At 41.7% G+C, this 72,089-nt stretch overlaps 2 protein-coding genes across 2 annotated transcripts; one reads left to right on the top strand and one right to left on the bottom strand.

Annotated features, from left to right (window-relative positions):
- The first annotated feature begins 6,972 nt into the window (after positions 1-6,972).
- LOC139650899 (alpha-tectorin-like) lies at positions 6,973-22,334 on the top strand. The gene is made up of 25 exons (XM_071527685.1): positions 6,973-7,013; positions 7,189-7,257; positions 7,437-7,460; positions 9,438-9,553; positions 9,972-10,250; positions 10,409-10,504; positions 10,936-11,101; positions 11,524-11,924; positions 12,081-12,657; positions 12,754-13,337; positions 13,556-14,117; positions 14,208-14,806; positions 14,998-15,155; positions 15,267-15,667; positions 15,828-16,024; positions 16,275-16,673; positions 16,801-17,084; positions 17,541-17,818; positions 17,973-18,092; positions 18,384-18,568; positions 18,709-18,869; positions 19,533-19,784; positions 20,029-20,188; positions 20,799-20,901; positions 21,229-22,334. Exons 2-25 carry the CDS (start codon positions 7,212-7,214, stop codon positions 21,336-21,338), a joined length of 6,258 nt encoding a protein of 2,085 aa, XP_071383786.1. The 5' UTR covers positions 6,973-7,013; positions 7,189-7,211; the 3' UTR covers positions 21,339-22,334.
- A 14,905-nt stretch (positions 22,335-37,239) lies between these two features.
- ngfrb (nerve growth factor receptor b) lies at positions 37,240-67,002 on the bottom strand. The gene is made up of 6 exons (XM_071527707.1): positions 66,675-67,002; positions 62,241-62,382; positions 55,517-55,879; positions 44,998-45,247; positions 42,909-43,069; positions 37,240-41,868 (listed from the first exon to the last, which is right to left on the bottom strand). Exons 1-6 carry the CDS (start codon positions 66,726-66,728, stop codon positions 41,525-41,527), a joined length of 1,314 nt encoding a protein of 437 aa, XP_071383808.1. The 5' UTR covers positions 66,729-67,002; the 3' UTR covers positions 37,240-41,524.
- Between the last annotated feature and the right edge of the window lie 5,087 nt (positions 67,003-72,089).

Genomic DNA, 72,089 nt, shown 5'->3' with positions numbered 1-72,089 from the left:
CGGTATTGATATGAACTCTGTATCTTAAAGCATAAAGGAGTTATAGTAGATTTGAGAAAATCAGTTTTTTCTTAATTCATGCAAATTTATGCAGCACAGTGCTCTAAAATCTAATCAGATCATCTCATAACATACCATGGTTTAAACTTTAGGGGCATAAAAAGGGGAATTATCCTTTAAGTTGACAAGAATATGTGAGGCAGACATTCAGGTTAAGGTGAAATACTTGGTGGGCTGTGTGCTCTGCAGAAATTGAAGCAATTTTGCCTTTTAGCTGAATTTTAAGCAAATAAGTGAAGTTCTACTCCTGTGAAAGCATGTTTGTCTAATATGCTAAGATTAAGAAGATTCATTTGTTGTTTGTCTACGTTCAAGTTGAAGTGTCTTGCCGACATGTTAAAGGGGGGGTATCCTAGGATGTGGCAATTCTTAGTACTTATGGTGATTTTGGTACTTGGAGGTATAAAGTAATCACAGTAAAAAAACAGAATCATGTTACTATGCCGTTTCCCCACAGTCACCAACTATAAAACACGCCCCCTTGTACCAGCCAGTCAGATTTTGCTCCAGTGTCTATGTAGACTATAGCTGAATCCAAATGTCCGGACTTCACCGCACTTGCAGACTCGCAGACTTTGCGGGCGCGTTCCCGGGAAGTCTGCGAGTGCTGAGGACTCCAAATCCACAATTCATCCAGTCCACAAGGGGCCTCAAGCGGATTTTCTGCAGACTTCCAGAGAGTCTGCTTGGGGTGCAGACTTCACCAGAGTTCACTGATTTAATTACCCACAATTCATTGCAATACGGACGTGACGTTGTAGTTTTTCCAAATGCCGAACAAAAAAACAAAAAGAACTTATTATGAATGTGTAAAACAATGACTTTAAAACGTTACTTGAATCATGTAGGCCAGAAATAATATTCAACCACATCATGACACAGAAATATGTAGAAGTATAGGCTATAGAGGTAATCAAAATGCATTTTATTATTGTAGTCTTTAAGCGATGGTAGCAGTGTAATGCCAAATATCCAGGCTATGAAAAATGAACGAAAAACCACAAAAGAAGGTCTTCCAATGTAAGAAATACCCAATTTATTTAGCCATAGTCCGGTCCTCATTTACAAACATTTCTGTATTTGAATGTGTGTAGCCTATATGTTGTATAGAAATGTATGAGTATCATTTTGTTCACTCACAAAACAAGCCTAGAACGATTACATACGCAAGTGCTGCAGCGATCACTGTGTACATGACTGTAGTTGTCGCTAGACTGTTGCTTCAAACGTTTCCACGGCAACGAGTGAAACAGACTTGAGGCCTGTCTATCAGCGGCTCATATTGCCTTGCAGTCTCGTGCCCTCGCAGACTTGACGTGACGACGTTGAACACGTCACGGTACGTACGACTGAAGTCCGCGAGGGCTCAGTCCAAAAGTCCAGAGGGTGGACATTTGGATTCAGCTTATGTGTCTATGTAGACAGAATGGCCAGGCAATCAGAGCAGTAGCTCATTAGCATAAGAAGCTGCTTATGTAAAACGACCTATTTTCTTGTAGGTGGGAAACATACGCTGGGAAGTGAATAGCTAAAGCTATAACTAAACGATTTTTACTGAAAAAAAACTTAACAGATATATTTTATAGACACCAGGTAATTATATAAAATTGCTGAAAAAGCCAAAGATACCCCTCCTTTAAAGTTAAAATATGTAGTATTTTTTGGGATGTCACTCAGATCGTAGTAGAGCCCATCACATGGCAGCCACACCTTCCTCCACTCCTGAGGAAGTCTGTATTTCAGAAAACCCCTCAGAGCATCGGCTTCCTGCTCACAGCTGGCATCGTTGCTTTTAATTATTATTAATGTTCTTTTTTTGGCAAGTTGCTGATGCTGCTGACACAGTTGTTACCACAGCCTTATAATTAAAACACATACTTGACCATCTTAAGATGCCTCAAACCTCTTTCATATTAGCGCAAAGCAGGAGAGTCCTTAATATGGGTCACCTGTCACACTGGCCAGTAACTTTTTGAGACAATAACATTGAATGATTGGGTCATATAGTCTACAGTCTTTGGTTTGTGTCTGTTGAATGAATCTTTAAAGTGAAGAAATTGAACTGTTTCACCAAAGGAACATACGTACACAACAACTGTTATTTGCTTACCTTGGCAATGCCTTCAGTGGGTGGAGGGTTAAATAAATACAGTTGCAACAAATTAAAAAACTCTTCCTCATTCATTCCTTGTCATCATTACATAATAGAGAAGATGTTTGGCATGTACACATTCAAATGGAGACAGTGTTTTAGGGGAGTGTTGTGGTTTCTTCACTGTTTACTCAACTGAGGGAGTGGATTTTCTTCAACGCTAAAATATGTTTTGTTTTTTTTGTTTTTAAAGTATATTTATTGATTTTCAGAGGGACAGACAATTAAGGATGATCAAGCATGATAAAAAATATGTACCCTCTTTTCCACCTTACCCTCAACACCGAACACATTCTCCACACACACAAGAACCAAAAAGAAAAAAAAAAAATATATATATATATACATACGCTAAAATATTTTTAAAAAGCCATTAAATGTTCTTGTAGCTGATATGAAAAACTAAGTAATGATACTGAACAAGAAGGACGCTGGAGAAGAGTTCTGGTTCAGAAGTTTTATTTTGGCACCAATGATAAAACACAGACAACATGCTGTAAATTTGGCACCACTGGTACTGTGATTGCTGTTCCCCTTGCAGGAATAGGTCCTGAATAAATCAAGAAGTCCCTGAATAAATCAATGATCCCCTTTTGGGTCTATAAGCAACAGGACATCCCATGTCACTTATTTCTGGCACCATTTTAGCCCGCAGCTTCCTCTGCAGATGAGAAAGTTCGCTCACACTCTCCCATCTTACTGTGGGACGACCAAAAGAGCGAGATTCTCAGTATTTCGGTAGTCATGTTACACACTATCATGTGCTGTACGGCCTTGTTGAGGTGAATTTGTCATGTTACCATAATGCTGATTGTTACCACATAGATTCACATTGAGGGTATATTTGCCAAGTTAAACATTGAAAAGTTTTAGTATTGAAAATAATTAGTATGAATTATGCTAAAATAGCTAGACCAGATGGGGAAGGCAAGTTTATTTATATAGCACATTTCATACACAAAGGCAATTCATAGTGCTTTACACAAGATATATAAGACATTATATAAGAAATACAGGATAAGGTAAATAAAACAAATGAACATTACGTCCTTTGACAGCTCACTCAGAGATATAAGCATGGAAAGGGTTAATTACTTAATATTTTATTACCATAATACAGGCAGTGCTTACAGGAATCTTATTGACTCATAACCAATTAAAATTCTCAAACTAGAATTGCACTTTGAGAGCGCAGACCTCTGCCAAGGTTCGTGCTAGTATTGCTTGTTCGTGAGTCGGATCCGGATCCGCTCCACAATTTAATGGAGCCTTGGCCCATGCTACACCCTTCCACCAAGTTTCATGAAAATCGGGCCAGCAGTTTTTCCGTAGTCCTGCTGACAGACAGACAGACAGACAGACAAACGGCACTGAAAACATAACCTCCTTGGCAGAGGTAATAATTGCTCCAGTTCAATGACTTTAAAGATGCAAGTTTCCTGGAACAATAATAGGTGTATAATAATTAGCGTTACTTCCTCTAACCTAGATAATGCTCTACATACATCTGCTGCAACCCTCAGGCAGCTCAGCCACCTGAACATCATCTGATGTCCCACCATAATCACCATGTTATATCAAACATAACCATTTATACTAATGAGTAAATTCATTATGCAAATTAATGCATCAATTAGCAAATATTTATACGTCAACATACTTCACATGACATGTGGGCGGTATTGATATGAACTCTGTATCTTAAAGCATAAAGGAGTTATAGTAGATTTGAGAAAATCATTTTTTTCTTAATTCATGCAAATTTATGCAGCACAGTGCTCTAAAATCTAATCAGATCATCTCATAATATACCATGGTTTAAACTTTAGGGGCATAAAAAGGGGAATTATCCTTTAAGTTGACAAGAATATGTGAGGCAGACATTCAGGTTAAGGTGAAATACTTGGTGGGCTGTGTGCTCTGCAGAAATTGAAGCAATTTTGCCTTTTAGCTGAATTTTAAGCAAATAAGTGAAGTTCTACTCCTGTGAAAGCATGTTTGTCTAATATGCTAAGATTAAGAAGATTCATTTGTTGTTTGTCTACGTTCAAGTTGAAGTGTCTTGCCGACATGTTAAAGGGGGGGTATCCTAGGATGTGGCAATTCTTAGTACTTATGGTGATTTTGGTACTTGGAGGTATAAAGTAATCACAGTAAAAAAACAGAATCATGTTTCCCCACAGTCACCAACTATAAAACACGCCCCCTTGTACAAGCCAGTCAGATTTTGCTCCAGTGTCTATGTAGACTATGTGTCTATGTAGACACAATGGCCAGGCAATCAGCGCAGTAGCTCATTAGCATAAGAAGCTGCTTATGTAAAACGACCTATTTTCTTGTAGGTGGGAAACAAACACTGGGAAGTGAATAGCTAAAGCTATAACTAAACGATTTTTACTGAAAAAAAACTTAACAGATGTATTTTATAGACACCAGGTAATATAAAATTGCTGAAAAAGCAAAGGATATACCTCCTTCAAAGTTAAAATATGTAGTATTTTTTGGGATGTCACTCAGATCGTAGTAGAGCCCATCACATGGCAGCCACTCCTGAGGAAGTCTGTATTTCAGAAAACCCCTCAGAGCATCGGCTTCCTGCTCACAGCTGACATCGTTGCTTTTAATTATTATTAATGTTCTTTTTTTGGCAAGTTGCTGATGCTGCTGACACAGTTGTTACCACAGCCTTATAATTAAAACACATACTTGACCATCTTAAGATGCCTCAAACCTCTTTCATATTAGCGCAAAGCAGGAGAGTCCTTAAATAGATCAAGCAAATTAGGTCAGTGGTTACAAGTATTTGTTCCCGTTTTATTTCCCTTTCATAAACCTATATGTAGGTCAAGAGGCTCAACTACAATAGACATAACTCAGATTGTTTATTATTAGTTTTTCAAATCACATATTGACAGATAGACTGGGCATTGAAAACCAATGTGTTCTTATTCCAAGATCAGCTGTATAGACAGGTAAAGGGAACAGCTATGGCCACCTGCTTCACTTCCAATATGGCAATTTGTTTTTGGGACTACAGGAACAGCAAAACATCCATCCATGATCCCATTAAGAACCCCTTTTCCAGTAAAATCAAGTGGGAGTGGGGGCACTGTATAGATGACATCTTTGTGCTTTGGTTTTACTTGACTTTACTGGTATGAAAATCTACTTAAGTGAAAGTAAAAAGTAGCTCATTTAAAATGTACTGTACAATGTTAGATGTGATTTTTTTCCTATGAAAACAGAGTTCAAAAGAGATTCTTTTTATTGGAAAAATTAGAAATTACAAAATAAAGTGCATAAACAAAGTCAGATTATTCTCTTCTCAGCTGACTGACCGTTCATTATGAATGGCTTCGCAATTTATTTACTTTATTTATTTACTCTTGTCAAGTTTCCGATGCTTATGGAGAGCCACAAAATGTATACTTTGTAATGATGTGATTTAAAATGTAGCTACAGTACTTAAGCAAAAATCTACTGAAATAACTTGTAAGTGGCTTTAAAAAATACTCAAAAAACTACAAGTACACAAAAATGCTACTCAATTGCAGTAATGTGAGTAAATGTAATGAGTTACTTCCACCCTCGCTCATCAGTGCAGCATGGGCAGGAGGAGCCACACCCATCGCTGCAGGTGTAGCTGCCTGCCACCTTCCAAGCTGTCAGTGAGCATTGCTGCACAGGGGGTGAGGCAGTCATCATTTACATTACAAACAACATGCAGACTTAACGAGAACTTGTTAAGTTCTTCCTTGTTTAGCGGGGACGCTTCTGCATAGCAATGATCTCACAAGATGTTTCAGCTATGCAATTCCTAGGAACTCACACCATCTCTCTCCCATGACAGATGCACTCGGTATTTCTCCACATATTGACAAACACTTGAGCTGAGTGCCTTGAAAAAAAGGATAGGAAGGAAGGATATAATTAGGTCAATCATAGGTATAAATTCAAGCTTGACACCATAACAATTTATACCATTTATTGTCACGAGGGAAATTTAGTTTGCCAGACCAACATTATACACAACACTGGACAACACACAGCACATTCTCTAGTTTACTACATTCACAGCTAAATTATCAGTCTGTTCAGTTTAATCTAATGGCAGCTCAGACAGTTAAGTATACAATGTGCTCAGCAGCAGGCAGCGTATTAAAAAAATACAACAATATTTAAAAATCTGGTGCAAAAAAGTGCAGCCTCTCTCTCCATGGTGTGTCCTGAAGGCCCCGCCACCAGCTGCACTGACACTGCAAGAACTGAATGAATTGTTGTGAATTTTGAAGAAAATATTTTGGAGAATGATTTACTGATGGTGATTTACTTTATTTTCTGTTTGTTACACAGATGATTGGAATTAAATCCCCTTTCTAAGGCAGTGGAAACTTGCTGCGTGACTGTTAAAATTCTATCCGTCAAAAAACGTCACCAATCTAATTTTGTGATACCGCAAAATGTTGACAAATAATAAATTGTAATGAGCACCCCAACAACTTAAGGACTCAAGCTTTTGGCAAGGTATCACATTACAGTGAGGAGGATGCATTCCATCTGCTCTTTTGTTTCTGCAGAACACATACAATTGTTTTCATTATTCTCGGCACACAACGGAATGTGGTTCATTGGTTTACGAGAAAGCAAGTTGATTTTATCCGTTGACGAGAAACCTAAATGAATACTTCTGTAACTGGTAAAACAACAGTTTTGTGGTCTTGTGCCAGCTGTTATAAAGCAGCACCCCAGGGCTGCAGCCTCACAGGTATGAGCTGCAGAGGGCCAGCGTGCAAGTGAACAGGTGATTGCTTTATTTTACTTTTGAGGTGAAACGATATTTTAAAATAATTATGCCACATTATGATAGTATTTCATTAATTATCAATAGTTATTACCTACTAGATTTATTTATTTATTCATGCAAATTGAAATATAATATCAGTAATTTGAGCAAATTGATTATGTTTGGTCAACAGTTTTGAATTGTGAGCCTGGGAGAATGACGAGTCAAATCATGTTGTCCTTGCTGCTTCTGGGGATGATAAGTAAGTATATTACTAATTATCCTGTTTATTGATTGTTTTGGAAATGTGAGCTATAATTAAATTCTATTGTATGAGCCAAATCTCAAGAGTTGGATCCAGTTATATTTATTTGTTTCTTTATGCATAATTTTTTTTGCTCATCTATGTTGCTCAATCTGTTTGTTTTATTTAATTTACAGGCATCGTGACTTCTCAGCGTGCGGGTAAGTTGCAGCCTATTGAAGCCGAGACATCTAATGATTTTTCTATTAGGCCATACTCTAATCATTCTGAGGAAAATTCAAGTCACACACTCTTTTCTTTTGGAGAAAAAAAGAGACGAGTGTGTGATTTCAATTTTCTTCATCATGTTTTTTTTTTTACGAAAGCCTCATGTCTGCAGCTCACTGGGTGTGCGTTCTTCCTATTGAAGTTCATACTCTAATCATGCCAATCATACAATCATGCCAAATTCAGTAGCTCATAGCCGCTATTATTTGAATAAGCCTATGCCTAATATCATTCCGTATAATCATGTATTCTCTCAGCTGGCATGAGATAATAGAAACTCAGAATAGAAACTGTAAGCTGCAGGTGCCAGTAAAGATGCTGCCAAGCCATTATTAATTGATTTACTTTATCTGTTTTGCCTTATTAATGGTATTGCTATTATTATTGCAATCTTGGTTCAAAATAATAAATTCTGATACGCTAGTATCACACCATGAGGCTGTCTTTATTAGAATGTCTAAACAAAAGTAAGTTAATAATTATACATGGGAATATGTACTGCTTATTCATTGAAATTGAAGGTATGGTGACTAGTGAGAATATTGTTAAGTTGAATCCTATTGTACAAGCAGAGTCAAATCAAGTATTCACCACATTTCCTGATTCCATCTATAGACAACTATGGGAGAACACACTTATATTATAGGACATTTAAAAAGTCCGGTCTTAGGTAGACATAGGAAACTTTGGTCCTTGACTTAGACTTCAGTATAAGATGACTGAAAACAGAGCAGAATATATAAGTAATATGAGTATTTCACTGCCATCGCTACCCTCCATCTATCTATGCTAATGGTATATAATCACAACCATTTGAGGTATTCAGCTGAGGCTCAGGGTTTTGGTGAGTAATGATATACGGTGCCCAGACTTCCTCATCGGTTCTGCCTGGATTAACAGCTTGTCGGCATTGTTTGATATATAAAAGCCTTCTCTTCAAGTATTTTATTCAAAGTTTGCCAAGTTTCACTGATTTTTCATTGGATTGCACTCTAACTGGGTCATTTCAATCATGCCAGAATCAATAGCTCGCAGCTATTGATTCTATTATTAGAATAAACTAATACCTATTGTTATTCTTGTAGGATTATTTATTCTCTTAGCTTTCTGCATGACTTTCACTTGTTAGCTGCAGCTACCAGTAAAGACGCTGTCAAGACATGATAGCTATGTTATCTTGAACCATGATGCTATCGGCATCATGGTTCAAGATGAGCATTTCTGATACACCTTTAGCTCACCATAAGGCCATCTTTATTAGGATATAAATTGATAATCACACACAGAAATTGAAATTTGAATTTAAGCATTCACACAATTTTTAAACGCTGAGGCAGTTCAGTATAAATTACAAAGCAAATGGTTTATTCTGGAGCTGGCATAATATGAAGATTGAAAAGTAAAAGTATGTTCTATATACAAAAACAATCTGTCCACATTGTGTCTCAGTGGAATATTTTACTGTTATGCAAGTTTCCTTCGGTGTTCTTAAGTTACACTTTCAATTCCTATGACTCTGTGGTTTCTTGCTATGAGGAAGATGTCAATCAAACATCCTGAAGGCACAATTTGACATCGTATTGGAGCGGTACACCATTTTAAACTTGACATTTATCATCAGTGTTTGGGAAGTTGCATCAATGTTGTTTATGTATATGCAAATGTATTTCCAGTTTTTCACTTTTTTCTGTACCTGTCAATTGACATTGCCATATGGGAGCAAGTCAACCACTGAAAATAAATCAATCAATGGAAGTTTTTCAGTTTTTCTCTCATCCTGAAAAGCTAACCTTTTGAAAATACTGTACAAGGTCTGCAGGATACTGGCACGATGCCAAAGCCTAACTAGACTAACATACTTGTATTTGTGTGATTATGTTTGTTGTGACCTACACTTTTGTTCTTCCTAGATCCCCTCTACCCAAGAGATGGGCAACAAAGCGCTCGAGTAGATGATGGAAGTTCTCCTCTCATAACCCTGCAGCGGCCTTTTTCCTATTTTGGACACACCTATAATCGGATTTACGTGTGTAAAAACTATTTTTGCAAAATACAACTTTCATATTTTTTTGTGGGCTGTCAAGAATTCTTGTGTTTTTATCAGCGGGATAACATTTTCTACCACTGGTTGGCAAATAACTTCCAATACTGTGTTGTGAAATTGCATAAGCAAGGGCAGAAATCACAACATTTTGTTAACTACAAATACTTGAGTTTTATCTTCAATATTACTTAAATGTTGGTTATTTTTTTTACTTTCACATACATAAGGAATGTTGACTGTAGCACACTGTAGTCAATATTTTTCAATATCTGACAATGACTGTAAAATATTGCAGCCAATATCTGGCAATAGCTGATAACATCTGACTGTAAAAGACTGTTGTCAATATCTAGTAAACCTTTGATATTAAGAACTGTTTTATCTACTTGTTTGTTTTCAGGTCAACCACAATGGACACTTGACCTTTAACGCTGCATGGAGCAGGTACATACCTTACCAGTTCCCAGCACATGGCTCCAGAGATCTCATCGCTCCCTTCTGGACAGACTTGGACAACAGAGGTAATGGTCAAGTCTTGTATAACCAGTACACCAGCGGCGCTGTCCTGCAAAGGGCCACACAAGACATCAATCAGTACTTCCCAAACCTGAATTTCGCTGCCAACTGGGTCATGGTTGCGACATGGTATCAAGTGGCCTACTTTCCCACTACAGGAACAGTAAGTCAGCTTAATCCAGCAGCCATAATTGACTAATAGCCATAATTAAAACCAGCCTTAGAATGAACTATCTGAGTACAGACATATTAATGACAGATTCAGTGAAAAAGTATTAAGAAATAAGTCTGATTTATATGAAATGAACCACATTTTTCCAGCAAACAACCGCCCAAGCTGTGTTGATCTCTGGTGGCCGGTACTCGTTTGTGCTGATGAACTATGGGTCAATAGCCTCAACCTCTCACACTGTTCAGGTTAGAGCAATTAAAAATATTTATCACTTATGTGCTTTTAGTTGCCATCACTACACATGAACACAGTGATTGCAATGCCATGCACAATACACACTGTAGTATACTCATCGCCAAAAGAGACGCAACATTGAGCTAATTTCACATATCATATCGTGTGATATTTAATAGATTTGCATACATATGTGAAGTGTTCGATATTCCTGCAAACAATTTGTGAACAATAACCAATAAAAGAAACTGCAGTGAGGATGATTATTGTTCACTAATAAAGTAAACAATTGAATTATGTTGTGCTACATTCACCCTGTTATACAACCCTTGAAAACATGTTGCGTTTCTTTTGGCAGTGAGTATATTTCATCAGCATAAAGTCACAGACAAATTTTACATCATCCAATCCATTTCGTTTATATGACTGTGTGTATTTCCAGGCTGGCTATGACACAATCAACTCCACTCACCATTTCTCCATCCCTGGATCATTCACTAGCAGCGCAGCAGGCAGCAACTCACTTTTCCGCCTGAGAAGCAATGTCAATGTACCCGGCCGCTGGGCCTTCCAGGTGGACACTGGGTCGAGAGGCTGCACTTTCAATGGTAAGACCACAGGATAAAGAGGGGGACCACTTTTGGCATTGTTTGCCTTATGCAAGATCGTATACTTTGCTTTTCAGTAATAAATATCTGTGATAATGTGACCTGGATATGCTGCTTTCCATTGATGTGCATGATGTGAACCATATTCTCTGTTTTGGACACTCCATGAGCATATACTGACGAGATTGATGATAATACTGTGAATCATAGGTGTAAATTTTTGGGGGAGACAGACATTATGTTATACTGAATGGCCTGATAATTTAACTGTGAATGTGTTCTATGTTGTTCACTATTGTAGATGCATACTGTTATTTGTGCTGACCTGGCAAAGTAAATTTCCCTCACAATACTAAGTGGTATAAACAGTAATGGTGTCTGCAAGCTTTTGACCTTTGACTGACCGTATCGTTCTTTTCAAGGTTCTCCTGTGCAGCTGGGTGACTCATTCTGGAGGGACAACACCTGCTCACAGAAGTGCACCTGCACCTCAGCAGGCCTGCGGTGTTACAGCCAACCCTGTTCCTTCTCCCAAATCTGCCGTCGTAGTGCTTTTCAGTTCTCCTGCCAGACGGTACAGAGACGCACCTGCACCATCTCTGGTGATCCACACTACTACAGCTTCGATGGAAGTGTGTTTCACTTCCAGGGCACCTGCACTTACGTCCTGTCCGAGCAGTGTGGTCGCGGGCTGCCCTACTACCGAGTGGAGGGAAAGAACGAGCACCGGGGCAGCACCCGAGTGGCTTGGACTCGGCTGGTCAAAGTGTATGTCTATGACGAACTGATTGAACTTGTCAAAGGACACCGTGCTGAGGCAAAGGTTAGTGATTTTAATTGAGCTCATACTCCATTCATTTCTTTTACACTTTATACTCCATACCTTTTTTATAGACTAGAGTTTATAGACTTTTTCATACTTTACTTTTATCCAAATATGCCTTTGTCACTCTTGATATAATTATTGGTGTGCTTGCAGGTTAATGGAAGCTTTGCCGCCACTCCATTCTCCCTCAATAATGGCACCGTCCAGGTCTACCAGTCAGGTTTCTCTGTCATCATCAGCACTGACTTTGGCTTGGTGGTGTCCTACGACGCCAGCCATTATGTCAGGATCAGCGTGCCCCACAATTACCAGAATGCCACATGTGGCCTGTGTGGAAATTTCAACAATCGTCGTGAGGATGATTTCCGGACCCGCCAAGGCCAGGTTGTGAGCTCTGATGTTGTTTTTGCCAATAGCTGGCAGGCACCTGGGGACGATGAGCCCGGTTGTGGGACCCGATGTGGGGGTCTGGGCTGTGCCGCCTGCACTACAGCTCAGACAGCTCTATACAGCAACACCGCTCACTGTGGTATCCTCCAGAGCAACTCTGGACCTTTTGCTGCCTGCCACGAACAGATTCCCCCCCAGAGCTATGTGGACAGTTGTGTGTATGACCTGTGTGTAGGAGGAGGGTACCAGCCTATTCTGTGCCAGGCCCTAAACGTGTATGCCAGTCAGTGTCAGCAGCATGGTATACAGTTGCCCAGCTGGAGGAGGGAAGGGTTCTGTGGTAAGTCTAAGTATGTCAGTCACACAACATTTTGTCATTTAATCCTTTGGGTAAAATGTCCATGATGTAAATGTCATTTTTATTGTCTTTGCTCAGAAATCTCCTGCCCAGCCAACAGCCACTTTGAGTCCCAAGGCACAGGATGTCCCGCTACCTGCGTCAATCGCAATTCTACCCAAAACTGCCCTATTCCTGCTCAGGAGAGCTGCATCTGCAACACAGGCTTTGTCCTCAGCGCCGGGGTCTGCGTCCCTCTTGCCCAGTGTGGCTGCACCTTTGAAGACCGCTACTACCGCTCTGGGCAAACAGTGATACTAGACCGGGACTGCGGGAGGCGCTGTAGCTGCAGCCACGGCTCCATGACCTGCCGCGCCCACGGTTGTGATCCACTAGAGTCTTGCAGGGTGGAGGATGGAGAAAGAGGGTGCCGACCGACCAGCTATGCAACATGCTGGATAAGGGGCCCGAGGTCATATCGCACGTTTGATGGACTGACATACCAGTATCCTGGAGCGTGTCGACTGACCCTAGCCAGAGTCATGGGAATGTCCCAACACCCCCACTTTATGGTGACGGCAGAAAAGGCGCCCAGAGGCCAGCAGGGGTTTACCCGGTTGCTGAAGTTTGAGGCAGAGGGAACACAGGTGTCCATTGAGATGGGAGGTAGCAGCAGAGTATACGTAAGTGACTGGAATATATTTGAAGTGTTTAATTCTAAATTAGATATCCACCATTTGAAAAGTGTGATATATGACAACTGACGAAGACAAATGTGACAAAATGATTGCTGGAGAGGAAAACTCATGAATGTATATGAATATTATTAGCTATCTTGAACTCCCTCCTACAATAGTGCCTATGAATTCTTACACTGACCCTTTTCATTGCAATTCTCTAGGTCGATGGTCAGCTCATCAGACTACCATTCAGCTCAGCATCCAACCGAATCCGCATCTACCACAGCAGCATTCACAGTATCATCATTCACACCTCCTTCGGTGTGACTGTTCAAACAGTCTGGCCTCACTTTGTGCGTGTCACTGCACCTGGCATCTACAATGGTTCACTTGGCGGACTCTGTGGTAACTACAATGGTCACCAATACGATGACTTCCGCACACCCAACGGCATCCTGGTCAACAGCTCTCAGGTCTTTGGAGACAGTTGGCGAGATGGCTCCCTCGCGGCACACTGTGTGGAGAGAGAAATCAGGGTGGATGAGCACAACACAACAAATTACAATTCTAGTCAGTACTGCGGCAAAATCGCATTGGCGAATGGGCCGTTTGCCGTATGTTGGGACACGGTGGACCCATGGGACCATGTGGAGGAGTGTGTGCAGATTCTTAGGGGCTCTAGAGATCCAGCAGCGGCGCTGTGCGAGGTCCTGCGAGATTATGCACTGATGTGCCAACAGAGAGGCGTTGCCTTAGGAGACTGGAGGAATGCAACTGACTGTGGTAAGCATGTTTCCCCCTTTTGGTGAGGGGAGGCTTTGGTATCGATAAATTCTATTACTTTTTTTGAAACAATGTTTTCTCTTTCTCCAGAGCAAACCTGCCCCACCAACAGCCACTATGAACAATGTGGAACCTCCTGCCCTTCTTCCTGCCCCAGCCTGTCCTTCCCCTTCTCCTGTGCCACTGCATGCCAGGAGGGGTGCCAGTGTGATGATGGTTTCGTCCTCAATGGCAATCAGTGTGTGCCCCCCATCGGCTGCGGTTGTCACCATGAAGGCCGCTATCGGCAAGGTGGCGAGCAGTTCTGGGACGGTGAGGAGTGTCAGAGCTTCTGTAGCTGTAACGGCACCACCGGAGCAGTCCGCTGCACCCCCAACAGCTGTGCGTCCCAGGAGTCCTGCCGAGTGGTGGAGGGTGAGTTTGGCTGCCATCCCAGCCCCCGTGGCACCTGCTCTGCCTCCGGAGACCCCCACTACCTATCCTTTGATGGCAAGGCCTTTGACTTCCAGGGAACCTGCCGCTACATTCTGGCGACCCTGTGTAATGCCACTGATGGGCTACATCATTTTCAAGTGGAGGCCAAGAATGAGGCATGGAGAAACTCTGCAGTTTCAATCACAGCCGAAGTGTTTGTTGATGTGTGGGGCTACCGAGTGCATATGTCCAGGGAGAGACGCGGTGTGGTGCAAGTGAGTTGTTACAACATATATGGCTGAAATGCTGATGATCATAACTGAGACTCAGATTGAATCTAAATGCCAAACATGTATACAGTGTTGGTAGTTCTCATGACTAAGTGTATGTAGGAAGAAAATGAATCTGCTACTTCAATATTGAAAAAATACAAAATACCTGATGGTTCTTTCAATGTCTCTTTTAGGTGGATGGTGTAACTAAAAATTTACCTATTCTCTTGAATGGAGGCCGTGTGTCCATCTATGCAAGTGGACACCGCACATTCGTCAATGCTGATTTCGGCCTGAGTGTCAGCTACGATGGATGGAGCACAGTGTCTATCTCTGTACCTTCAAATTACAGGTGCCTGCTATTTACTGTAGCTCATATTGAAATGCTTTGCATGACATTTTGAAAGACCAATCATTTCAAATTCAAAACATTGATTTTATTTAATCATTATAATTAATACAGTGGAGAAACATGCGGTCTTTGCGGGAACTTCAATGGAAATCGAAATGATGACTTCATCACCCCCTCTGGAGCGATGGTCACCTCTCCCTCTCAGTTCGGGACAGCTTGGAAGGTGGCAGGCAACTACACCTGCAGCGATGGGTGTGGCTCATCCTGCCCGCGCTGTGCTGATGAGTCACCTGCCAGGGCCCAATGTGAGGTGATTCAGGCAGCTGAGGGCCCACTCAGCTTCTGCCATGAGCAGGTCGACCCGGCGCCGTACTTCACTGACTGCGTGTTTGATGTGTGTGTGTCGGGAAACAGAGGGCAAGATCTTCTGTGCAGGGCCATTCAGGCATATGTCAGCGCCTGTCAGTCTGCTAATGCTCGAATCTACCCATGGAGACAGAACACCACCTGCAGTGAGTCAACTAGTGTCTTCAAGTCAAACTAATGTTTGACTTTAAACTAAATAGAAACTAATATGAACAGTCTAGGCTTATGTAACGGATACAAGTCATTACTTATAACCACTGAGAGTCAGAATTTCTTACCTAACCTTCTTACCCTATTCTTCTGAAGGGCTTGACTGTCCAGCGAACAGCCATTACGAGCTGTGTGGCACAGACTGTGGACACACCTGTGCCAGCAGCATCGATGCCAGCTGTGAGCAGGTGTGCTCCGAGGGATGTTTCTGTGATGAGGGCTTCCTCAGGAGTGGAGGAAGGTGTGTCCCTGTGGAAACCTGTGGCTGCCAATACGATGGGTTCTACTATGATGTGAGTCCCATCCCAAGTACTTTGTATTTTAAAGTTGCACTATGTAACGTTTCATTAAGAACAATGCACTATATATTGTTTTTATTGTTAGTTTAATTATTATGTGCATTTTCCTTTCAGTGTTCTTTTTTCTTCATTATTTGTGGCTCATGATTTTTCTTGAAAAGCACTTTCTCTCTCTGTAGTGATTAGTACAAATAATATTATTACTGAGAGTGGTGTGCTTCTCTCCTCCCCTCGCATGCTACAGATTGGTGAAGCGTTCTGGACACAAGATTGCTCCGAGCGATGTGAATGCTATGCCCCCAATGACCTGCGCTGCTCTCCTACGTCTTGCACCTCCACGCAGCAGTGCACGATCAGAAATGGCCAGCTGGGCTGCTTTGACGCATGGTCTACCTGCACCGTGTGGGGCGACCCACACTACTTCAGCTTTGATGGGGCACAGGCTCACTTCCAGGGCACGTGCTCTTACATCATCACTGAGAGTGTGGGCCGCAGCAACGATGAAACCCAGTTTCGAGTTGTAGCCACTAACAATCACCGTGGCGACAACTTCCGTGTGTCATTTGTGTCGGCAGTGGATGTATACCTCTCGAATCAAGCAGAGAGTGTCATTGTCAGGCTTGGACCCAACAAGAGAGTGAAGGTAAAGTAACTCTTAATTACTTTTTAGAATTACAAGTTTCTTTGTCTGTCTGTATACACTTGGGATAGCTAACAATAACTCTAGCTAACACTAACGTCTGCCTCTCTCTCATCTCTCATCCTCCCAGGTAAACGGCACTGCGGTTTCTCTTCCCACCACTGCAGGAACCTTAGCTGAGGTGGCAAGGCAGGGGAGCTACATAGTGTTAAACACCAGAGATATCGTTGTCCAGTTTGACGGCTCGAGCACTTTGCTGGTCAGAGTGGGTCAGGACCATCGAGGCGCACTCACTGGTATGTGTGGTAACTTCAACGGTGACCCTGCAGATGACAAAGTCTTGCCCAATGGCACAATGGCACGAAATGACAATGACTTCGGGGACGGCTGGAAGTCATCCACAAGCCAACCCAGGTGAGCCGCTGTGGCTAACTGTGCATCTTTATGGCTGCTTGATGGCAATGTGGGATTTGAACAAAGACTTAAGGCACCATATACAATATTATACATAATATTTTACACAAAGTGCCATCAAAATACTGCCGCTGTCGGTTGAAAAACCTGTATCTTTAAAATGGCAACTTTTCAGTAGCCTACATAAGGAAAACAGCCTTGTTTTTCAGCTTGACTACCTTGTTTTTTTTCCGATGTAATGACTTTTGAAAGGGTTTCATCATCCCAAGTGTTGTAGATGTTTCTAAACCCACAGAGGAGCATGTAATCCTTCAATTTGAAGCGAAAACATGAAATTATGAGGTTACGAGGTTTTCACATGACAACAGCAATATGTCATTGAATCATCAACAGTTACACAAACATACAGCATGCTGATAATAGAGGTGTTAAATGTAAGCCTCATGTCTTCTCCAGATGTGGGTCCACAGACGATCGTAGCGGCGGCGGACTGGAGGACTGTCGCTTCAGAGAGGAGTACTCTGATCTCTGCAGTGTCATCACCAACACTACTGGACCGTTCAGTGCCTGCCACCTGCACTCTGACCCCCAGCCGTTCTTCACTTCCTGTGTCTACGATCTCTGCCTCTACACTCCAGCCAATGGCATGCTGTGCTCCGCTGTCTCAGCCTATGAGAGAACCTGCTCCATTTTGGGGCTGGATATCCCCCCATGGCGCTCCGCTTTGCGGTGTGGTATGTCTGCACTGGACTAATGAATAGATAAGATAATAGATAAGAAAAATGGATTGTCATAAGAAAGTTGATGGCTATAGATATTTCCCCTTTTATCCAGTCTTTCTCTTGTTTCATCACTCCCTGTCTCCTCCTCTCTCCATTGTCTCTCCAGCGGAGACGGACCCCTGCGAACAGCTGGACTGCACAGATTATGAGTGGTGCGGGGAGAGGGACGGCGTTCACGGCTGCTTCTGTGACGAGACACACCACCGGCCCAACAATGAGAGCTACGGTGCGGACAGCTCCTACTGAACCACTGCTTTAACTACTATAAATTACCAAATATTGAGTGTGAGCAAAGAGGAAGGCTGTTCATTGCATGAATGTGATGGTATTGTTATTACCAGAGCCTTGAACAAAATAGCTCTTTTTTTCACTTCAGGATTTTGTTTCTAGGGACAGAAAATTGAAATTTATGCAGTTTATTTATGACATTACAGAGTCTTTTCTCTCACTTTCCTACACTGAGTCAAAGTTAATTGTTAAATAAAAATATATTTTTGTTTCTATGTCTCTCCCACAGATTCATCCATCGCCTGTGTCAGTAGTTCAGGCACCATGTCTCTGTCCCGCTGCCAGCTGTTTGAAGCCGGCTTCCATCCCAGCGCCCTCCACCTGCGGGACGACACCTGCAACGGGACTGTCGACGACGGACGACTGGTGTTCAACTTTGATAATGACAACCAGCTGTGTGGGACAGTTCTCAGGGTACGGTCCATAGTTTAGAATGGTGTAGGCGCAGTCTAAAGGGTATTTTAGACGTAATACAACAACATTTATACTTACAGTTTTACATACTGTTCTATAATAAACGACTTATACCTATACTTCGTCCTCTCCCCTCAAAGAGCAACGGGACCCACTTCATTTATGAGAACACCGTCCAGGGTGATGTGGACCCCCATGATGGGCTCATCAGCCGCCAGAGAAACATCCACCTGCGCTTCTGCTGCGAGTATCTGCTGAACCAGGCGCTGTCTATGGACGTGGGCATCAACCCTGTGGAGAGGTGACAGAGACAACATCCTGTTTTCTCCTGCTGATTTCATTTGATTGATTTCTTGATAAACTGAGGTATTGGTGGAGGCTAAATCAAAGTTTGGTTTATTTTTACAAGGACAGATACAACCACAATGCCATATTTGTTTTCAATATGCGCTGACATTTTTAGGGGCTCAAGACCAAAAAGCATGTTAAAACTGCACCTAAAACAGGCTTTTCAGAGTGGAGTGCTGTCCTTTCTTAATTAGGGTTCCTCAATGTCTATTCTGCCCGGTGATGATAATGGGCCACGCATAAAATACAAAAAATAATAAGAAGGCACTTTGCAAGTGGCAGGACAAAATGGTCGGTGTTTGAATCCCATGTGGATCCTATCTTTGCCCACATCCTTGGAGAAGGTTGATTTACATTTATATCTGCCCTTACTCAGGGGTACTTGGGTATTATCTGGCACTCTTTAGCACTAGGCACTAACGCTAAAGCTGGTAATACAGATAAAAGGATTTCAGGGATTCTGTCCCTGGTTTGTCGTGAAATGTGTCAACAATTATGTGAACTAGATTGTATTCATTTTACTAGTTATGTTGATTGCCTGAACCAAGGGGTAACAAATGAAGTTACAGTTGTTCCTTGTAAAAGTCTAATCACATTGTGTAATGTTTTTCTGTAGCATTGTGAGCAAGAAGCTTCCAACGGGCCGGGGTGTCTATCAAATGAGAATGATCCCCTACCAGGACTCCGGCTTCCGCTTCCCCTTCTCCACTTCCAGGAACATACAATTCGAAGTGGACCAGAGGATCTATGTGGAGGTGCGGACAGAGGGAGTTGACGGACGGCAGCTCTCCACCATTCTGGACTCCTGTTGGGCCACACCTGTCAACATAGCCAGCTACCCCGTCCGCTGGGATCTCATCACTACAGAGTAAAAGAGTTTTTGCAATTTGACTGTGTTAGCACAATGATTCCCTGTACTGATTCCTCTGCAAAAGGCCTAATATATAGTTGATCTGATGTATTGCCTCTACAAGGGACTTTGATATAAATATTCCCTAGCAATTAGTAGCTAAGCGCTCATCTCCTCTTGTATAATTTAACCCTCTTACTTCACTTCGTAGTCCACCTGCTAACCTATCTTTGTAACTGCCACCTCCCTCACTGTCCTGCAGGTGTCCTAACCAAGCTGATGGCACAGTGGAACTGGTTCAGAATGGCGTCTCCACCATTTCCCGTTTCTCCTTCAGGATGTTCACCTTCACCAACTTCACCACCCTCTACCTGCACTGCCAGGTCCACCTGTGTCTCCGGAGACACAACAACTGCACCGCTGTATGTACCATTGTGCTTGTGTGTGTGTTTGTGGTGTGTATACAGGATGTGTTTGTGTGTGTAAGATGAGATGCCATAATATGTACGTACTGTATGTACGTATGAAACCTGTAGTTAGTTACTTCAGTCCAGAGAAGAAATAAGATTGGCCCAAATATATAAGTTGTCTTCATTTCACACAGTGTCTTAGCATGTGCATGTGCGTGCTTGTATGCAGGTGTGTATATATGCAAATGTGTTTATGTGTATGCACCTCTATGCATTTTCTTTAAATGTATGTGTACGCATACAACATTTTTGAGAAACATAGGTATAATTGTTGTTTCCAAAATGTTTGAATATGTTTTTCATGTATTCAACTAACTATAAAGAGTGCCAGGCATTAATGAGCTACTCAACCACTCTGAGTAATATAGAGAAAGGAAGAGGAATATAGCTTAACAGTATGGAAGATGTTAGTTGAACATTAAATTACCCTTTGGTGACATACTCAGAAAGCAACAGGTTGGATCGTGTCCTGTCACGCTCTTGATCCCCTTACTGATCTCTTAGTGTAAGTCACTCTGGATAAGAGCATCAGCTGAATGCCCGTAATGTTGTTTTCCTGCAGCACTGCTACCCCGGTTACCACGGGAGAGTTTACAGGGACGTGTCCTACCATGACAGTACAGCCATCTCCGTAGGACCGCTGACCTTGATGCAGCACAGCCAAGGTACAGCTCTCTTATCTTTTGGCACTTTTCACAACTTCTGTATTCTTGCAGATGACGTACAGCCAGGGATAAATTCACTTTTCAACTCAATCAATGCATCATGTAAATAAAAACTGCCATTCTTTCACTAATGTTAACATGTAAGATACTGTATTATAGATCAAATATAAGAACGTTTTAATTCCAATACTTTAATAGTAATAAATCCACTTTCTGAGTTGAGTGAATATAGAGTGAAGTGACCACAGCACTGTACACAGTTGAATGTAAACATGCCATATTTCTTCCATTTGCCTCAGGAGTTTGACTTTGGTTGTTCTCTTACAGATATAGGCATGCTGGTTCCTCACCCAGTGAGAAAGAGCGGTGCTGCAGGCCACTTTGCCTCCCTGCTGACCCTGCTGGTCAGTTTACTGGCTGCCACAACTCTGACCTAGGAAGACCAAGGAAACACACACATAGATGCATAGATGCATAGATGGATACATGCCCAAGCACAGTCTGTGTACCTTAATTAGTGGCCAGTCGCTAAATCACTGAATGTAGATATTAGAACTGTTGATTATTTTTTTACCCTCCGTTGAAAATTCACCTGAACTTCTGAACTGTATTTCTCTCTGTGAAACCTTGTCCTTAAGTTCTGTTTGTACTTGTTAATGAAGGAAAATTGGAAGTATGTCTACTTTACAACAGCAGGGGGCAGCACAACATAATGCACACTGTGTCTTCAACTCACCTGTACTCCATTTACTGTGCATAATGTTTATCAACCTTATCCTCAGGTCATTTGCAGTGATTATTACCCAGGAAACTCTAAATGTCTGTTACATAAGCAGTATCATGCATCATGAAGCTGATAGATTAAGTGATTTTATGTATGAAGTATGAATCTCATTACTTGTTTTCAATCAAACTGTTCTTTTTTTTATGTTAACCTAGATTTCCTGATGAATCCCTTGCTGATTACATATGATGATTTTATAATTGTATCTTTCAATGTGCAAATTCTTGATAAATAAATAGCTTGCTAAATGGCAATTACGCAAAAATTCGGACTGGCTATTTGGAAATTACATAGATAAGGAAGCAAAACTCCACAATATCACAGCACATACAGGACACATACATGTAACAACAACCACAATCCAACCATTAATACAATTTGACATGAAAGGGCCTGTCAGTGATACATGAGGTCGGGTTTCTCCCTTTTGTGCTGCACCTCCTTTGTTGGGGCCAGGGATGAGACAGACAATACCGATATCTCCTGTGTCCTCTTGTCGGGGGTGGAAATTCATCATTGTCGCTGAATGTGTCCCAAACAGTGCAGAGTGAGACCCCAGACATAACAACGCTTATCACACACCCACAACATGTAATTTGTCATTGGTGTTTCTGGTACAAAGACTTCAGAGAGGGACAAGATGTTGGGACACCATGTAGCCCAATCCGCTGGCTGTCCAGTCCATTGTGGACACATTCAGGTAGGATATCAGGGGATTAATTTACAGATTATGTTTTACGTCTGTTGGTTAAAGAACAACATAAAATCTAATTTACTTTTATGTATTCAGCAGTTTTCATTCTTTGTTAATCTACTACTGTATCCAAATCCATATGTCCATGATGGCAGCTCAAGCCCAAATTACTCTGTTTGTGGGAGGGAACAGTGATTGTTTGATAAGTCTGTCTTTCTCATGTAGCATAGCTGGTTTAACAATGTACCATTGGGAGGTTAATCCTGTGGCTTGTGTGGCTTTTGCTGGCTTACAATGTCAACGTGTGAACATGAATGAGACAGAGAAAGGCAGACTCCACATGAAATCAATGCACTCCACAGAAATTATATAGTTCACACACCAGCATTGATAGTTATAAGTCATTATTTGACATCCTTTGCTGAGAGTAAACCTCTCAGCCGGCTGATAATGCCTGGGTTTTTCAGCATCACATCACCTTAATTTAAAGTGACATGTCAATCAGTACTGGTCATTTGGAGTGCATGGCACTGAAGTTCATCAATGCATACCCAAATTCCAGAGGCGCATAAAATTTATAGCAAAAAAGGGACACACAAAGCTTCACTTAGTCATTCATAGTCACTTTTATGCAAGAAGTCTACACACATTTTGAAAAAATACTTAAATATGATGTTCAGGATGACATCAAAGTACATTTCTTCATTGGACTTTGTGGTCACAGGCATTGGCCTACACATGTTAAAGCCCTTGTAAACACCTTTGACAGGGGAAAGGGAGGAGAATGGTCCTTGTTCTGTGTATAATGATGATGATGATGATGATGATAACACTGACAGATTGTGTAATCAAAAGAGTCTGTCTCAAAATCAAAGGGATAATGTATCCAGTCAAAATGTCCTGATCAGTCTCACATCTTCTCTTCAATTCCTTCCATCCTCTCTCTTTCTCTCTCTCGTCTATCCTGTATCTAATTCAATTAACTAAATGCAGTTCCTGAGGCCACACAGATCTTGCCCCTCCTCTCTGACCCCACCCACATCTTTCAAACCTAACAACATCCACATGCGGCTAAACATAGCCTACCTTTTCTGTATAAACCGCTGCCACACAATTACTTCATGATGCTCCCCTGATGCTGAGAGCTCCTGTGGAAACAGCCTACACATAAGATGTATTATTGTCTGTGACTTCAGGACAAAAAAAATTGGTAAACTTTTCAGGAATTTCCTTACAACTGTAAAGTAGGAGACACATTACTGACACAAATGCAATAGAGTTGTAGTAAAATGTGAAAGTGATTATGATATAATAAAATGTGAATGTGATTATGATATAACAGTGACAAAAATAGATGAAACTTGTGGCTTGTTCTGCAATTAAGTTGTTGACAAACCATTTGGCTAAAATGTCTCCGCAGTTTCAGCCTGTATTCCCGACACAGTACAAGGATATACCTACAGCATATGTTTCTTTTTTAGTTTACAATCTCAACAGCTGTCATCAAAGAGTGCCATACACATAAAATGTTGAGTATTTAACACGCTCCATTATCCAAGAAGGTACCATAAGTGACTTCAAGTGCTGCATAACATGTGAGACTATTGTTGTTTCAAATCACTTTATTCAGAGTTTCCATTTGTTTTCATTCTGAAATCTCTTCTCCTTTATGATCCGGGTGAGATTTCCTGGCGAGGAGTGTCGACTGTACGCTACATTTCACTCTCCAACTCTGATTTTTGTTTATTTACAGCCTCAGAAGGGAGGTAATGAAGGAGGGGATGAGAAAGAATAGAGGGAAAGATGGAGGGAAAGATGGTGAGAATATGGGGTGCAGGGATTGGGAAATAAGAGTGCAGGCTTGTTGACTTTTACAAGATGTTTGGCTTTGCTGGCTAAACTGGATTCCCTCACTGGGTCTCCAGTGTGGTTTGTTGGAAGGGTTGAAATGGTCCCATCTGACGTTTGACCTCTTCTACTCCCCACATACCACTCTGCATGTCAACACTGACCACTACACAGCTTACAACATAATTGCATTTGAACTTGAGCCTATTTATGAAAGAATCCAGCTTCTGCTATTCGTTACCATGAGAACATTTAGTATATGAAAGAGGGATTGTTGAATAGGACTTAAACTGCCACAGTCATTACATTTAATTTCCTACACAGAATGATGTGTTTTCTCATTTGTTAAGTCATGCAATGCTCCCTGGAAACCCGACATCTTCACATATAAAAGGTAAAAAACTTTGAAGGTGTTCAAACACTCAAAATAGTTTTCTGATGAGCAGGGAGCGTCATGGGTAATGAATCACAAGTAAGAGTAAGGGCAAACTGCAACGCCTGACTCAATTTGTTCCACTCTTTACAGTAAATAATTTACTTTCTCTCTCTCTCTCTCTCCCTCTTTGTCTCTCTCTCTCTCTCTCTCTCTCTCTCTCGCTTTCTCTATCTACCTCTCTTTCATACACAGAAATACACATAGATGAGTCTTAGGTTTGGTTGCAGATATTCAATCCCTCTTGCCAAATACACTTCATATACCTCCAAGAAAAAAAAGAAAAGATTTTTACATGGGGTGGCAACAAAAGTAACAAATATTTTTTGGATTTGTAACTGTAAAATTGCTGAAATTGAAATAGTCATTCCATTATTATTACACTGCTCATGACAGGAAAACACTTAACACATTACTTCTAAACCCTGCTTACAATAAAACCACCCTGTCACAATAAACACTCATTATCATCAGAGTGTGCGGTAAGATTGACCAAATGTAACCACATCAGTAGTGATTTGAATCCAGATGTTCAGCTAACCGGCATACTTTACATTCCTGTTGTAGCTATGGTAAAGCCTTTGTAAAGACCTGCCTCCCCACAAGTTGTGTTGAAGAGAATTTCATTTCTGTTGTGAAAGAAAACTTTATCAAGTGAATTATGTTTTGACAATGGGGCCCAATTACGTGGCCCGCTTAGTGTGGATTAACACACTTCTCCATTCCCTCTTGTCTGAATAGAAAGTCCTGGGAATGTTTTTTTTATTTTTTTTATTTTGTTTTCCTCTTTGTTCACAAGGCCTTGTGTTTTGATAAGACCTCTCTTGATAAAGACATATCCCGCCATCTACTGTTACTGTCTTCAGTAATTGGATTTCCCTGGTGAATTCTATACTCCTGAGAAGGTTGGACAGTCAGGGAACTGCAGCGGCAATCCTAGAAGTCATGAAATTGACTCAGCAAACCATGTGTGAAAAACCAGGGCTTTGTAAAGTGGAATATATGTACCATGCACTCCATCCATCCTGTGTTCTTCATGGATGTACTCTGGCACACTGCACACACTGTCCTTAAATGACATAGACCTAACTCTGACATCTCACCAGAATGTTATTTTTATTGTCCTGGTGCATTTCTTTGTCATGAAAACATTATTTTATGTCCCATTCAAAGTGAAATAAAACCAAAAAATCTAATCTTGTTGCTTATCAGGCCATCTTTCCTAGGCATGATGGATATTTGTGAATTATGTTGTCTGTGGCCATGCTTTTTCCATCAGGCCACCGTTTATAATATTAGATCAGAAGTTTACCAGAGGGCTTCCTCTTGCCATCTGGTTCTGTTGGTCAGTCCATGACAACATTCACCGGTCCTTAGTCTTACATCTCTGTCCTTAGTCCTTCATCCAAGTCCTAAATACAGTCTTAAAAAGTGTGTGCCACGTTCAACACATTTGTCTAGTTTGGGACAAAAACACATTTGTGATTTTGTGATTTTTTTTTAACCCAAATGAGTTTTTCTCTACAGTAATATTATCAGTTCTGAACCTAAAATTGACCCTCACCCTTTGAAAATCCCCCTGGGTTTCTCTCACATGTACCATTTTTTCCAGTTCATTCTCCATGGGGCGGCTCCAGACTTTACATCTTGATGACACTGAAGATTCAGGCCTCAGTTATATTGTTTCTGTCTTTGGGAGAACGTTGTTTAAGTTCATAAAATGTTGACTGGACTAATGTAGACTAGTGCAACAACTTAAACCGTATATTATTCTGATTTCTGCAGGATTCCCCTTTTAATGTAATAATGTATTGTTATGAATTATGTCTTTGCATACACTTAAATGAAAACGTATACATATGTAATGAGAAAATATAAAGGCTAAAATCTGGAACTATGAACTTATGAACTAGTCTAATTGTAGAATCCCTTGGACAGACCAGATTACAGACAGTTTTCAGGGTATTTTCAATTCACTTGAGATGCTTTTAGCTAATTTGCCTACAGAGCCCAATTAGGTTTATCTCAGGAATTAGAAGGCCAGAGGTTGATGGACTGACTGATGGACTAGAGGAGGGATAATGACAACCTCACTGCTTTCCTTTTCCACTGTGTCACCATATTCTCCCCGCCCCCCCTCTTCTTCGCTCCCTCCAACAGTGACCATGGGCTGTTTATCGACTGGCTTCTTCTTCCTGTTTGCGGTACTAAGAGGCTGAAATTAGATCTGCATCGGCGAGGATTTGAGATAAATTGGGCAGCGGATCGGTCCTAACTCAATTTGCTCTTTGTTTCTGAGGGGGGAAGCGGAGGATGGTTCTGAATGATGCAGCAGACAAGAGCAGTCCCAGATTGGCATAGATAAGTGAGGGGTGAATGTGGGTCTGTTGAGTGCAAGGTGCGCCCCAAAGAAGAAAATTGGTCAAATCGCAGGAGAGACATTGTGATGAGCAAGCACAGCAATTCTGAAGGCAAGAATGCAAAGGCTATTTGGCATCCTTGACACACATATAGCCGGCTACTTAGCATTAGTCTCCATTACTTTTACTCATATAGTCCTGCATAGCTTATTGGGGAAAGTATACCACTAGAGGTACCATTCTCACTGGATCCATACATATTCATAATGCATTCACTCTTGGTACTGTAAGGCACTTTGGATGAAAGTGTCCACCAAATGCCTCATATTATTAAGCTTATATTGCCATAAGTGGCTATTATCCACTAAATGTTGTAATTAGAGGCTTTCAAAATGCAAAACACAAGCCACTGTAAACCAAGTGCTTGTATTTCCCATAATCTTTATCTCTTGATTTCTGGGATAGATGACGTCAGAAAAATTCTCTCCCTAATCTAGAGGCCACATACCAAGTGTTCTCTGACACCCATAGTATCACTCCTGTCACCTCTCTCTCTCCTCATGATGAGCAAGCCAAGGCCGCATGCTAGCCTCCACTGTGGCTCCCTTGGGCTGGCCCATATGGCTCCGGTCCACGGGGGTAATCGGCCGCTCCCATTACAACTCCCAGGGGAGGGGGGTTTGCTCCTTAGCTTCTTTGTACGGTCAGGAGTCGGGGTGTGGATCTCACTCTTTTCACCGTCCCACTTTGATCTGACTCCAATCCCTGACAGCTGATACTGTAGCTAAACCTGACACTCGCTGCTGCCTCTGTAGAAATCTGGGATGGGAAGAGGAGAATGGGATTGAGAGGAGCGAGGGAGAATGCCAGAGTATCTGCCTTTTTTGTGTGCCAGACAGACATGATGACCCTCTTGGTTAAACTCAGCCAGGAGGTCATGCCCTGCACTGAACAGCAGAAATACCCTCAGGGTAAACAAGTGTCTCTTGGTGTTTTTGTCGCTTCAATCCGTTTGCATGGCTACATAAACTAGGACTTAGATATGATGGTAATATCCCTAACAAGTCATTGAGGGTGTTTACATGCATGCAAGTATCCTACTGTTATCTGCATTATCAAAGAATTCTATCTTTCAAGGTATGTAGATACAGTATCATATTATATTTATAATAATCAGGATGAGCTGATAGCTGGGATATACAGATAATATCCAGGGAATTCAGGCATGTATCTATCTTAACACATTTAGGTTTTTTTTTGTGGTCTGCATCAGCGCAGTTCCTGTGGTATTTTTTGGAAAATTCAATTTAAACTTATATCGAGGGATATTTCTTGATTGGGATATGAAGATTTTGCCACATAGCTTATCCTAAATAAATCCTCCATCCTGTATACACTCATGGCCTCTATGCACACTATAATGTTTAAAGAGAAGTTTGCCCATGTGGCTCATGTCCACATGGGCAAACTTCTCTTTAAACATTGTATTTGCTGTTGATGTGTAAGTGTAGCAAGTTTCACCTGAGGTTCACAGACTCAGTACAGTTGTTTACCTGGAAAATGCTTTTTTTTTGTTTGTTTCGTAACTTTGTCTGTGATCTTATTTCTACAGTCTTGAGGGCAGTTTTCTTCCTCAAGGGACATTTCAGCCTGAGTATGAAGGCTGTATGGTCCTTCCACAGGTGCTACAGATGGGCCCCACCAGCATTAGCTGCAAAGCTCTGCTATTGGCTGAGTGGCAGAGCCATGGGCAATCTGAGCCTCCCTGAATTAAATTGAGAGAAAAGCCTTTTAAACAGTGGCTGCCCAAAAATCCCTTGGGATACACGGGGGCGTTCAAAGACTGTTGTTCACTATATTTATGTATGATGAAACAGTTGTCTTTAAGCCATTCAAAGAATAAGGTGTGTGTGTGTGCCTCTGTGTGTGCATGCTTAGCCAAGCTTATCAAGCTTCATTGAGGTGTTTTAGGTTGCCCAACCTCTTGGCTTAAGCATTCTTAGAAATACTTAAAGACGGTCCTCCCACTCTCGATTGCCAGGATCCCCACTGCAGTTTGCATACATCATAAACAGACAAGCCACAACACATATCGCCTCAGGACAGCACTAGAACTGATGTTGACCGATTGGGCCCCTGTCTGTCATCGCCAACCATGGAACATACCAGAAGAATACAATGGAAAGAAATACGTACAATGGTTGGATTCCTCACTATGTTGGGTTAGATTCAGGCCTTCTACAGTTTCTACAGTAGCTAGTAGTTTGGGAATATTGACAGAAAACACAGGAGAGAGGAGCGTGTGACAAAGAAGCAGGTTATGAAATTTGAACCCATGCAGTAGCTGCATATTGTTGCGTGAAAACCTTGCAACTTCAATTTTGGTGATTTTTTTTTTTTTTACTTAAACTGAAGGATTACATAATTGTCTATGGGTTGAGAAAATCCTCCAACCTCTTGGGCTTATGACACCATTTCAATATCTATTGGATAATGTCCAAAATATACTGTCATCAAGCTACAAACAAGGCTGTTCCTGAAAAATTCACATTTTGGAGATAGGAGGCTTGTCAAACAGCGATGATATAGTACAGAACGAGTCCATGCAGTACCCATACATGGTATGAAACAATGCAGCAGCCACATATGGTGTAAATCTATGCAGTAGCTGTATATGGTATCAATCACTGATCCCTTTAGTCTACTTAACCACTAGGTGCCAGGCCAGGAGGATTTTTGTTCTGACTGGGTGAACCTTCCAAAAGAGATTTTGACATTTTTAGCCCTGTTATCCCAATGGTCTCTCTATTCAAAGGATGTCACTGGAAAAACTCTTCGTTCCTTACCATGGTGTCAACTTCTTCATTACATGAAAAACACAGGGATGAAATACCAAAACCCACAGGCTCTCTCTCTTTCTTGGATGTCTAGATGGATGTGGGAAAGGTCCATGTTATCCTAGAGAGACGTATTGTCTTTTGGAGTACAATAATCCGCTCCCCTTTCCTCCTCCAACTCCTCAGTGCAACATTACATCACTCCTTTATTTAGAGGCCATATCAATGTGACATCATGACCATCACACTATACCTGCTTTCACCACAGAGACGGGTGGCTGAGATTGAAATTCAAGCCTGTGTATTATATGAGATACAGAGCATCAGCACTTGTCCTTGGCTATTTCTAAAGCCAATCAGATTTCACGAAGTAGAATAAGGGGACAGAGTTCCAGTTTCCAGAATAGGGTCCAGATATATTGAGTGTCATTCAGATGGCACATATGTCTTGAAGAGATCATTAATACTCAACGCTGACTTCCAAGCCTATTCTCAATGAGTTGTTTCATTATTCTCTGCTGTTCATATGGCTCTTTGGAAGCAGTGGTAATGGACAGCACCTTATAGAGCCTATACATGCAAATTGTCCTGATAGATGAAATAGAGATGGGCCTGGTTTCTACTTTCGACTCTTTGGTGAGAATTCCTGTCTTTGACTACTTTGTACTTGCAGTTGTTTTTCGTTAGCTGGTCTTTTAGCGGTGTTACACTGAAAAATGGCCTGTCACACTTTTCAGGTTGTGATTTTTGATTGACATTTTCCTCCCCGGAACATAAACAATGTTCAAAAACAAAGCCTTTCAAGTTAAAATGGTTACAAGGTTTCAAAGCCACTCTGCTTGGACAAGCTTGTGAAACGTACAGTCGGCTTAGAGTATCAGTGTCAGTCAAGCAGTGTGTGTGTATCTCCAGCTGCAGCTCAGGCTTTGGATGTATCTTGGCTGTCTTGGCACAACTGTTACTGTAGATCTTGCTCTGTTATGACATGAAAACTGTGTTGATCCAATGACTCACTTGTCAGGATGCTCCAACAAAACAGTCAAAGGGAAGACGTATGTGCAAAATATTCGTTTGAATGTGTCGAGTTCACTCTGTGAATGTGGTTTTCCGCCCATGGTTGACTTTCCTAATACTGTTTGTTGTTGCAATGACAAACGCTTGGATTTTCCCCGACAGAACAGTTTCCTGGGTGAGACTTTTCATGTATTCCAGTGTAAACATGACAAGACATGATGTGTAAACTGATACCAGCTTCTGGTTACTGGCTGAAGCTGTTGGATTATTATCTATTTTCATAAGGCAAAGCTGAATGTGTTTGTGCCCAGCACCTGGTAAGCAGAAAGGAGACGTAAATAGAAACAGCGAACATGTGCGGCCCTTGCATAGAACGCAATTAAATCCATCATAGTTTTAATGGCATTTCCTCCAAACCAACCTATGACAGACAAATTCGCCGCAAAGCCATTGTGTGGAATGCCTCACACAGTTAATGGCTTTCTGAGAGAGGAAAAACTTTGTGTCACTATTCCTCGTTTTGCCATTTCCTTCTCCTGCACATTAATGCTCTATTAGCATTGAGCCGCGTCTCTCCAGAGCACGTTCCCTTCATTAAGCTTTAATCACCTGCTTTCAGGCCGCAGACATTTTATTACTCTTCAGTCAACAAAGATGTGGCCTATAAGGAATGCCTCCACCGCTGCTTCCATTTGATTAATCCAAAAGTCATGCCATTAAATTTGAATGCACTTGACGTTTTGTGAATTATGTTGCTCCTGCTCTCTTTCTTTAGAAGCAAACGTGAGATGATCAGTGCTGAATTATTACTCATCACACCTTCCACCCTCATTTTTGTCTTAATTACACTGTATGAAAGAGTGATACAAGAAAAACAAAAGACAGCAAAAGAGAGGGAGAATGAAACATAGGAAGATACATTGCAGAGAAACAACATGGTTTTTCCAGGGGAAGTAAGTGAGAGGAGCGGCAGACATCGAGTGATACTGTACCCTCTTTAAAGAGGAGAGAGGAAAGGACAGGAGGAGGGAGGATACAATAGACTGATGTGGAGGGAGGTGAAAAATGGCCCTATTATGAGGCCTAATAGAATTTCCCCCGGCCCCACAGGGAAACAGAATGGACTCTCCCTCCTTCCCACTTTGCCTCCCCCTCCACCCCTTCACCCCTCCATTTGCCCAGGCCAGAGATATAATTTCATCACCCTTCACTTAATTGCGTGCTTTGCTGGCAGAGCCTCACTCTCTCTTCCAGCAAACAGAGGCAGGTGGGAGAGATGAAGAAGAAGAGCAGAATAATAGAACAGAGTGGGAAACCACATCACTTCATTTTTTTAGATGGACAGCTTGTAAAAGCGATGGGTTAGGCGGTCCCCTCTGAGTAGTCAAGTGTAAACACAGCAGAATTATTTCATATATTGACTGGGATCCTTGAGCAATGCTTTCTCATACAAGATACAGTAGAAGATGGATTTTAAATTCAAACCTTGTGGGATCCACTGACAACTGCCTCAAGTAAACATGAAAACTTTACTGCACCTACAAAACTGATAACCTGATCTCTGTAGACTATATATACCTATATACTATATATATTTGTAAGCCTTGATTGGAGCAATTTAGTATTCCATAATAAAGTCTAGCAGTGATAATTGAGGTTTTGATTCCAAGTGTATTTATTCTTTGGTTTCAGCTTTTGGCTCTAATGCAGCTTATAGCAACGGAACTGTTCTTGCATCAATATTTTATCATGATCAAAGCAATTAGTCTAAACATTATGATGATGCTTGTTGAAAGCATAGGGCTAATTTATAGTCTTAAATTCCTTCTCCTGTGAGAGAATTATGGACTAATAAAAAGTGTAATATGATGTAATATCGATGTAATATTTTTATAGTTTCATATATCATTCACATGTTTTAATAGCTATTTGACTGAATTCTCATCTCTACTTGTGCCTGCATTGATGTGTAACAAGATTATACATAAACTTCTCTTCCCACAGCGCACCTGACATGATTGTGTTGAGATCATAAAACATGAAATTATATAGGAGTAATTGTTCTTTGTCACACAGTGTCCTGATGAAGACACAATGTGGTTGAAAGGTTGATGTGCAAGTTAATAAATTCACAATAGGGAAGCATTATTCCAGTGAGGGGATTCATGTTTTTTGTTCAGAATGATGCATCTCACAACTGCATTCTGGTATTTTCAAAATTACACTGATTGGGCCGCGGGGGGCGCCACATTGTTTGTTTGTGCATGTGTCACACACGATAGCTCAGACACCACTGATCAGATTTTGATGAAACATGGGGGAATGATGCAGCCCACCAATGCATTTCGGAATTAATAAAAAATACAATAATATCCCCAAAAGATGTGCTACAATTACAGGTAAAAACAAGGTGACATATTTGTTACTGATTGGCCGGGAGAGAGACTCCATCATGGGGCATGATATGTTTATTGTTGCTTTATTTTTCAAAGTATATTTGAACCTTGGCTGAAGAAGTGGTGTCCTGTACTCCATCTAGGAGTTAAATAGGCGACTGAATGCTTTCTCAGATGACATGTGGTCTGTCTCAGCTGCTTTTACTTCTGCAGACACTGATTATCACGTCCCTCAGGGAAGAGAATCCAGTTTAAGTTTACCCTTATGATAAGTGTGTGAATGTAGCTGGATGAGCAGTTGGAAATGAGAGATGAAGTGTATCTGAACTCATCTGCAGTATTAGGCACATTGCATTTTCACAATGAGGCCTAATTACGGTAGTTGGTTACATCCTCCAATGTACTGTATTCAACCTGACTTGAAAATTCAAACTGACCTACAAATTCATGCCTATTTGTCTTTGAAGAACAGAAAAAATCTGCTCCATCATACTATTACCTTGTCAGACACTGACCTTTGACTTCAGAGGAGATCAGTCACTTCTTCCCTACTGTCCTGCCCTTAAACACCATTTTGCTACTTTCAAAGGCGGCCCCTGCTGTTTGATCTCCTATTACAGTCCACCGTGACCAAAGAGAACACGTGTGCGCTCATCTGGAATGATCTGTGGACTTGCTACACGCTGTCGTACATCATGATGAGAGTCGACTGTGATCCTCAGAGAGATGTTCTTCCCCTGGTCGTAAAAGACGAAGACGCTTTTGACCTTTCACCTCATCTAAATGATTGCCGTTTTAAAGAACACTGTGCTGACTTGTATGGTATGAGGTGCAGAAGGCATGGAGGTTAGAAGATTGGGAGAAGTGTTTTAGGCTGTTTTCTTGTCTAGGCAATGCTGGGACTGGATTTGAGCCTAAATGTAGTTCTACAAGATCTGTAAAATTGGTAAAACTTTAAAGGCTGTATGGGGGATTTATGAGTCATGTAAAAGATATTCTGACACAATTTGTACAACTTCTCAGCAATGCAAAAATAATTCATTATGAGTACCAACACTAAAAGTTAAGACATAGTGTGTGATAAATTATATTTATCATCATTTTAACAGCAGAATAACAGAGTTTTATCTATCTTCAGAAGTCTAATACCGGCCTTGAGCTTTGAAGTAGCTGTTTTGACATTATTGTGCTGTATCCAAAGGAACACTAAAAGTTGTGTTATTATAGTGGTCATTATCATTGTAGATCATAGAGTGACATTATCATAAAGTAAAATTGTCTATTTTTCATTTTCATGGTTTGAAATGGAGTTTAAAAATGTGTCAACATACTTTTGAAAACCTACTGTGCGTAGGCAGTCAAACAGCAAACTCAAAAGTATATGAAATCTCCTTTAACAAGTTTTTAACTCTGGTTATCAGACAAGTAGGATGCATAAATTTAGAAATCACAGAGAATTTGACAGCTTTGAATTGTATAGCATCTAAGATCTGCTGTTGTAAGGGCTGAATGGGGGGTTGAATTACCTCCATACCTCCATGATGTCTAATTAAACACCAACCTGCAGAAACAAGGCCTTTAGAGTGAATGAGCCTTGGTGTCATTATGTTAACTCATCTGAGCTCTGAAGGATGGACCTCCAGAGATTTATTTTGTACTGGACCTGTGGAAAGGTCATGGCCTAACCTCACATTTCTGGATATTCCTGAGGGAGTCCACTGTTTCCACTTTCTCACTTTACCCGAGCGGTGATTTGTAGAGTAAATAAATATGTTATTCTGAGACCACACTGAGTGAAGCTGAGTCAGTAAATTGAGCGTAACATGCCGTAAACCTGGTCACAGTTGACTTTAATCATCATTCAGTATCTCTAAATATAGTGCATCCAGTTTGACAGTTTGTTAGGTTTTGTATCATTATAGAATGTAAATCAATATATACAGTGGTGGAAAGTAACTAAGTACATTTACTCAAGTACTGTACTTAAGTACAATTTTGAGGTACTTTACTTGAGTATTTCCATTTTATGCTACTTTATACTCCACTACATTTTAGAGGGAAATATTGTACTTTTTACCCCATTACATTTATTTCACAGCTATAGTTACTAGTTACTTTTCAGATCAATATTTTATATTTAAAACATTTGATCATCTTTAGAAAATAACTATAAAATAGCATTGTTATAGATTAGACTAGCCAAAAGTATAGCTAAATTGTTAAGATTAGCTTCACGTTGACAACTTTAAAATGCTGCTTACATGTACATGTATGTCAATAAATCAATTCCAATAATTTATGAAAAATATAACTCTATAAATGCGGACAGTTTGCATAATGAGTATGTTTACTTTGATACTCTAAGTATGTTTTGCTACCAATACTTGTGTAAGATTTTGAATGCAGGACTTTTACTTGTAATGGAGTATCTTTACATTGTTGTATTGCTACTTTTACTTAAGTAAAAGATCTCAGTACTTCTTCCACCACTGAATATATAGCAGTGTTGGAGACGGTGTGAACTCCCTGTAAACAAAACACTTAAGCCCGACAGAGTTTACGACCACAGTGGCTCAACGAAGTCAAGAGTCTCTTCAACTCGAAGCCAAAAAACCAAACGGTCAGCAAACCTTACGCCCTATCCTCTTTCACCACCACATGTCACTCCTGTACACATGGTTCCCCTCACACATCAAACATTCCTCCCTAACGACGCACTGGAGGTTAGGAGCAGTCAGTGGGGGGAATGTGTTTTCCATTTGAACCATGGGGAACTCAGAACCTGATAGGGTTTTAGGACCGGCTCAGAGCTGGGAGGCCAGTTGACGCCACTTCTGATCAGAATAAGCTGAGAACAGGTGAGGCTGGAGCGAGGAAGTATGCAGGTCAAGCACTTTGCCAACCCCAGATCAAGAGTGATAGAATTGGGAATGTAGAAGAGCAGAGCTGATAAAAATGAATTATTGTGAAGTTAGGGAGTGCAGGTTTTCCCGGAAAGTTCATCTTGCCTGTAGCAGGGTGATTTTGCACAGGTTGGGTGGCTTTTCATCAGTGGCACAAATACAGTATGTCAATCTAAAATACCCTGATTTACCCTTTTAGTTCAAAAAACTAAACTTACCATAACTTTTCACTGTCATTTCACCATAAGGGATAATAACCCACAACTGAATATGTTCACACCTATAGTATTACAACTCACTTAAGCCCAAAGCACCATAAAAATGTGAAACCAGTGGGAGCCAATGTGCTAGCATGTGTCGTTTCACGCATCATTACCTAGTCATATCACTCAGCAGAATAGGTCTAACTGTGTTGACAGGTCGTTTGTCTCTGTTTTGATAGCACTGAGTTGCCATTATCACACACTAGCCATATGCAATGCCATAATTCATGCAGCCAGGGGGGAACTAGTCCATCACTTTCCCCCCTTCAGCCCCCCTTTGGTCATCCACTCCTCCCTGCGCTCCAACTTTTGCAGCCTCCAGTAATCAGTCTGTCTCAGTTGGCTTGGGTTGCATGTCAGAAGGACTTCAGTAGCTTTGCAGGAAAATGCCCAGACCTTCTTCATCCCAAGGACAAAATGCCTAAGAATCCAGGGCTGTTTCAAGATCAAACCACAGTTAACAGAATGTGTGTGTTTGTGTGTGTAAGGTTGAGTGTTTATGTGCATGCTCCTGTGTATGCAAGTTTACAAACAAGTCATGTTGAACTTTGGTAGTACCTTGGGTTGTGTAGCTTGCTGGCCATGATATAAAAATCTGTGATTCTCTGTTATCTGTTGCTCTGGTAGAGGCAATGAGAGAATTGTATGGAGGAACAGGTCTCAAAATCACACTTTTAGCACATAAGCTAACACGAACAAAGCAGATTCTGACAATAAAAACTAGTCCTGTTGCTCAATTGTGGTTAAGTGAATCGCTTTCCTTATGTTTATTAAACCTTTCAGTTTCAGCAAGTGTAACATCAGAGAGAATTTATGCCAATGGAATGAAGAAAATAATAAGTTTACCAATAATTGTAAATAGGCAGAAAAAAGTGGGAGACAGAACTTTGACAAAGCAATTTCTGCCAATATATAAAAGTCTCTCACTTTTTTTCCCACCTTTTTACAATGGCATACAATGGCAGTGAATGGAGAATTTGTGGTTATATCATGGCCACACTTGGTACTACCAAACTTCAACATCACTTTAAGTGCGTTTCTGTGTGCACATCAGTATGGGCGTGTGATCAATACATACCATACAGAGGATGAGTAGATTGAAGAGCTTTATTCATCTTATTGATTTTGCTGCTTATCTGATGTAGGAATTTTGCAAATTCACATTAAGTATAATACAGTATATGTATTAGTAAATACAAGGAACATTCAGTATTTCTCAGCTCTGTACAGTTCAGTCCTGGTGCACGGTCAGTCTTGTCACTATGCGCTACATTACCAGGGCTTTATGATATACACAATGTTTTCCATCCTCGTCCTCCAATTTTCCCTCAGACCCCCCTTCTCCTCCTTGTATGATTACTGTACTTGGTTACTTTCAAGTGCAATGTCAGGACATTTAAGTCACCTTCAATTGGGTTTACTCTACAAGTTAGTCAATGTCTTGTCAGCTTTACTAAATCTCTCATCTCTATCACACTAAGCAAATACTGTCCAAGGAAAAACCTCCGTTTTCAGTCACAGTTTCTGTCAGGGAGACTAACTCTGAGGATAGCCTTGTCTACATTACAATAAACAAGGGGCTTAACAGTTGGAGAGAGCAATAGTTTCACTTTGGCCCAGGTAACATATAATAATATGTTCAGGTTGAGGAAAGGTCATTATATGGTGATGGCTAATATTGAACACATCCATTAAACCAAAATATCTTAGTATCAAGAAGCAAAATGGAGATGAAGCCCGATGTGTCAAATTCAGAGGAGATGCAAATTTGGACATTTAGATTGTTTCTGTTTGTAGTCACAGTAGTTCATCAGGTCCAACCCAAACAGCTTCCCTCACAGGTTAGTGACATAACATCTTGCTGGTGCAATTTTCCATTTATTCAAGACAACTCGGAACTTGCATGTCACTTCCAAGTCTTGACCCTGCAACACTGATCTCCTTCAGTTCAAGACTGGATAAAGATGAGAGCCTTTCCAGTTCTGAGTCGTCTTAAAGGCAATTTCAGTTAGCGTTCCCTGTGCATGTCCCACTTTCTAAATGGCCCACATCTATCAGTACACCCGACACTATTGTGAATAATTTGTTAATTGCACCAAGTACCTCAGCAAGGCACCTCCCTTCCATTTACCCTCCTAACCTTTTTTAAACCGGGGCAGCATTTATATTGTAAGAAAGTCCCATTCACATAGATTTTGTACAGTAAGCCTTCCAGGCTTTAACTAAAATCACAACTATAAAATGACAAATTATTAACAAATAATACAAAAACAACTACAGAAGGCATACTTTAAAAAAACAACTAAAAACAAAAATAAACATCATCAGCGGACACCTGAAGTAGTTCCCAGGCACTTGTGATGCAGAATAGATACATTACTTACATACTTAAGTGCTACAATCTAACTTAGCAGGACAAAAAGAGACAAAGAATAATACCGTTTACAATTGTTATGAGGAAATAAAAATATAACAACCCTTAAAGAGTAGAGTGAGAATACCTTCATTCATAGTAACACTACTGCACAAATCACAGCAGGCTAGTGGTTAATAACAATGTACAGACTGTACTCAACAGTACCAGATAGACTTGGTGACATACTGTAAGTTAGTTCAACATAAAAAAATATTTCCTCCTTCAAATGTTTTCCCATGAAGCAGACATTGTGGGGAAAAAAAGGAATAATGTAAAATGTGAATGAGTGCTAGGGGGGAAATGTGGTCCTTTTTTTTTAGATGGTGTGATATAATAATGCTATCATAATAATAATGTTGAACAAGCATGCTTTGACAATTTAACCCAAATATGTGCAACACAAGACAATGTAACAAAGCACGTTTAGCAATGAATAGGGGAATGCATGCTTTTGCTTAAATGAGTTTTAAGTATCACTTTAACATTTGAGTAAGCCAAACCTTTGAATTTCAGTTCTGCTCTTTTCCTCTTTCCCTAGATCTGAATTCATCCCACATCCCTTGACTTATGTCTCCAACGACTTGCCTTTTATTCAGAGGTCATTGTTGCGAACAATGAGGAAACTAGACACCCTTTACTTTTTCTCTGACCTGCTTCCCTCTCTCATTCACCTGATTGAAGGATTGTCAGTCGCAAGAATCACCGCTTTGGATAAAAACACACTCTCGAAGACAAGATTCCTCAATTATCACGATTGTTCGTGCTTCAATTAATTAAGAGGGCAGGATGCAAAGTAATGTATTAACACAGTCACTCAAGATACCCTGAGAAATGAAGCAAAAAAGATAGAAAACCCTGGATTTTTGTTTTGCATCCTGTTCATTCTGTTCAACTGTATGTTCATGTGCATTTTGACACGGTGTTTGTGCACTGGTTGAGTATGAGTTGCTAGTTTCTACATGCTGTTTCGTTTACTGTTACGGTAGCATTTCACCATCCATAACACACATTGCAAATCATATGATGTTTGACATAGATTTCAACATTTCTGAAAGACACACAGTTGCCTTTACATTGGCTATTAACCATGAGATTAAACAGTATATGGTCCCTCATAAGAGTGCTCGATATATGGCAGGATATTCCTTGAGTCAAATTTCTCCTAGTATGAACAAGAGAGTGTTAATGCATACTGATGTGCGTGTGTATACCTGTGTACAGTACATACATGCATGGTTACATACCTCTGTGTGTGTGTGCGTGTGTGTGTGTGTGTGTGCATGTGCATGTATGTGTGTATACATGTGCACTTGTCTGCCTATGTACAGGTACGTTGTTTGTTACTGGGTGAGTTTTGAATTCCACGTCCTTTGCTATCTGGGTCAGTGTAAAGGGCCTGTGTGGGAGCTCCTGTGTTATGCAGATAGGCCTGAGCACATAGGATGGAGTCATGTTGCCTCAGTCAGTGATTTGCCCCACAGACCACCTAGCTGGCAAAGTCCAGCCAGCAGTTCTTATATAGCACTTGTCGGAAAAAGGAAAAGTCTGCAGTAATCATTTAAGACAATGTTGAACAGCTGGACTTGAGGTTAAATCCCTGCAACAGCTAATGCGTGTAATGCATGTCCATGAATAGCCAAGTGTCCTGTCACATTGTTGTTGACCAAAACACTGAACCCCTCACTCATCAGCTTAAAGTCTTAAATATACTATAAGGAATTGTGTAAAATAATGGCGAACAGCTGGATTTAAGTTCAAATTTCGCTGAAGAAGAACAGGTTCAAACATCCTTGCTCAGGCAGTCATGTTTGTAAAGATCCGGGTCCAGGTTTAGAGTAAGATCACATCCGGTAGTTGTAGTAGCAGGCACAAGCCATTTGTCAACTTATATTCAAAAAAGTCTTATAATAATATGGCATGTAAATAATGCCCCTCCTCAGGTAATTGTCTTGAGAAGTTGACGTTTCTTTGGTAGCATAGATCAGAAAAGTAAAATGTAGAGATACAACACTGGTTTATGAATGCTATACTGTAAGTAAGGGCAACACTATGCATGTTTTGAGACTTGAGGAATGGTGAAGCAAAGAAACAAGGTGTCAGAATAAAAGAGCCAGGGATCCACTGTAAATTCGGTTGAAACAGAACACACTCCCAGTCAGTTTTTTTTTATCCCATTGCTACTTCAGGGTTCATACTGTGCGAGTCAGAGAGTGGTGTGTGTGTGTGTGTGTGTGTGTGTGTGGGCACGTTGGAAAGACAGGCGAATATCCAGGCTCACAATGGAATGATTACACGGCCATTTTAGACCTGAAGGGGTGGAGTGGGTAGAGATATTGTCTTTTGTCATGGTGTGAATTTTGAAGTATGGAAACCGATGATTATGATCACATCCTGATAGTTACAACCTTGAGAGAAGGGTTTTGGCATTGATCTGATTAGATGAGCTGATAGTCATTGGCTTTGTCTAATTTCTGACATGTCCTAGTATTATCCCTTGCTTAAAGATCAAATGATTCGATTGGAATCAGTGTATTTGATCATCAGTGGAATTGCTGGCTTCATGAGGGAATAGCTTAATGAATCAAGCGGTTCTAACATGAATTATCTGGAGTGAAGCAATTTTAGAATATTTTAAAGTTAAGGGTCTAGCGGCTCCCTCATGGTTAAAGCCTAAATCACACGACGGATGTGGCGGTGGGCTTGGCAGCGCCGAGGCTGAGCACCAGGCTCTGGGCGATGTCGTCTCGGTTGATCTTGCGCAGCGCCGTGCACAGCGTGTCCATGCTGGCGCAGTCCTGGCTCGCCCAGTCGGACAGCAGCGCGCAGACGGGATGCTCCTCCTGCCGGAAGGTGGCGATGCGCTCCTCCTCGTACCCCAGCAGGCCCGCCAGGTTGCACCAGTCGCTGTCCTCCATGTGGCTGGGGTCGTCTCCTTCGCAGCCCCGGTACAGCAGCTTCTCTACCTCCTCTCTGGTGTGGAGAGGGAGGAGCAGACAAGGCTCTTCATCCATGGTGACGACTGCAGGGGGTAAAAAAAAAAAAAGATGTAAAGAAATGTTCATCTCATCTTATTCATTTGTTGACAAAATGTTGAAAAAATGCCAGCTTCTCAATTTAATCTGGGAGTTATTACATTTATTTTTGACAAAAGGTGAGGACCATGAATCATCCACCACTGACTGACTTTATTCAATTAAAGGATTAGGTTAGCATGAGCAGCGATAGCCACGATAGGGCTGAATAGACAAAGAAAAGAAAGAAAAGAGTGCCACCTACAGAAACTCAAACTTCACAGCACTGGTAATAAAAAACAAGAATCTCACAGATTACCTCTTTAGTATATTGCTAAATCTAGATGGAGTACTGTATGATGTATGTTCTGTCTGACAACTAATTCCTCCTCATACAGTTTGACGTTATGTTTTCTTTTCCTTGCCATTAGCTGGGCCAAGCATGTGGATTTAAAAGTCCTAAATTCTCTCAAACTGGTTTGTCAGGGCAGGACTCCAAACCGCCAGGAGCGAGTGCTGCCAGAAAACACACGTTGTAGTGCTGTCAGAGTTGTTACCCTTGCTTGCTGATTTGCTACAGTACAGGCTTGAGAGGTCGTATGCAAAGTGGAGTTGACGAAGCCACCAGACGGCTCATTCCTGAGGGGAAATTCTTTCCTTTCAGCCGACACGGTGGGACTGTTCAGGGTGCTGCTAATGTGTACACAACAACCCAAAAATCAGGTTAGCTATCCATCACACTTGTGGTAGCCTCAGACTTTGGTTTAGACCAAAATTTTAACTCTAATAAATCAAGAGAGGAATTCAGTTTCAATTCCCCCTTTTGAGCAACCACTGAGCCTTTCTAGAGCCTTTCTTTTGTGTTTTGGCGTGACCACAACTCGCCTGAATAACTGTTTAAGTCTATGACGATACAACTGACGTGGTGCATAACACTGTATTTCTTGGCATTGAGGGAGTGGCTTCTGTTGCATTACAGTAAGACACACCATTGCCCTGTTATTGCATATGTGTGTGTGTTAGTGTGTGTAGTGTGTGTTAGTGTTACCTGTCTGTGCCTGAGTCTGGCCCTGTTGCTCCTGCAGGCTTTGGCTGTCCACAGAAATGCCACTGTCGCTGTGCAGCTTCTCTCCCTCGGGTGATGGTGTCTGGTTCTGGTTGGCGGTGCAGTTGTTGGCTCCTTGCTTATTCTGCTTACAGCTGTTCCACCTGCAATGAACACCCCTATTTGTCAATTAGGCAAAGAGTGGGACCTCTTGAGTACCAACGATGACCATTAAGTTGGATGAAAACATTAGGAAACACTTAACAATGGCTTTATGCAAATGTATCAGCCTGCCTATTATGGAAAAATATTGCATACACGATAATTCTGTGTAAGTATTTAACTAAGGGACATTATGACTTTTATCAACCTGTATTAGAGACCAGTAGGAATTGCAGCAACATTGACAGAGTTAATCTCCACCTACACACGTCTTTGGCACAGAAAGGCGGAAAGTGAGTTCTGAAAGCTAGAAATGTCAGCAGCTGGCAAAGTATTCAGTGAGTCATTGCTGCTGATGGTTATTTTGTGCTATGGGACAGTACCAATCTTACTTATATAGAATGTATTCACAAGGGTGTAAGACAATATACAAGTTCAAAACTCCAAATCCAAAAACCAAATGATCACATCTGATCGATCAGGGTCTGTGATCCGAGTATCAAATCACAGGTTAGCGGATGCGTGTTTGCACAGACTGGAAACCCACACCTTTCTTTGGTAGCTGGCAAAAAACTCTCAGCAGTCACTTCCTATTCCACAGAACTGATTGCAATCTGCACCCGATGTCTTTAAAGTAATTCAATCTAGAACCAATCTGTCTTCTATTTCATATCTGCCAGTTTGGATGTCAATAGATGGGAAAAAGTTGTCCGTAGCAACTTTTAACCGAGCAGACAAAACATCCATTCAACCTTGGTTTATAAGTTTAACTTTCAGCGCAGCCCGCCTTTGTAGTGCAGCAAAACAAATTAATAAAACCTGTGTGAGGACTTCAACTTTCGACCTTTTAGCTTCTTGCCCACACCCAGAGTTTTTTAAAAACAACCAAGATTTTGAAATACGTCTTTAGGATTAGTAAAGAATACATGGTAGGTGCGTCTCTTCATATATTGTTCTGGCTGGGTGCTCTGCCAAGAACAATAGTCACAATAAAATCAAGGCTCTGACGAAGACTTTTACTGAACATTAGCCATGTTGCAATTAATAAAAATATGGGATAAATGAGGTATTTGTTTGTTTGTTTGTTTCTTTGCAAGTTTTTGCCAATATATCCATTCAAATAATTAGAGTAGTGACAGGCATACCTCTGAACTCTCTTCATACGGTAAAGTGGGTCAAAGTAATACTATTCAATGAGGAAATTATGTGGCTGAATATTTAAAAGGCTGCTTGTCAGCTTGAATGTTTGCCCAACTGTGTTCTGATCTGTTTCGAAGCCTGTGTATTTGAATGAAATGAGCTGCAACACTTGCCTAGCAGTACAGCGTAGTTGGATAAACATGCATTCAATATTAAAGTAGCAAACAGTGGGAAGTGTGTGTAAGCGTTTAGAGGAGCACGGACTTCAGTTGGATGAAAAGCGGGAAAACAGGCAATATTACAATCCCCAGGACAACGGGGCAAGGCTGTGCTCTCACCCAGAAAAGTGACAGATGATTTCATTAAATATGAAACAGCTGAAATTCAAAATCAGATTGGATTTGCTTGCTCATATAAATTTGTAATGTTTTTCAAATCCCTTGTTACTTGACCTCAGCTGTTGAATTTCACTTTTCTTTTTTTTGTACCACACTTATTATCCCACTGTATCTAATTTGGCAAAGAAAATCAAATTTCCTTATTCTTGTACCAGACCTAGCTGTAGAAATACATGGCTAAATGGATTTACACATAATCCTCCAGACAACAAGATCATATTTTTCATCATTTTTTTTCTAAAGCTATCAAACAATACCTTATACTGTATAACTCATTATAATAATGGCTGTGCTTTCAAAATCTCATCCCGTCCACTGCCACAAATCCCTGGTTTAGTTGGTTTAGTTTAGTTTTATAGTTTAGTCCAGCTCCACCTCTTTTCCTTCCTCACCTCTTGAAGATGATGAAGGCCACGAGGCCGACCACCACAGCTGCCAGGATGGAGCAGTAGATGGGGATGAGTTTGTCGTTCAGACCCTGGTAGATCAGCTTGGGGGAGTTACCGTCGGTCGTGGTGGTGGTGCTGGTGCTGTCGGTGGGGCTGTCCGTGGTGCCGTCTGGCAGAGGGACCAGAGCATCCGGTGTGAATTCGTAGGGGACAGAGGGCGTCCCTGGAAAGACCACTGAGGGAGGATTCAGAACTGCGAAGGAGAAAAAGGCAAGGAGAGATATTCTGTGTGAGTTTAATTAAGTTTAGTTTATTAATTTACATTTCCAGAGTAACTTATTATGAGGGAGTAGGGGTTCAGTGTCTTGCTATAGAACATGCAGCTTTTGATGGGCATATTGGCTGTTGATGGGATTGAACCTGTGACCTTTCAATTTTGGGGTGGTCTCTCTAACCACTATAACACCCTACAACCTTGCCACCATGAGTTCAGATTTCTTAAATTGCTGTAACTCGCCTATTCTTTTTGACTGATAATACTCACTTCTTCCTTGTTTGTCATTTGAAATCCCATTCACAGTTTACTGTCATATCTTAAACATGCCCAGGGTTGAATAGTTACAGCCCATAATACAGTCAGTGATCTGTGTGGTAAGGAGGGCAGGGGTGGAGCATTGGTTGGGAGCTGAAAAGAGTCAGCAGTCAACTGACACACCTGTGCCTGATTAACCTGTGTGTACTTGTGTCCTTCCCAAGTTTTCTTGGAAAGAACAAACTTCAAAGGAAGAAAACATAACACATCTTTCCAGTCTGATGAGTTACAATATGTGCTTGAGGTTGCAGGATTGTGCAATCTCCCCATCCGCTCAGCTGGATGGAATCAACTGTTCTTTTCCAGTGAAATTTAATAGAGTTTACCTTGATTTGTCTTGGTTGTCATTAATATTAAAGGAAAAGTCTAAAATAAATGCAAATGTACAAATGTCTCATGTTACTTTTGTAGCCCAAATTGATTCAAGTAAATATAACATTTTTTGTTTGGTGCCAAACAAACTTGGACAAGAATGAGACACAAATCAATTACAGTACAGTATAATTCATGACCAAGTAGAAAGGTAGTTGAGAGAACATAGGCCACGGTATGAATTTCAGTCTGGTTTCAGAACAAGATACTCTCCAGTGACACATACAGTATCTTATATACTTAGTACACTACAGCAAAATAATGTGAGACAGGGTGCTATACTGGTACGGTAATGTTAAATCTGCAAAAACCTTTTGATACTGTAAACCATGAGATATGAATGAATGAGCTGAAATACATAGATTTTATTGAAGTCACGTTGAACTGGGTTAAGTCATATTTAACCAGCAGGTCTAGAGTTTGTCATATTAATGGTGTTTTATCAGAGAGCAAACCAAGAAACTAATGGTGCAAGCTGTCATTCAGTACCAGTATGATTACGCTAGTTCAACTTGGTAGTGGCCTATTGAAGAAACTGAAAAATAGAATGCAAACCATGCAAAATAACATCAGATATCAGATGCTCGACTTTGAGGAGTTTTCACAACCCAGAATACAAAATGTTTTAAATGGCACTGCCTCTGGATACCTAAAATCACACATCACTATGGTTCATAGTCAACATTCCTACAATACCTGTGCAAGCTTGAAGTCCTGCATAATCCCCACATCACAAAAGTATTTGTGATGTGGGGATTTATGCAGGACTTCAAAAGTGATGTTTAAAAATGAACTTCTCAAATGACAATTTGAGAAGTGGCCAGTATAAGATGATTTGACTAGTGCCATGTATTTCTTCCGATTGTGTTTTTATTATGTTTTGTGTTGTATGTCAAGCTACTGTTATTTTGTCTTCCAAAAGACAAGGCTGCTGAGAACTATGGAAATAAGAGTAGCGTAAGTAGAGTAAGTAACTCTTTCTTGTGCTATCTTCTGGGGTCAAATATACATGAATTGTTTTCGATTACGTATTTGTTCTAAGTATCAAATCAAATCCTTTTAATATGGCAACCCTCCAGTAACAAACTCACTCCTCCAAACCCGAGATTGCTCCCTCCATCAGTAGTAGCAGATGGAGAAACATATTGTGGACGCCTTGATACCCTGCCAATGGGGAGATCTTGGACACTAAGATATGGTTGGACCCCGAGGGCAGAGGGAGAGGGTACAAGCGCGCAAGATTTCAATATGGCTACAGTAGCACTAGGTTGGACAGACCATCCATCCTCAAGCTGAAACACACTCCTCCAACTTTGCCTTTCTCCAGACTGCTTCTGCTTCTGTCCGCCACACGAAAACCATGAACATCTCTCATGCAGCGAACACAGCAGGCACACATGCGAACACGCGCCACACACTCTACATCCAGCATCACTTGGTCATTTCCCAAACTCCCCAGTGAGTCATTAACAAGGGTAAGAGCAAGGCTGTCCATCTCGTCCGACCCACTCTCCCTGACCATTAACGCCAAGCGGACATGTTCGCTCCTCGCCGCGGATGTGGAAACCTATCCCTGCCTGTCATTTACTTACAGTTACTCACATCATCAACAGGAAATCATCCTGTTGGGCTCCAAGGGCTCTAAATACCTCAGGAGAGCTGCTGAGTGAGAGGCAGCCATTTTTCACTAATGAGGCGAAACATTTTTAACGAGGCCTTATTCAGACGGGTAACAGTAGCTGCTGCGGGGCTTTTAGCTGAAAGATTTTTGAGGATGCAGTAAGTACTTTATGACAGAGTGACTAATGTCAATTTACTGGACATCCTTTATTAAGTTATTATACTGGAGGTCCATAATTCTTAATCTTTAAACTGCATAGGCATTGATTTTTTTTTTTAAACGTTTTACCAACCATACTCTGATGATGGTGTTGGTGTCGTATTACCTTCACCCTGAGAGGAAAGATGTTGCACCGCAGTCTTATCTACTTAACTGTAGCACCTTAATGGCATGCGTGTAGGTATATTGCTTTGTTTTGTCTGCAGTGATTTATGTGATGAGTATTCACATCTTGTTTGCGTTTCCTGCCTTGTTTTGAGCCGTTCGTTTGATTAAAGGTTGTCCCAAACCGACACTTTGCATGACCCCTGTTCTGCCTGTTTGTCTGACTGCTAATTTGCTGGCATCCATCCTAAGTCATGCTCCCTGCTCCGACTGGAGGGTCAGTGAAGCCTGCCGCCTCCTGCTGTGCTCAATGAGCCATGTGCTCCTGTCAAGTGACTTCCAGGTGCTTCCAGCACACTCAGCACAGCACTACTTAGCTGCAAATGGTTAACTCTGACCACACACACGCACACACACACACACACACACGCAGACACCCTTTCTCATCATCTTCCCCTCTCTTCACACTCTCACTCTCTTGCCCATATTGATTGACATTATTCTTGTCTTCGCAGTCACAGTCATTTTTTAATATAACTATCTTTAATAATTATGTTCCCGTGGGCTAATATGTTTGACTACAGTGTCTAAGAAACTGAAAAAATTCTGAGAAACCCAAGATAAACACAGACAAGTGTCAGATGATTCGCTATAACATTCTGCGTAGAACTGAAACGGAAAATGCGGAAAATCTGTGAAATTTGCAACATTTCCCTGCCTCTAATGTAATAATATCCAAGTCCTCCCCACCCTGCTCATTACGAGCCCCCCTCCCTCTGTCTCTCCCTACCCCTCCCCCCTTTTGCCCCCCTCCACCCCCCCCCCATTATATCCCTCTACCACACTAGAAAGGATACCAGACACCATTCATTGACAGAGATCTTCTTTGTCCAGCACAAATGCTACCTCCCCCCCTAACCCCTCTTTCTATCCTTCAATCCCTCTCTCCTCCCAGTTTTACCATTGCCCGCTCATATCAGGCATTTCCTTTTGTCTCAATCAATCCTGTGGTCATTTGGACTCTCCCTCCTCCCCACTGATGATAGATGGACTGTCATTTTTGTCTATTCTTTCTGTTTCTGGCTTACACCCTTTCTCTTCTTTGTCCATCTCTCTTTTCTATATCTCTGCGTCATTACTCTGCTCTCTCTCTCTCTGATTAACAGTTAAATCAGAACCCTAAGTGCCTCTACTGTACCACTAGCTCGACTGCTCACATGGCCCGGTCTGGTCTCAGAGGGAGTGACCTTCTCCTGCTGAGCTCAGCTTGTTTCCACTGAGCAGGGAGGCGGCTCTCGGTTTCTAGGTCCTGACCTGCTCTTCTCTCCCCCCCCTCGATTCAACCACAGAGCCATCACATCTTGCTTAGACATTTGAATTATCAACTCAACAATAAGTCTCCAGTAATACCATAATGTCAACACCCAAATCTTACAGCATCTTCAGGTACTGTATGTAGTTGTGTTTGTCTCATTATTTTAAAGTTGTAAGAGTAGAAACCTAGAGGCATTGTTTCTAACTTGGAGAAAAAAATGTCACTGGTGTTCCCCTTGTCAAAACATGCAAATAGCATGTCATTATCATCATAACAGCTGAAAGACATGGACCTGTCAAAATAACAGGTTTGAAGTCAGCTATCACCCTCGTGCACATGCCACATATTTACTGTAGAGAGTTCTTCGGTTGTTGCTGAAATTACTGGAAATTTCCTTCTGGCTTTGTCTGTTAATGACTAACACATTACTGGAAATCCGGGCACACTTGTGCTTGTAAACGTGATGAGCGATTATGCAGAAAAAAACGCATTGCTCTGTGTGTGGTGTGTGGTGTGACTGGTGTGTATATGCATGCTTTGAGTGTGTGTAATTTTGTGCGGTAGGTGTGTGTGTGTGTGTGTGTGTGTGTGTGTGTGTGTGTGTGGGGGGGGGGGGGGTTCTGTAACAGCCACACCTGAGCTAAACCTAAACCCGTCATTCCAACCTCTTGCAGCCTCTTGTCAACAGGTGTTCCTGCTGTTTCAACACACTCCACTGTATACTTTAAACCTGACTTCAGATTTAAACACATCCGACACTGGCTGTTTTTTATTACGTGCCGTTACACTTGAGCGCTGCCGCAACTGCTGCCAAGACCTGCCCTCAAAACCTGAAACGCCTCCACCAGAAGGCAAATTTTTATAATGTGTATGATATTGTTATAACAAGCAGAAGGGAAGGGATGATGGGATTATCGGGAATGGCTGTTGCTAATGTTTCTCTGATCCCCTGTCGACATTCATGATTTAGCCTTCTTTTGTTTTCACCATCCCATCCCTCTTTCTCACACTTTCTCCTTGAGACCTCTTGTGTTATTCCTACCTTACATGACCCATCTCATTTTTCTGCCCACGTGCTGCAGACTGAACACACCCCTGTGTGTGTATGCATGTTTGTGAAGATGTATGGTGTGTGTGTGTGTGTGTGTGCGTGTGTGCCTGCTCTGCGGCAGAATGTGATCAGCACTCGTAGAGGTCAACCAGAGAAACCCGAGAGTGCAGAGGAGTAACTCCATCGCTTTTATCGACCAGGCCACATTCTCAGCATCTGTTCCCTCTCTCCACTCTTTTAGTCTTCCTCCATCTCTTTCTTTTCTGCATCTCTCAATCCATCTCTCTCCTCTGTCTCTCTTTCCTTCCTCTGTACTATTTTCTGCTGAGTGTTGTTGTCATTTAGTTTCTGTTATCCAGTTGTGTCTTTGCTTGACATCTTGATCTGTTTTTGTTTGTTTTCTGTTTATTCTGAGGTGAGCTGTTGTGCTAAGAAACTTGATTTTTTTTTCTTTCTGTATTTTAAGATTTTTATGTGTAAATAAATTAACAGCTTAAACTAAACGAATATCAAGCTGAATCTTTCGACGGCCTTTTAACCAAGGGCTTTTAACATCATCATGAATGAGCAGCAACTACAGTACAACAGTAGCTCACTGTGATGTGAGTTTGCACTTCCATTACTGCACACAGGCACCTTTAAAAATTTAGTGGAAAATGACACAACTTTCAATCCTGAAATCTTACAATCTGTTACAGCATTGTACAATATACAAGTAGTGGAAACACTACAAAACCAGCTTTCATCATGACAGAAAGTATAGTGAAACCAAATGAGCTGATAAGACAAAATTCCATGAAATTCCATCTAGTGCAACAATGCAGTAATTCAGCTCTAGATAGTTATGGCAGATTAGAAGATAAATATCACTGAGAAGGGGGGCATGCTTGGCACAGTAACAATTCTGCGACACATTAATCCTCACGAGGACAAAACCTTGGCTCCCCGAGCAGAACGTTTGGCAGTGAATGAACGGCACGAGCGAAAGCACAAGTGTTGTGGTCACCCTTGGACCAGAACGGCTCACCCATGCCAAAGCACCTCCAAAAATTCCCCCTGGAATGTCGAGGGGCAAATTCCAGAGGAACGGCGGGCGGCCTCAGGAGATGGAGTCATCGCCACAAGGGGACGATTCTTGTTTGCCCGCAAGGGGAGAGACATACGACTTCAAAACTTCCTTCATCGTCACAATGCTCACACTGTGTGGAGAGGGGAGCGAAGGGTTAAAGAGAGAAGGTCAATTCTGGCCATTGAGCCCAAGTCAGTAGAACTGATATAAGACCAAACTATAGCCATACAATGAGTGACTGTGCATACAAAGACAGTGTTTTGTGGGGCTGGGGTTAGGGATTCTTCACAGCTATTGATGTGGTAATGCTTTGGACGCAGGGAATCAGGAATGTCGATGGCATCTGCCCTTTATCGTTTTCCCATATGTCTCCCTCTCTGTGTTTTTCTGTCAGATGCACGTGGTTTATTGTACCAATTTGTAGACACGGACCCGGACAAAACCCCCTCTCCCTCACTCTTTCTCTTCCTCTCTCTCCCTCTCATCCCCCCTCTTTCTATCTTGCTTTTATACTGGTTGGACTACTGCAGAGTGTGTGTGTGTGTGTGTGTGTGTGTGTGTGTGAGAGTGTGTGTGTATGGGACTTGTTAGCAGATTACGCTTCCTGATTTCTGGAGGGCAGCCTGTCAATCGTTAAGGTCAACCAAACACAGGAAGGAAACAGCTCCTTCCCCTTCTTCCTCCTACTCACCTACCAATTCAATAACCGAATGCACTTGGCCTAACCACCATGGCCCCCCCCCAACACACACACACACACACACACACACACACACACACACACTCACTTCTCGTCTTTACCCCACCCACCTGACCTTCATCCTTCCAGCTTCAGATCTGTAATGTTCAATAAGTCATCTCATTGACTTCAATCTGTGCTGTGTGTGTGTTTGAGTGTGTGTGTGTGTGTGTGTGTGTGTGTGTGTGTGTGTGTGAGTGTATGCACACACATGTTTGCGTGTGTGTTTTGTGAGCCATACCCAAGTAAACCCATGAACTTCCCTCTCCTCTGTGGGTGCTTGTGCATGCATAATGCATTTGGATTGTTTTGCTGCGAACCTCAACCTGTTGCCCCTGCAGCCTCTGGACCAGAGACCCCAGCTCCGGGTGACGGGTCAGCCCAAAAATGTGCAGTCCGTCCTGGGCACGATCCCCAGGAAAGACCGCGGGTCATGGAAAGAGGGGGCTTCTTTTTCCCAATAGCCTTGGGGGCCTCAGACTGATAAAAACAGGCAGTGATTGCTCTGTCAAACTTAAGCATTGCTCATTCATATTTGCCTCGGTGTAAGCAGGCCCTGTCACTGTGTGTTAGCATGGCTGACCGCTCCTATTGATAATTTCCAGCACACGTACACACACCAACACACACACTTTCTCTCCCTCTCTGGGCTCCACAGGCATTAAACATGTGTCACCCTGTAACCAATCCTGTGATTAGCCATATTACACGCCAGTTTCATGCCCCATCCTCTGCTTTGTAAAGCAAAGCCCTCCTTCTGCGACAGAGGTTAATCATATCCAACCCCTACAGTACCATCAGTTTGTTCAGGTCGATTTATGGCAACACACTAGATGTTCCTTTGAGACTTGGTTAATAAGACCGCTATTTATTAATCAACTTCACTTGCTCCGGTGTTGTTCTGACCCCTGAAGGGATTGTGGGGATTATGCCATGTTGATCTGTGCGTATCCCCTGGGGAATCCCACACTGCCCTACCTTCTCACAAAGGCCCCTCCACATATGAGCCTCCCATGACCTACCTAACCTCCGACCTTGCTCAGTGGCCCGCAGAAGAGTGGAAGTCATATCACACTTTCTTTAGATAAGCATCTTGCCTTCAGACGCTCAAGTCGACTCTGAGGGTCTAGCCTGACAAAGTCTGTTCTGTATTAGCATATTTGAGCATCACAGCGAGATGAATAGAGCGTGTTTTTTCTCATACGGCTGAAAATAAAACACTAATCCCTTTGGTAGTGTCGGAGGAAATTGGATTTTCACCGCAGATATCAGCAGAGCTAACATCCACATCGCTGGCTGCCAAATCGTTCTGAGGGAAAACTCACTATTGCAAAAGTTACGAATTGTGAACTGGTCATTGTTCACAATTTTCAGCTCCAACAGAATCCTAACAGTAACAACAACAAATCCAGCTTTTCCTCAAGATAACCTACAGCATTGTCGGGGTGATTTTCTGGTCCCTCCACCTTAAGTTAAACTATGTCTCCGATGTCTCAAGTTACAACTTGTCCGTACACAGGCGGAGGTCTTCCCTTCTCTCCCTCCACCCTGCTAACTGTGTTTGGGCTGCGTTTAGCCTTCGGGGCTGCACCGGCTCAGTCCACCACACTAATGGATACGGACGTCTGGCAGCGCTACAGATTTGTAAGTACTGATAAAGCGTGTGCTTTTGTAAAAAGATTACATTAGATATAAAGAGCACATGATTGGGTTAGAGTGAGGAATAACATATGATTATGAACCCAAAACACAGGGGTCTGTGAGACATCATGCCTGGAAACACACAGTGGATTCAGATTCATTGTGAAGTCTACTGTTTGAGTCCTGGCTCCTCTGTAGGCCTTATATCTTGGATAGAGTCCCTGTTTCCTCCACAGGCATCTTGTTTTCCTTCTGTCTCGGGCCACGTAGCATCATAAGTGGAATCAAGCTGCATTAAAGCGTCTCCCTCTGTGATCCTCAGGGGCGTCCAGTGGATGATGCTTTGTGCAGTAGTAGGGCTATTGGTGGAAAAACATCAATACATGTGTCCACTTCTGCTTATCAAATAACTCTATGGCTGTGGTAGTTTCCCTGCTCCTCTTAAGCAACCTACTTTCACTGATGTATGTAAGGCTTTAAAGCATTTAAAGTCACAATGAAATGGCATTTTGAATTAATTTGATATATTTCCTGAAACAAGATACTGACATGACACGTGTACTGTACACCTGCTGGTACACAATGAGGGAACCACTAGATTAGTTAGACTAGATAGTTTTCCAGGAAGTAAATGCAATTTTGAGATTTTTTGGGGGGGGGTTTTGAGATAGAAATGCAAAAAAAAATTAGCGTTTTGTAAACGTTTTTATTCAAGATTCAAGATTCAAGTGTTATTGCATAGGTGTATATTATGGCATGGAAAATTAGCAAACAAGGAGAAAAAATCCTCAGCAGCCTGACCTTGATAAAACAAGACAAACAATCCGGTCTCTGTGAAAAGGAGAGGTGGTCACAATCAGAGAGTACATGGAGGACGTGCCTACATTAGTTTCACTGTCTGTTTTACTCATCAGTATCTCCGTCAAACAGCCCCACGGGCCAAACCAAAAGCCCTCACAGGCCAAAAGGGATCATGGGAGAGGCACAAAAGACTCCCTTTAGCCCAAGACTCTCTCTGTCTGCACCACTGTGATAACAACATCCTTCCAACCGCCACCCCAGCGGACTGCTCCATGGCTGCTCAACAGACCCCTTTTATCATCACCAGTCCTCACAAAAGCATTGATTTGATCTGTCAGGCACCGAGCCACTGGAATGGGCAGTGACGGCAATCACAAGGAATTTGGGATTTGGGATGCGATGCCCACAGGGTGTGATGATATAAAAGTAACTCAGAGGCGCGCTCATAGATGTGACCTTCTACTAAACCGTCAAGATAGAGAGAGTGTGGTCTTTGTATCTTCGGACGGGATGAGTCCATGGAGACAATGAGACGAGCTTTGACGTGGCATTTAGGTCACTGGGCCAACAATGTGTATAGTGTCGCAGTGAGATGATCTGATTATGTGGTCGACAACGTAGATGCCCAGTGCATTGTACTGTCAGTACAATGTTGGGCAGCGAGTATGAGCTGACATAGATTCTTTTTAGTCCATCTTGCCCCGGGGAAATGCACCCCATCATTCAACTTGTCATGCTGGCTCTGCACAGAAGAAGTTCATGATAAACTTCTCCAGAGTTTAGATAGGGTCATCCCACAAGTCCATTTACTAAATGGTTGAAAAATAAATCACTGTGAACAAGTGAGCTTTGTCCCGTTAAGTGCTGCATTGATAAAACGTACTCGTCACAAAAACCCCTCCTGAGGTGTTTGATGTGTAATCTCACGTTGCCAGAAATATGCTGTGACCTACTAGCACACTTTACCAGGAGCACACACACAAGCGATTTCTCTTACCTTGACACACTGTATCGCTGACAAGGCTGCAGGCCGTGATCTCCAGCTCATCCCCTTCGTCACAGATGGTGCAGGGGATGCAGGGCTCGCGGGAGCTCTCCTGGTCCGAGTAAGTGTCGCCGGTGCACTCCTCGCACACCGTGTCGCGGTTGTGCTCGCAGCCGTACAGCATGCCCTGGCCTTCGGGGCATTTGGTGCATCGCTCGCACTTGTGGGAGAGTCTGTTCAGGTAGTAGCCGTAGTCGCACACGCAGATGGCGTCGTTGGAGTCGGTGCAGGGCGTCTGCATGCGGAGGAGGCCCGTGCAGCGGGTGCAGGGCGTGCATCGCTCTGTGTGGCTGAAGTTTTCTGAGAAGGTTTCACCTGGGAGAAGAGGGGAGAAAACGGCCGTTCAGCATCTTATCCAAGTCAAGAGAGTTTACACTACCAGTCAAAAGTTTGGACACACGCATTTTTCTTTATTTTTACTATTTTTCACATTTTAGAATAATAGTAAAGACATCAAAACTATATGAAATAACATGGAATGGAATTATGCAGTGACCAAAAATGTGTTAAACAAATCTTCTATCAATCTTATATTTTAGAGTCTTTAAAGTAGCCGCCCTTTGCCGTGATGGAAAGACAAAGGCTTTGGAAAGAAATTCATACATAGGCATCAACTTCACTATTTATATTTGTCTAAAAAAACGAGCATTTAAGCATGAGCCTTTAGATCAAAATGGCTTTAAGATAATAACATAGTACATTCAATCAGGTCTGTCCAAACTTTTGACTGGTATTGCATTTTTACTTCTTCAGTCATCCCTATAGTCACATCACAAGCGTTTATGTGTAATGCTTTGGCATAGTTGGTTCCATATGTTCTTTAAATTGAAAACTGTTATTCCTGTGACCTCAGACACTTTAAACAATATTCAATTGAACATTGGAAACTCCTCCCTGAGGTTTTTCATCAACAAAATGTGTAAATGTTCCAGTGAAAATGATTTAGAGACTGACTGGGGAGCTATGTAATCTAATATGCTTCATTTTATTGTAGTGCTACCAGGTTTGAGACTGGAACCCTTTTGTTTCTTGATTTGGGAAGGGCTGTTTTATGTGAACAAATGAGGATTTAACTCTCCAAGGTCACAGTAACATGGGTGATTTCCCCCTTAAAAGCAATTCATCAAACTTGCTGCAGTGGGTGGATGTGCAGCTGCATGGGAGTCACACTGGGGAAAAAAAAGAGATCCTAAAAATACACACAAGCAGCAATAAAATCTTTGACAGAGACCCACTTTAGGTATGGTGGCTAAAACTTTTGAGACAGATTTTAAAGGGTTCTTTTTGAAGATGAACTCTGTTACATAAATGGTTTGTATACCTGAAAGATTTCCTAAGACAGATATCTATGCAGAGGACCCAATCAATATTGCATGTATTATGGAATTGTATTTCGGCTGGATAGAGAACTGGGAAACACACTAAATTATGCAACAGACCCATTTGTAAGAGCAGCGTTTGTGTGTGTGTGTGTGTGTGTGTGTGTGTGTGTGTGTGTGTATGTGTGTGATAGGGAGGTGGGGGGATGGGCTCTAAAACTAAGAACTCAAAATCCTCACAATATACCTCATATCTAACTAACATATATACATTATATAACATAATAACTAACTAGAAAAGCACATACATTATATACTTTTTTATTTGTTTTGAGATGAGAAGTTTTTGATTAGGCACAATTTTTTTCTCCTCTTTCTGTGTTTTTAGCATTGTGTTTAACACTGCTAACTAAACTAAACTAAACTAAACTAAACTAAACTAAACTAAACTAAACTAAACTAAACTAAACTAAACTAAACTAAACTAAACTAAACTAAACTATGTGTGTGGCAGGGTGAAGGGGTGGGTGGCCATGTCGTCCCTATGTAGACCCTTTGCAGCAGCAGAGCTCAGTGTCCCATAGCGTATCAAGTGTTCGGTCTGCGCCACTGGCCCACCAACCACGACAAATACTCCCAAGTCCCAGAGAGAAAAAGGGGAGATGAAGACAGATAGAGACAGAGACAGACAGAGAGAGAGAGACAAAAAAGACAGAAAGAGAGACAGACAGAGACAGAGAGAGACACAAAAGAGACAGACAATGAGAGGAGGAAATGGGAGATCCCTTATTTTCAAGACAGATGATGTCAGTATTCTTCACCTTGCTGTGAAACTGTGAGCAGTCTTTTGGGAAAAAGAGGGATCATGGTGTGTGTGTGTCTGTGTTTGTGTGTGTGTGTGTGTGTGTGTGTGTGCGTGTGTGCAATTCTGAGTTTGAAATGAATGCTGTCAAATGGGGGTCCTACACAATTTGGTCTTGTGGTGTGTATGTGTGTGTGCATGTTTTGTGTGTGTATGCATATGTTATCTTGCATATACAGTATATGTGTCTGGTAGACATGTGTCCAGTTGTATATATATACTGTTGCCCCCCCCCCCCCCCCATTATTCTCTGCAACCCCCCTCCCTCTATTCAAACACACACACACACACACACACACACACACACACACGCGCACACACACACACACTACCCCCACCTCCTCCCCATGAGTGCTCTCAGAGCCATTATCATAATGCCATGCATCAATAATGCAAGTCAATACATTAATAACGCTAGCCTGCAGGGTTAGGGTTAGAGGGGGGTGGGGGGTGGGGGGGGTGGGGGGATGCACAGACTGTCTAACAGCATATCATAATATAACAGTACTTTAGCCTCTCTAACATACAATCCTTTGCTTTGTTTTCAACTCCCATAAAAGGACTCCTGACTTGGCCAGCGCTGGCCACCGCAGAGCATGAGGTGTGTGTTGGGTGTATGTGCCAGAGGAAGCCGGAGGGGGCTGTGTGTGTGTGTGTGTGTGTGTGTGTGTGTGTGTGTGTGTGTGTGTACGTGCATGTGTGTGCATCTTGGTAGTGTATCTTCCGTGAGTTTGTTTGTGTGTATCCTGTCTGTGAGGTTTTTTGCATGACAAGAGGTGGGAGAGGGCTCTGTATGTGTGTCTGTGTGTGGTGTGTGTACATGCATGAATGCCAGCTTGTGTGTGTGTGTGTTGGGGTGTTTTCAGGGGCATGTTTGTACGTGTGTGTATGTGTGAGGATGAACCATTAGTTGCTGGCTGAGAAGTAAGCCTCGTCTCCTTTCCGACTGTACAGCTGTGCTTGCTCCGTTTCATCTCCAGTCATCTGTTCATTCAGCCAAAATCCCCTGAGTGTTTGAGCTGGCCCTCCCTTTTACACATCAGCCAAGCTCCTGTTAACTATCTGCACTAACTCAAACCTGAACACTGTCTGGGAACCACAGCCTGTCTCCTGTAAGTGGAAAGAAAATGAGAGAGAGGCTTCGTCAGAAATAAGAAGTGAGAATGGTAAGAGAAACGTCATTTCTCCTCTCTTACATGAGATTAAACATACTCCACATCTGGGTCAAAGATGCAAATAAGCAGAGTAGGGGTTTCTGGCACAACTTCACCTACTTCCAAGGTGCATGGAGAAGGGAAAAAGGTCTAAAAAGGTCAAAACTCCAGCAACACTTGTAGTATATAGAACAACTTGTAGTATATAGTATATAGTATATAGTATATTATCTAACAATAAAGTTGTTATATATATACTACAAGTGTTGCTGGAGTTTTGACCTTCAAAGATGCAAATAAACATTTCTATGTGTAGGGTATGTGAAATAGCCATAGCCATAACGATGTCCTTTGGGTAGTTTCCACTCAAAGCGCAGTGTAAAATAGGAAGAAACAGCAAATGTAATGCTTGGAATCTCCCTGTGACAGGTAGGGGAATAAACGACTTGGCGATGAGTGAGATCGACTTGCCAGTCAGAAACACGTCATTGTAAAACCATTTCTGCACATGCATAGTTCATCACTATCGCTAGCATCGCAGATATAATCGATTTGTTTGATGTGAGCTTTAAATATCGTTGCATTATGCTGCTATCTGATGAGCTGTTATATGCTTTGTGTTCCTTATCTCCGCCTCCTTTCTGTTTTCCATGAGTCACTGCGGAGCTTGTGTGGTCTCATGACAGTTTTGTGAGTTCTGACACAGTCGGTGTTTGTTCATGTCTGAGCAGAACAAGCATCAAGACTGGAAATTAACAGGCTGAAAATTGCATTTCATGTTATGCAAGACCAGAAAACGACTATCTTGAAGACACAGCTCATACATCACTAATGAGAATCACTGTGTGCCGGGCCTGGAAGATAAAAATCGTAGAAAGAACTAAAAAGTAATTTGAAACAAAGAATCAAGCAGTCTAGGCCTTGATGTTGTTATACAAAGCAACAATATATCCTAAAGGAGTTACTCTTGAGTTGAATTACACCAACACAACTATAAATCGTTCCCAGAAGCCCCCATAAAATGCAGATAAATCATTGTCTCCATGTCCGAGTTCTCCATGACTTCTCTCATGACCCAGTCTGAATAATTTGCTGTCTGTGGACCTCCTTGGCTCATGGTTTGCCATCCTTCACTGCATCTTGTGACCCAAGGAGGTTTACAAGTACTTCCTGGACAGAGGATATATCCAAGGAATTCACTCAGGCAGCAAGGAAACTCTGGGAACAGGGCAGGAACTGGATCTGGACCAATCCTGGCCTTCATTTGCAGGCTCAGTCCGACCTTTGACCTGACAAGCCCAACATGCAATAAGGCAGATAAAGTTACAAACAACCTAAAACACTTATTTGTTTTTTTCCCCTTCACTTCTGAGACCAGAGATTCACATCGTCCAGAGAGACATGAAAATCTTTCAGTCACCAGACAAAGTGTTTTCCTGTTAGGAAATATGAATCTAGATTGCTTATAATCTTAATCACTGTAACACAACAACACGGCTCCCATTACTCTTAATAGCTTCCACTGCACTTTTTGCTGCCTCTTAGGCAACAACACTTGGATTTGGTCCCAATCTTGTTTCCTCTCCACATCACTGTCCTCATGCGGTCTTACAGTCCAACACAGCTCCTCTCCCTACATGGAGAGGGCCATGAGGAGGGCAGTAGTGCTGGAATACAGTTCAGCCTGGTATGTGATTTGGGTTTACTTCCTAACATGCAGTGAAATCAGTCCAAGATTAACACTTAAGGCTACAATCAGCGTAATTATCAAGAAGTTGGGCAATAAAAACACAGCACAACTGCCTGATGCTATTCCCTAAATCTGGTTTAGGTTTGAGTTCAAATTTATCTCTGGGTGTCCATTGTTCCTCTTCATTTCCTCTGATCCTCGCTGATGTTGAGGTCTATTATGTTGGCTAATCTAACAAAGTGAGGTCTGTTTTTCATGTTCCAAACCTAGTAACTTGGAGTTATTCCATTTAGCCTTCAGTTCTGATGTAGAAAGTTAAGAATTTTCCCCGAGTGGGATAAATAAAGTACTACTACTACTACTAGAGAATAGGGAAGGCTATAACAACTTAACAAAACTTCATACAAAAAGAAGTTCCATTTTAATTGTCCTATAATCCAATTTTGGATCCCAATGCAAACTTTGAAAATGGTTATATAATTACTCTCAATTACTCTGCCCTACTATATGTGTTTAGCTCAAACACGCTACTGTTTGGACTGTGTGTTCTCTCCATAGACAGTAAGTACAGTGGAGTATTTGTATGAGGACATAACTCTTACAGAAAGAACGTCACAGTGTCATGAATTTCAAGCTGTATGTGGGAAAAGAGTCACTAAGTCACTATCATAAGGTCATCAGAAGCTAGACTGAATACATGACATGACATGTGTGTGTATCTGTGTGTGTGTGTGTGTGTGTGTGTGTGTGCATACAGTGTTCATCTCTATGTGTATTTGTGCGTTTGTGACTGTGCACTCATATGCACATGGAGTGTATGTGTGTGTGTGTGTGTGTGTGTGTGTGTGTGTGTCTGAGCATACACATGTGTCCTTGTGTGTGTGGGTGTCTGTGTGTGTGTCACTATCTATGCAATCACACACGTGATTGACTGTGCATTCATACATGTTTGTGTCCACACACACGTGCTTTTGCGTGCTTATGTGGTGTGACTGTGCATTCATACGCACATCAATACCATATACAGTATATATACATATAAAAAAAAAAAAAAAAATATATATATATATATATATATATATATATATATATATATATATATATATATATATATATATATACATATATTTACAGTACTATGCAAAAGTCTTAGGCATTATGTCAAAGAAGTCCATAAATGAAGATGCTTTCAAAACTAATGAAATTAAAAGTTTCTGAATATCAAAAATTTACAATAAACAGCAGTCTACTGACACACTAATGCAGAAAACAAATAAACATCTAGACTTCTAAGAAATTTATATAAAAAATCTAGGGTGCCTAAGACTTTTGCACAGTACTGTATATATATGTATATCAATAAATTAAAATACATTTATTGATAATAAGTTATGCATGTTTGGAAATCATTCAATATTTTTGTGGGTAAGTGAAAAATACATGTTTGTGGTTGGTGAAATATTTGTGGAACATGGTACACAAATGCAGAATGACTTCTGTGGGTTATAATTATTTAAGTTTAAACTTCCACACGCGCCTACATCTATGTGTGTGTGTGTGTGTGTGTGTATGTGTGTGTGTGAGAGAGAGAGAGAGTGTGTACACATAACAATCATACAGTTGCGTATGTGTGTGTGTTTGTGCTACCCACTATCGAGACAGGGGGTGCAGACAGTCTGCGTGGCTCCACATGGCTGGGTGACTCCCTCTCCAGGCTGACACTCCTTGCAGCATTCCCCATCGGCGGTATACTGCTCTGTGTAACAGTGCTCCTGATTGGCCAGAACCCCGACCTGCCAATCAACAGAGAGATCAGTCAGCGCGGGACAAGCAGTGAACATTCATCTTCAGTGACGTACATGAGATATGCGGACTGTTGACGCTCTAAATTGACTATAATCATTCTCTGAACCTTAAATTGAACTTGAACCTTCATCTTTGTAAGCCTCACCTTAGCCTTTACCCTAACCTTAACCTTTCTTAATGTCCAGAACTCACAGGTACAGCAACACAAGTACACTACGACACACACGTACACACACACACACACACACATACACAGCAAGCACAGTGTGGTGCACTTGGGTAAAGTGCTGGATTATGTCTTCTATGCACGTATGCATTCTTTCAAACAGTGACCTGTTGAGTGCCATATCTTAGTAGCTGACAGGTCGAGATATGTGTTTGTCTCTGTGTATGTGAGTGTGTGTGTGTGTGTGTGTGTGTGTGTGTGTGTGTGTGTGTGTGTGTGTGTGTGTGTGTGTACACTCACGCTCGAGCATGGATGTGTCTGTTAATCTGCATTTATGTGAGACCTTTGAGTTTCACACTCTAAATCTATCTTTTCTTGCACCGGTCCTTTTAACTTTTCCGCTCATTGATCTCCAAAGCAAAAAAAAAAGCAAATGTCTTCTGACAGAGAGGCCGCGGGCGGCCGGAGGAGAGGAGGAGCGGTCTGTCTTTCATTCTCTCCAGAGACACGAGGAGTGATCCTTTTAGACCATCATTTATGAAGTTAGGATTTTCTTCTCCTGGTCAGTGCATTCCTCGCTGAATGTGGACGCAAGTTACCGACGATCAGGATCAGAAGGTGAGGGAGGAACTCGCCATGTGTTGAGACTTGATTGATGAGTAGTGGGATTTATCCATGTATAGATATCATAATAAATACTTATATCACAATTGTCTCACTCACAGATTTATTGCCCATATGCACATCAGTCTGATCTTTACTGCTTCCAATACTGTTCGAATAACATTTTCCCTACAGAATTCAGAAAATGGCCATATAGCCTACTAATTTAACTTTGACACAGTTTCCGGCTGTGTGTGTGTGTGGGTGCGTGTGTATGTGTGTGTGTGTGTGTGTGTGTGTGTGTGTGTGTTGGCTGGGGGGCGGGGGAAGGAGGTGTAACCAACCTAAATTGTCAAGGTTCAGGTGTGTGTGGAATGCTGCTGACAAGAGAGAGACACTACACAAAACCTCAAGTGTCCCCTCAGGCACCTCTGAGTCAGCTGTCAGCTAGTGTGCGTGCGTGGGAGTGTGTGTTGACATTTGAGTGTGTTTATGTGTGTTATAGATACACACACAGACACACACACACACACACACACACACACACACACACACACACAGACACACCACCTCCCTCTTTCCCTCGACCATGTCACGGCCCATTCACCTTCAAGTATCTATTCTATCTTTTCAATTAGCCATGTTGTTCAAGAATGTATCTTTGGCAGTGTGGAGATACTTTTGACGTGAGACATTATGTACAACATACCAGATAACATCTATACATTTTGGAGTTTGTTACATACAACAGAAAAGCATTTGGGGAATACGACACAGTTCAGAGACAGTTCATGCTAGCTACCTAATGCGACAATATGTGAGTTTAGTTAAAAAAATATATATTGATGTTGAAAACCTCGTAACTCCAAGTTTTGTGATTTTCATGTGTTAACTTCAGTTGAAGGATTATCTGTGGGAAGTGAAAATGCTATCACATTTGTTCTTATGAAACCCTTTCAAACCTCATTGGGTAGAAATGCATGGTGGTCAAGCTGAAAACATAATGTTCCTGAATTTTGGAAATACCAGCTTTTCACTTCCATATCTCAGTATGTGGCTTCTTCAGAAATTCAGTATCTGGCTTCTTCAGACCTTTTTACTGTGACCTCTCTCTCTTTGTGTCGCTCTGTCTCTGTCTCTCTCCTTCTCTTTCTCTCTCTGTCTCTCTCTGTCTCTCTCTTTCTCTCTCTTTCTCTCTCTCTCTCTCTCTCCCTCACTCCAGCACATTCTCTCTCACCTTACGCAACAAGCCATTTAGAGCCGTGAATCAAATCTGTCACTGCAGACGCTCATCATTCTTCTCTTTCCCCTGACCTGCCCCCTCATATACTGTACACACCCATCCGCACACACACACAGACACACAGTGGCACACATGCATAAACAACCTCACATGTGAACAAACCTGTTCAAAAATGTCTGACTGACACTTTTGAAACAACTCCAGGTTCCAGCGTTTATCTTCTGTTCACTTTTTCTTTGTCCCTATACTCTCTCCTCCTCACTGACTCCTTAGCTTCAGGTATGGGCGCAACGGCAAAGCATTTCAAAGACCAAAAGCCAAGACAAAGTGCCTCGCTAATGACTGTAAAGTTCTGCATTTGGATGAATTAGAAGGTAATCTGATTTGAGCAATTAGCTTGTGGCATGAGGGAAAAGGATGCGTGGCTCTTAGCAAGTTGCGGCTCGACTTGCCCGTTCCCTGTAATTGGTTTTTCGTTGGGAGTTTCAGGATTGAACACATTCATTTTTTGCTGGCCGTTCTCCCTGAAGCTAAAGCGAAGAGCAAGTTAATCACAGGCATGTTCTCTTCCTCGCTCATCACACACTCACACAGCGACCAGCACACACACACACACACAGATACAGACACACACACACACACACACACACACACACACACACACACACACACACACACATGTGCAGGAGCTCTGAATGGCATCTGGACTCATAACTTGGAGTTCCAACCAATCTTACTAATGCTCCAGTCAATTTTCAGTTGGAGGCACTTAACCTCTAGACCTCAGCTGTCAGCGCTTGTTAAGCCATTAGAGTTCCACTATACCAGCCTCCCAATAAGCTGGGCCTAATTTAAAGCCAGGGCTGCTGTTGCAGTGATGGATCTTGAACTGCTATGGGAACACTGGTGGCAATGACATTACAGCTAATGCCTTCCCAAACAACGCTGAATCATCATCTCTTAGCGAGAGCGAGGGAGGCAGAGGGAGACAGACAGACAGAGAGAGAAAAGGGAAGTGAGAGATGTGTGAGGTGAAAGGAGGAGAGGAAGAGCGAGGGGGATGGTTCAGGCTGTATCAATATTGCATGCTCTGAGGCAGCAGAGGATGCATACCCATCAGTGGGAGCAGCTGTCATGTATCAGTGATGCAGCCTGTTCCAAAACCAGGACCTTGACAAGCCCGCTGCACGCTGCAGCCTCGGCCATGTCCTGTCAAACAAAATATATTTCCTACCAGGCTGCCCTCATGGGGCATTGAGAGAAATCAGAGAGATTACAGCCACAACTGCCTGACGTTTCCATGTACTATCCTCTTCAAATTTGATTCATGGCTTTCTTCTTCTTCATGCATTCCTTGCTCACGTGCAACTTTTTCAATATTGCCCTCTTGGCTTGGAAAAAAGTTATTTTTAACGTGACTTCTCTGTTATCGTGACACAGATCTCGGATGGTGCAACTCAGAAAGATTCAGTATCACCTAACATGCTGATAACTGCTGATTGCCTTTCGTTTGTTAACACGTGGTTTACTGGTGACCTCCTCCACTGCGACATGGTTATTGTCCTGTCGTCTGTAGGCCCACATGTAACTGAGAAGGGTGGAACCATGGACCCAGCAACTTGCAGCTATAGTAACAACCTGAATGGCTGCTGCCGAGACAGGACAGGCTGTGCATTATAAACACAGGACAGGACTGAAGATAGGGCAGGTGCAAGCACACAGTCTTTCTAATCTTCCTTACATCTTTGGTTTACCTAACTGAAAAGATCATTGGTAATCCTATGAGAAAGGATTTTATACAAATATCACAGCAAAATTGCAAACTATATAGCCTCTAACTTCCTATAGGAGTATCCTCGTGATACTATAGGAGATTAAAAATAGCATGAAGTATAAGGCCGCTGGGAACCACAGACACCCATAAATCCCTATAGGAATATTACAGTGATTTTTCATGAGTGTATAAGTAGTTGCACAGCGGGAATGTTTTTGCAGCTTTGCGTGTGACAGAATTGCCCTTTCAAAGAGTCAGGAGTCCTAAAAGGCTGGATGGAGAAAGTCTGTGAAAGAGTAATTATGTGAGAAAAACTTTCTCAAATAATTACAGTGTATCACCTAAACTCCCACCACATAACTATCCCCTGTCCCGTCTGTGTGGATGCGCAATTGCGCAGGTGTTGCGTGAAGCCCAGAGGATCCAAAAGTCCATAAGTTTAAAGCAAGCATTTGAAATTAATAGAAACGATTTCATGTGAGAGGCTACTCACCGCTCCAAGTAACACTGTTAGGAAAACGCAATCCATCCTGTATCTCCTTCGCATCTCCAGTGTTTTTTTAGGGATACTTCCCAGTAGGTCAGCGAGCAGATGCAACACAAGAAGATGCGGAACTCATTTATTTCGATAGGGAATAAACTCAGCTGTCATTGCTGCGTTTGTATCCCCTTTTTTTTCAGTTTTGCCGTCGGGAAAAGTAGACTCAATCCCCACTGACTCTTCTCTTTTTAAAAAGAGTCCAGTGTCTGAACGGGGGGAAGCGCTCTGTCCATACAGTCTCAGAGAAAATCCTGTCAGTGAGCAACTTGCTGAGATTGGCGCATCGGCTGTTCAGCGAGAGTCGGCGCTGCTTTCTCTACTGGGCTCGAATGACAGAAGCGCTCAGCTCAAGGGCTTCAGGGAACGAGCCATCTCCTGCTCCACGCCCACACACACACACACACACACACACACACACACACACATACACACACACACACACGCAAAAGCCGTCACTAATTCTCTCTCCCGATTCAGAGTATAATTTTTGTACCTGTTCTCTCTGTTTATCTTATTGAGTTATTCTAGTACATTTTCTCGGTGTGTCCGACAAATGCACAATTGCCTTTTATGGAACACTTTACATTTAAGGTCACCCTCCTCAGACAAATTGAGTCATGTCCTGAATTACCCGCATGTCGTCCATTAATACAGACTACGCCGTCCCAACTGAATTAACGACTCACTATAGAGCCAAGACAAACAGATGTAATGTGATTTTTCTTCGCCCTTTGCTCCGTCTGGCCTGCTTGAACAACTTATATAATTGAGGAAGATATCAGTCAGTCTGCTGTGTGCGTTTTGCTTGAGTGTCCTTTTCTCCAGGCGCTGAACTGACCTTGTTTTACCACTTCAGCGCCTCAAGGATGACAACGCCACATCCACAATAAGATTTCACAATAAGACCGTGTGAATGCACCTTTAACCCAGATACCTGATATCCAGACGATATACATCCCCTGATATTTGTAGCATGCATGCAACAACTGATGTCTGAATAAAATAAAAACACATTAGTAAAATTGGATTATAGTAGGCTATGGTTGATAGCGTGTCTATCCCCGAATTCCCCATCCCATCTCCTCTGGTTCCATACCAAATGTAATAATGAGAATATTTATATTTGTTTATATAAATTACTATTTCGCTGTCCAGGGATGGATGAAATCACTGTTTCTACCGATGTTACTGTGATAGGTACAATTTTTGTGTAGGCTACTGTACTTTTATGTAGGCCATGTTTTCTGCATGTCATGAAAATTGGCTGTGGGGATATTATCATTGAATTGAAATGAATTGAATCCCTCTCTATTCATCTCTGTTCATTCTCACTCATCTCCATATCAACTGAGATTAGAATGCAACCTGCAAGTTGTAACCTAATAATGTTATGTGGAATATAATGTGCCATGGATGTAATGTTATATAGATTAGTGATAGATCAGTGTGATTATATTATCTGATCAGTTGTTTTTGGATTACCTTTCCTCCAGAATCCAGTGATTACCAAGAGCAGCAAACAATTTATTACAATTTCCAGACTTCTAACTTAATCATCTGCATTTATGACTAACCATTATTTCAGGTTGTGCAAAGCTAATCTCATAATTAAAGTTCCTTTTAACCCTTCAGACATGTTTCTCCCAACAATTAGGCCTGTTTTTCATTCATTGTTACAGATTGCAGATACCAATCTGTTACTTTTCAAGCTTGAATATGTTGCGTGTTATTTAGTTGTGGCAGCTAATTGCAGAGAGTTGCTTTGAACCCAAAACAGTGGTGCCTTTTCACAAGCCGAGAGATGATCTCTGCCTCAGTTGAAGAGCTTGACACCTGGGGCGTTGTGTTGGCCCGCTGTGCTGGGGCGCACGCCATGTTGTGGTGTCAGGGGTTCAAATCATGACCATACATGTCACCCTGCTAAGGATATTGTGAGAACAGACTGAGTAGACTCAACAGACTGATAAAGTTGTTTACTATGTCTGAATGTGTTCAACTTCTGAATGATCCTTTTTATTTTTCTACAGGCATCAAAAACTGAACTTCCTTCAAGACAATAAGTGGTATTGTATCTCTCTCTCTCTCTCTCTCTCTCTCTCTGTCTCTCTCTCCCTCTCTTTCTTTCTGTCTTTCTTTCTTTCTTTCTTTTTCTTTCTTTCTTTCTCTCTCTCTCCCTCCCTCCCTCTCTCTGTCTCTGTCTCTCCCTCCCTCCCTCTCTCTCTCTCTCTCTCTCTCCCTCTATTTCTCTCTCCCTCTCTCTCTCCCCTCCCTCTCTTTCTCTCTCTCTGTCTCTCTCTCTCTCTCTCTCTCTCTCCTCTCTCTCTCTCTCTCTCTCTCTCTCTCTCTCTTTCTCTCTCTCTCTCCAAATTAGTTGATGCTCATAAAGATTGCTGGCATGAAAATGAAGCTCATTATGGAATATTACAGAAGTTATAAACCTTTGGTTGAAAAGCAGTAGCATCCTTGTCATTTTAGATTTAATTTCATTCACTTTGATTGCATTTGTGTATCCAGATAGATATCCAAGAACAGGTCGAACCTCATTGTTTACCAGATTGAACCAAAAATTATGATTCAAATTCAATTGAATTTTGTGTCTGTTTTTAGGCCATTTTCAATGTTGTATCAATTTTAAATAAATTAGTAAAAAAAAGTGGAAGTGGAAGTTGTTGTTTTGTTTTTTTTTCATTTTCAATGTGTCAGTGTTAGACTTCAGTGTTAATTCTGATATTGAAACTAACATCAAACCCCTTAATTCAATGTCAGTTTGCTGTCTGGGTTGTGTTTGGAATTGTGTGTGATATAATATTGCTATTGTTTTATATTGTAGACATGGTAGTGGTTATTCATCCATATCTGGATAGTTTGATGCCTCTTTATTTTGCTCTTTATGGCATGGCAGAAAACAGAGTAGTCACAGCTACTGGATGGAGGGAAGGATGCACAGAAAGAGAGAAAGAGAGAGAGAAAGAGGGACGAACAGAACAAATCAATAAAGCACAGATGAGTGGGTCCCATGGGAAGGAGCAGGGAACGCTGCCATCTGGCCGGTCCAAGCTTCACTCTGGCACTGTACAAAAAAGACCGTCCAATAATTTTTTTATCACAGCAGCAAGCACAGAATGAAATAAAGCATATTTGCACCGACTCACCAAAGCAAATCCCTGTTACATGCAAAGGTGTTTGGCAGTTGAACTTGATTCTGATTCAGATTCTGAATTGTAAATGTTTCAAAGTTTTCACTATTGACAACATGATATCACTCTCAAGCCAGTTATTGGTGTGAGTGCTCTCAGAGTAATGTAAGGGCTTCCTTGGCCAGTCATATGATGCCTCTCCATCTATTACAGTACATTAGAAGGGAAGCTAGTGGGGAGGCGGTGGATCACGTTGCCAGTGCCAGCACTCATCTATTGCTGCTGATGTCATGTGAGTGACAGGTGGTCTCCTCTTCCTCTTCCTCTTCAGTTTCAGTAATAGCAAAAACAATATTCACACATATAAGGTGTGTACACGTGTGCATGGGACGCACAGTAATATAATGCCGGCATGGGACATACACAAACGTGTATGTAAGATAACCTGCCGAGACTGAGACAGATGCAAACACACACACACACACACACACACACACACACACACACACACCTTTTTTCCTCAGGGCCGGCCACCTGGAGTAGAATCCTTTTCTTAGAACCTGAGATGGGACAGTGAATTTCTCTAGGACCACCCATCCTCTGTCCACTCACTTATGACAGATGGTCAATTTGTGTGTGTGTGTGTGTGTGTGTATGTGTGTGTGTGTGTGTGTGTGTATGCTTGTACGCACATCTGTGTCTGTCTAGATTTCTGTCTTTGTGTCCATGTGAGAGCATCTTAGTGCATGTGTCAGTTAACTGCCACTTTGTCTTATGCCGTATTCATATTGTGACAGTATGTAGTAGACCAGTACTTCTCAACCCAGGGGTCGGGATACCCAGGGGGTCACAAGATAATTTTGGGGGGTTGATTGATAGATGATTTATGGGATAGGAAATAAAAATGTCTATGTCATGTCTATTTTTTCAGTGTTTTCCTCTAATTTTTGCTTTTTTCTTACTAAAATACTGAATAGTTTTCAGCCTCTCTGCCTCCTGATAATCAAATAAATGACAAAAAACTGTGTTGTTTTTTTTTTAACTTGTGGGAACAAGATCTATCTTGTGACCACAACTCGGCCTACTATCTCATGGGAACTATCTGGCTCATGGAGCACGTGTGGAGGTTCGCACATTCTCACAACCTGGTTTGGACATAAACACCAATCATCATCATGGGCCAGAAAAATCCCTTGTTCTCTGCTTAGTGTTGCATTAGCAACATCCCACAAGATAATAATGTGTGGCCACGAGATAGATCTCATTACCACGAGTTAAAAAAATAAAAATAAAAACACCATATCACCTCCGGGGGCCGTAGTTGACCACTCTGCATATACAGCCTGTGCAAGTGGGCATCATTTCATTTTAAGGGGTCACAAGCCAAAAGGTTTGCACTATTGTGGTCGATGACAAACTGGATGTTCATTGTTTTCAGTAAGAGAATGAAAGTAGATTCTGCCAATGCTGGTGGAAAGCAACACCATCTGCGCCTGCTGACAGAACCAACAGAAGTTGATAGTTTCCCTAATTTTGCCAGTGAAGACAAACCGGATGTGGAAAAATCTAGCATGGATGCACCCACATATGTTTGTTCACACTCTCCTCTTGTTTCGTCTTCCAACAAAGATGAAGTAGTGAATCTAAGCATAAGCTTTGTTCTCACTACTGTCCTTTTTGGAGAGCAGAAGAAAGGTTTTTGGTTTGGTTTGGCCATTCCAGATCCCTGTTTTGGCTTCCTATTCATTTACAAAGGGAATAATATTTATTAATTTCTGCAAAATATAACCTGATATTTTTAAATGAAATATTGAAAATTATCAGTCTTTACCACAGTTGTAGTCACCAAAAGGCAAATTCAAGTCAGTCAATCAGGGTCAAGATACTTCACTCCTGTTCACTATTGAACCTCATATTATGATTTACAGCACTTGAAAAAATAATATACTACAAATCATATTTGTTCTTCATTGAGCAGTGTCCAGTATTAATAAAAGAAATAAAAACATATGTCAGCTACTTCTTTTCAGGTGGTTACTTGATGCACTTTTATTGGGATTGAGCTATTATTCTGATTATTGACGTTATAGTAGGCAAACCCAGCTAATGAAGTAGTGATTTCAGGTGGTGTAAGTCAGTGATTCTCATTTGAAATTCCCACCCATTGAAAGCAAAGGAGCTGCTGATAGAGCTGGGCGAGTTACATGGGCCATACTGATGTTTAGCTTAG

The sequence above is a fragment of the Centroberyx affinis genome, unplaced genomic scaffold (assembly GCF_046629955.1).
Source record: "Centroberyx affinis isolate AG114_WGS23_722 - 3 ecotype Tasmania unplaced genomic scaffold, CSIRO-AGI_Caff_v1 ptg001571l_1, whole genome shotgun sequence".
Taxonomy (NCBI): domain Eukaryota; kingdom Metazoa; phylum Chordata; class Actinopteri; order Beryciformes; family Berycidae; genus Centroberyx; species Centroberyx affinis.
Note: the sequence above shows the minus strand (reverse complement) of the source record. Positions and strands in the feature narration are given on the sequence as shown.

What these genes read in the sequence shown, in the direction of transcription:
- LOC139650899 (XM_071527685.1), top strand. Translation starts at nt 7,212, where the DNA reads ATGACGAGTCAAATCATGTTGTCCTTGCTGCTTCTGGGGATGATAA. An exon ending in GCGCTCCGCTTTGCGGTGTG is followed by an intron (nt 17,819 to 17,972) that starts GTATGTCTGCAC and finishes TTGTCTCTCCAG; the next exon opens with CGGAGACGGACCCCTGCGAA. An exon ending in GGCATCAACCCTGTGGAGAG is followed by an intron (nt 18,870 to 19,532) that starts GTGACAGAGACA and finishes GTTTTTCTGTAG; the next exon opens with CATTGTGAGCAAGAAGCTTC.
- ngfrb (XM_071527707.1), bottom strand. Translation starts at nt 66,728, where the DNA reads ATGCGAAGGAGATACAGGATGGATTGCGTTTTCCTAACAGTGTTACTT. An exon ending in TAACAGTGTTACTTGGAGCG is followed by an intron (nt 62,383 to 66,674) that starts GTGAGTAGCCTC and finishes GTTGATTGGCAG; the next exon opens with GTCGGGGTTCTGGCCAATCA. An exon ending in CTGCACCCCCTGTCTCGATA is followed by an intron (nt 55,880 to 62,240) that starts GTGGGTAGCACA and finishes CTCTTCTCCCAG; the next exon opens with GTGAAACCTTCTCAGAAAAC.